Source organism: Neopelma chrysocephalum, unplaced genomic scaffold (assembly GCF_003984885.1).
Source record: "Neopelma chrysocephalum unplaced genomic scaffold, ASM398488v2 Primary Assembly neopelma1_69, whole genome shotgun sequence".
NCBI lineage: Eukaryota > Metazoa > Chordata > Aves > Passeriformes > Pipridae > Neopelma > Neopelma chrysocephalum.
Window position 1 is genome coordinate 7,784,896 of NW_020897729.1, and position 71,156 is coordinate 7,856,051.

General features: G+C 46.5%; 2 protein-coding genes across 4 annotated transcripts; one reads left to right on the plus strand and one right to left on the minus strand.

Moving 5' to 3' along the window:
- The first annotated feature begins 22,970 nt into the window (after positions 1–22,970).
- Positions 22,971–52,255, plus strand: SLC7A14 (solute carrier family 7 member 14). 2 transcript variants are annotated; one of them, XM_027685567.1, is made up of 8 exons: positions 22,971–22,999; positions 36,663–37,061; positions 42,127–42,363; positions 43,110–43,327; positions 45,208–45,354; positions 46,448–46,656; positions 47,204–48,081; positions 49,308–52,255. In XM_027685567.1, the coding sequence occupies exons 2-8, from the start codon at positions 36,758–36,760 to the stop codon at positions 49,628–49,630; spliced, it is 2,316 nt and encodes a 771-aa protein (XP_027541368.1). In that variant the 5' UTR covers positions 22,971–22,999; positions 36,663–36,757; the 3' UTR covers positions 49,631–52,255. The 2 variants fall into 2 exon arrangements, with proteins under 2 accessions (XP_027541368.1, XP_027541369.1); XM_027685568.1 differs by lacking the exon at positions 22,971–22,999 and having other exon boundaries at positions 36,343–37,061.
- A 3,798-nt stretch (positions 52,256–56,053) lies between these two features.
- Positions 56,054–66,127, minus strand: CLDN11 (claudin 11). Of its 2 annotated transcripts, none has more exons than XM_027685859.1 (4): positions 65,670–66,127; positions 62,769–62,933; positions 57,060–57,224; positions 56,054–56,563 (listed from the first exon to the last, which is right to left on the minus strand). In XM_027685859.1, the coding sequence occupies exons 1-4, from the start codon at positions 65,893–65,895 to the stop codon at positions 56,529–56,531; spliced, it is 591 nt and encodes a 196-aa protein (XP_027541660.1). In that variant the 5' UTR covers positions 65,896–66,127; the 3' UTR covers positions 56,054–56,528. The 2 variants fall into 2 exon arrangements, with proteins under 2 accessions (XP_027541660.1, XP_027541659.1); XM_027685858.1 differs by having other exon boundaries at positions 56,948–57,224; positions 65,670–66,125.
- Between the last annotated feature and the right edge of the window lie 5,029 nt (positions 66,128–71,156).

Consider the following 71,156-nt stretch of genomic DNA (forward strand, 5'->3'; position numbering starts at 1 on the left):
CAGAAGCTCTCTCCCAGCTTTACACTTGTGATGCTCCTGGATGCCCCAGCCTGTTGCAGGTGAAGGCAGACACAGGATTCAACCTGTCCCGTAAGGTGACAGGGATGGGAGTAGCTCTGGCAGTGCTATCACCAGAGTCAGAGCAAAAAAGAAAACAGCAGGGAAAGTCAGATCTGGAAAAGCAGCCTTCCTCTGGGTGCTGAAGAGCATTTTGCACAGTGAGAGGGTTTCCTTATGCTGATGTTGAGATAAGAGGTGGGAGGTTGGAAGCGGGTGTTTGTCTTTGTCTTGAGGAACAGAGAATTCAGCCAGTAAAAGCACTTTGGTTAGAGAGCTGAATTAACCTGCTTGTACCTCTCTACAGCAGTAACAGTGAAGACACGGCATTCACAGAGCTGGATTTCAGACTGCTTCACTCTGTATTTTTGTATGGCTTCCAAAAAAGTGCAGAAAGCTCTTCTCAAATTAAATCTGTCATTGGTATATTTTAGGATCTTTGTTTCTAATTAACATTCAATTTGAATGTCTGCTATGGAAAGTTTTCTTGTTTGAAAGTATCGAGGAATATTAAATCCAAAGTTTTTCTCAACAGTGTGCCAAACTACACCACTTATTTACTCCACAGCTAGAGTCTGGAGCAGTGAGGACTTAAATCATGCTGTGTAAGAGGCAACTTCAACTTTAACAGCAGAGACAGTTCAGACTTCCAGCCCTCTTCATCCCTGCTTGGAGACAGAGTTTCAGCAGAGATTTAGTGTGTGTTGTCTAACCCTTGGCAAGCCCTGACTCCTCCCAGCAGCTACAACTGGTGGATGAAAGCAAAAGGATATTTAAATGCAAATAGGGGTCTCCTTATCATTTTGTCTGCAATTCCTAACTGCTTCTCATGGGAATGAACAGAGCAGCTCACCCTCTCAGAAGTGAGATTCGGAGTCCCCACAATCCATGAAGACCCACCACACAGACTCACATTTCAAGCTTCTTTGCCAGACATTAGAACTGGGAACTTTTTTCTGAAGTTATGAAAGAAGAGCTAACTTCCGTTTTTTGGTGTTAAACCCCACGTCCAGCTTTGCATGACATGGAACTGCAATTAAAACCTGACTGCTCTGATGACAGGCAGAAAAGAGTAACTTGCAGCTGAAAGTACAGCAGCCCCTGTAAGTCCAGTTTAGCCCCTGGAAGGCCAATCTAATTCTGTCACAGATATTTCCATTGCAGATGGCCCATGAAACCCACATGTGACATCACTGTGGCCTTGCAGCTTTCTTTTTATTGCCCTGGCATATCTTCAAAAAGATGCATTTGTCTTCGGGAAGGTGAAATGGAAATAAATTTTAAAGAAAAATGAGTACAGAAGTGATTACACAGAAGGAAATTAAACCAACAGTGTTATGTCTGGTAAGTCTCCTCCATCCTTTGAATAAGCTGGTTATCTCTTGATTAAAAAAACCACAAAGAACTGGAAGACAGGAGAGTGTCCGTAAAACAAAGCTATAACCCCAGCCAACACCCTTCACTCATCTGGGAAAAATGTTGATTTGGGGTTATTTGGAGCAGATTTAGGTGCTACCATGGAGTTTTAATGATTCTGACACTGCAAACCAGCCTAGTGGGCTGCTCAGCAGCTGCTTGACGGGGTCTTGGTTTTGCACTGCCTGAACTCTTCATGGTGAATTGACCTGTTCCTGACTGCTGCAGAGTAAATCTAACACCAAAGCAAACGACTCACGTGAAAAGGTGGCAGCCTGTGGGCTCAGGTGACCACCTGGATTTGGTTTTGAACTCATAAAACATTTCTCAGTGAACAGAAAGGAATATGACATGCTGTGTTTGGAGGACAATGAGGATGCCAGGAACAGCACATTCAGTTCCTCACTGCCCTAAGACATGTGGCTCATCTCTGTGGTAAATCCTCTGAGCAGGCTCTGACAACTTTTCTCTCTTTTACAGCAGTGTTACACAAGCCTAATACCCACTAGCTCCAACCTGGAACTATCACAAAAATAAGATGACACCTTCCTACAGTCTTTGAGTGCAGGATGCTTACAGACCCACTTACAAGAAGTGATAGTCTCTGCTCTAAATGGTACATTATTCAACCTCTGAGCTCTGAACCTCTTCTAATTGTTCCTAAAGCACTAATCTACCTGAGGGCTCAACCCTACCAATCTTTACAATGCAAACCTTACCTGCTTGGACATACTTGGGTTAAAATTGCAAACCGTTTACTTTCTAGGCATTAAATTTTAGTATAAAATTTCAAACCCCATTGTGAGAACTGCCCATTCCCTGCTGTAGCCAAGCAGCAGGCACTAATCCCACTAGCACACACTCCTGCCAGGCCACACCTAATCATTGCACGCTGAGCCACGGCACAGACACAAAACCAGGAATTAACAGACCTGTTGTAGATCATAAGTGTGTTCAGCTGGGAACTTACTGAGAACATTGGCCATAAAATGTACTATTGTCAGAGAATTTGGAAGGGGAAGTGCCTGTACTCTGTGCATGTTATCACTGCCTAGATGGGCTCTGGACTTGAGTACAGTTTGCCCCAAGGATTGTTCCCAGTCCTGTCACTGGCTTCGTCTGTAGATGGGCAAAGGACAGATGTAGAACTACAGAATCATTTAAGTTGGAATTCTAAGATCACCGAGTCCAACCATAAATCTAACACTGCCAAGTCCACCCACTTCAGGGTGGTTTCATGTCATAACATGGAAGTATGTCATAGCATACAATGAGAAGTGGCTGCCTGAAAGGTTCCTGCCTGGTCTAAGGCCTCATCGAGGTTCTCCACAGCCAGCAAGGATAGTAGCACTTCCTGAGGAAAAAGTATCTCACCTCACCCAGACATCTGCCCAAGAACTCCAGGGATTTTCACAGAAATATCTTGGATTAGACATGACTCATGGAGTGATTCAGGTACCTGTGACTCAGCTCTCCATTGATTATAGTGGTCATAGCCCAGCTGTTAAAAGTTAATGTGAAGGTCACTGAAATGAAATGAAACGAAACAGGTGCCTTTCTAAGGATCATTACTGGCTTTGATGCTTTCCTATGGATTTTCACATTTCAGAAAATGCAGTGACAACATACAGTATCTTTAAAACAAAGCCTGAATCATTTATCCACACAAATGCAGCAACAGAGGCAGGGGTTTTAAAACAGAATGATTTCTTACTCTATCTTAGTATTTCCCTTGGGCATGGGCACTCTATTCCTGTGATCCTGCTTCTCGTGCCTGTGGTTTGCGTGCATTCCTGCTTTCCTCTTGACTGCCTGGACAACAGCTGTCTTATTTAAATATAAATTTTTAAACCATACAGTTTCTCGCATTCCCTAACAAGGGAGACCATTCCCTACCTGGAAAGAGTCATCCATTATAAGTCAAGTAACAGCAGAGAAGAAACCCCAGGATAACTTGATGTTATCTTGCAGTAAGAAACATCACTGTCAGCAAGCCAAATACCACTCAGTGGTCCTGAACGTATGACAAATATTTTCCTTTTTTTTTTAATTAAATCTGAACTGAAACCGTCAACGCCCCAATTCTGAAAGAAACCCCTGTAAACAACAATTCAGTTGGGCCTTCCCCAAGAGACAACTAATTTTATGCTTCATCAGAAAGAACACATTTCACTTCCAAGAATCATTTTAATCCTTTTCCTAATTCGCACATGTTAACACTCAGAAGTGATTAGAGTTGCACGACATGAAGTAATCAAGTTCAAGCACTGTACATAATGCATAATGCTCAGCAGTTTCTGCACAAGGCAGAACACACCCTCAACAAATTTATTAGTAGGGTTGCCCTTTTGAGACTATCTGGGGATTTTCTGTTGACAAAAATATTTCCTTTATTCCCATGGTATTTGGCCAAAGTATTCCCTGGAACACCGAAAGAACAAGACAATAACGAGGCTGCCTTCATAACCCTTCATGCAAAACTTACGGTTTGTATGGGGCCCTCTGAGCCTTTTTTGCTTGGCTTTTTGACTCATCTGAACTAATTTACCTTGGGTCAAACCCAGAAGCCTTTATTGAGGCAAAAATTCATCACCTCCAAATGACCAAATCTTGAAAGAAGCCTCAGCCCAGAAAGTAAACCATCAATTTAATCAGGGTACCTCTCTGCTAATAAATTAGATAGGCTTGGGACCATTCTCTTGGATATTGGCCAGCTGGCACAGGATGACCCATGTCCATAATGCTTAACTCTCTCACCCTGCAGAACAAAAAGGCTGTGTGAAAACTGCCTGTGGGAAGGGTTGACCCATCCTGACACCTGCACCATGCCCAGGGTGTGCTGCTGGGCACAGACCAAAAGTGTGCCATGGACAACTCTAACAACTGAATGGTATCAAGGACAAGACCCCAAACTCCCTGAACATGAGCTCAAATGTAGCTCCACGGTCTAACTTGGGTCAGCACTTGTTGCTAAGTTTGCACAGCCCTTAATCAGGGAATCCATCAATTAATCCAAATGTGAAAAGTGAGCCAAGGCTCCTGAGTTTAGCTAAACATTATGCCCTTTGGGTTAATCCTGGAAGCTTGAACTTGCAGTTTTCCAGTTATAATGCCTTCTTGATGCAGTTGATAGGAAAACTTGAACAATTCCTGTAAAATCCACCGCATTACTGTATTTCTTCACTTAATCCCTCATGGATAAGAGTGAGAGGAAGCATTAACAGAGCAGCATAAATTGACACTGACTACTGACAAACCAATGTTGTGAAATAATCCAGCTGATTCAATATGCTCAGTATTGAACATATTGCTGCCCCTGAGCAGCAGCAAGGGAGATCTGGGCTTTGGCTGCCTTGGCACTGCACAGAAACCGTGGCGTGATGCCTTGCTCTGTTTGCCTCCTCCTCCTCCTCCTTAGGAACAGCTCTTGCCTAGGGAATGACTAATGCCATATTCAATTTCCTTAATATGGCTTTGCATTGCTTATACTGCAATGGAAATTTATACTGGAGTCTGAACATGGAGAACCTGTACTGAAGAGATGGGAAGGACAGCCAAAACCAGAGCCAGAGGGGCTCTTGGGCTCACCACCAGACTCTTGCTGGTGGCTCAGAAGTCACCCTCCCAGAAGGGCACCACCTTCCTGTTCAAGAGAGCACCTTTAATTTAAGTCAGTTATTTCAAAATATTTTCTGCTTGTTCCAGTGTCTGGTCCCTCCAGAGATCTCACAACAAACCCCAGGCAATGTTAAACACAGACCTCAAACCGCGTTTACACGGTAACCTCCATTTAGCTCCGTTCCTCTGGTTCTCATCTTCCCTGTCTAGCCCTTCCCTAATTCAGGCCAAAAACTCTGAGGATGGGGGTTTTTCCTCTATTGTTTGAAGTTCATCAAAACCTGTTAAATAACTTTTATTGTCTGTGTAATACAGGCAGTACTGCACCATCTGCGTTTCATGTTCAGGGAGAGAGGCAGGAAACACAGACCCAAGGAAAGGCTATCAAATTAAATGAAACAATGGGAAAAAAAAGGCATCCTATAACCTAGTTTGTCTTTCTACAGTGTTTAGGATGATATGAAAGTGCCACTTGATCAAAGAACAATTTCCAGGCTATTGTACAGCCAATTGGGCTTTTCTTGGGTGCACTTCCAAAAGATATTTAGTCTGCAACCACTGCTGCAGCAGCAACAGAGGAGCTGGAAATGGTGTGCAGGTGCACTGAATGCCCATCCACAGCTTCACATGCATTCACTGCCCTTTCACACAGCCCGTGGGCACGTGCCCTGTGTGTGGCACAGCTCTGCACATCCCACAGGGACTGGGAAGGACAACTGCAGAAAATGCAAAAGAAAGCTGACAGTACAGACAATGCAGACAGGGAAAGGGCTGTGATAGTTTGGGATAACAAAGGTCCCAATATCCCAGTTTACCAAAGCTGACATGCTGTTTCACCCATGCCCTAAGCTCTGCAAACAAAGACTGCTCTGCAGCTGGGGCATGAAGAGCAGCAGTTCAATCCCCTCGCCCCCAGACAACACCAGGGGATCACACAGCATGGGCTGCAACTTCAGCATCAGAGGAGAAACTCATCTACACTCAGCTCATTTCAAACTTAAGGGGAAAAATACCCCAAAACCCAACAAAAACGTGGCATTATGAGGCAACAGGCTGGGCTGTGGAAAACCATGAATAATGATTTCTGACCCCATGCTGAGGCTGTTAGTTATGAGGAAAAGGTTAATTCTCTCCTCCTTTCCCTATTTTAAGTGCTTTAGAGTTCTTCATTCCTCTCATAGAAACTCAGTGTTATATTACCAACATCCAGCACAGTCTTCTCACAGCACAGCATTACAAGCACTCTACAACAGCTCTGTGGGTACATAGAGCAGGCAAGGGGCTGGTGAAGGCTGGTCCTCCCAGACATCAGCAGAGCTGTGGCTGGCCTTGTCTGCAAGGCCTGGGATATTCTGCACTGACATCAGTCAGGTCGTTTACAATGTAATATTGAAAAAAGAAAAATAAAGAAAAGAAATCATTACAACATAAGCCAGGAAAAACTGTAACTCCAGGGGAAAAGAGTGGGGCAGTCATATATTCCATCCTAACAACTTAAAAGGAAAGCATTGGTTACTTCTGAGAACAACACAAGTATTACTAAATTCATATTATTATTTCAGGATGTTAACTCTATGCCCCCAAAATGTCTCTGAGAAGAGTCCAGTGGACTGCAAAGGGAGCAATTAGGACAGCACAGTGTTTTGTTAAATGCCTTCTGCCATCTGCCAGTCCTGTGTGGCTTTCCAGCTCTCAGATGTCACTGATGTTGCCCATCTACAAACACTCCTTGCCTCCAGCTTCTCCATATATATTTCTCACTTTCTATCGCCCTACAGTCCTCCTGTATTTACAGTTACTCCTATGAAGAACACTACATGCACAGTCTTTTAGCTCAAAATCATCCTGGAAAAACATTACCCAGCCCTCCTGTTCCAAAGCTGTGGTTACATATGACACTTCATCTCCAGTGCTCCCCAGCAGGATCCCTTCACCTGCAGGAGGTGACTCTCAGCACAGCCCTGACAGACTGAGGGATTCACCAAGCACAGGATTGAACAGGGATGGGAAGTAAAGCAAATGCATTAGACAAGAAAGACAGAAAGTGTTCTTTTCTTTCTTTTTTTTTTTAATGTACTCAATAAAAGAAATAACTGCAGGGAGACACTGTGGATGAGCGATGGGTTAGCACAGCTTCGCAATATCTCCAGAAGAAAGTCTGTATCATTAGATTTTGCTCTTGAGAGCTGTGATGGACAAGCTCAGCCTTCACATCTTCCCAGAGTTAAACAGAGCAGACTCTGACAAGCTGGGTTTGTCTTGCTCACTGTTTACCCTGACCTTTTGGGGAGGAACAGGGTAAACCCCCAGGAGGGTTCGCAGCAGGCTGGGCAATCAGACTCAGAGCTACCAGTCTCTCCCCAGCCACCCATGGCCAGATCAGCACAACCCAAGGGCTCCTCACTTCGTGATCACCTGTAGTCACTGTCTGTACCTCTGTGAGCAAAGTGGAGTCTCTTCAGCATCAGGCTGCAGGGTCACAGTCAGGGACTGCTGTTCTGCCCACGAGACAAGGCCAGTGATCTCTCTTTAATACAGAAATCACAGAATGGTTTGGATTGGAAGGGACCTTAAAGCTCATCTCATTCCACTTCCCTGCCTTGGACAGGGACACCTTCCACTAGCCCAGGTTGCTCCAAGCCCTGTCCAACCTGGCCTTGAACACTTCCAGGGATGGGACATCCACAGCTTCTCTGGGCAGCCTGTGCCAGGGCCTCACCACCCTCTGATTAGAGAATTTCTTCCTGACTTCTAATCTAAACCTCTCCTCTTTTAGTTTAAAACCATTCCCCCTTGTGCTATCACTATCAACCTTGTGTAAAATGAGAAATGTTCAGTTGAAAAACACAGCTGTAAAAAAAAACCGCAGAGGAAGGTAAGCGTTAAATATTCAGGCAAGAAAAGGCAAAATAAAGTTGTTCTCTGTAACACAAAGCCTCAAAATGGGACAAAGCACATCCCAGTGCTCTGCTATTACACGCTGCAAATAAATTGTTTCTGCAAGAGAAATAGGTATTTTCTCAGCCAAAAGAAAAGCAGAGCAGGAACTAATCAAATTCAATGTTCTTCAAGCAATATAACACAAATGCCTCCCACTCCAACGTCATTTCAATCATTTGAAAAGAGAAGTGAAACCTATAACATATATTTTGCTTTACTTGTAAATACTTTAAAGGCCAGGGGATCTCAGTACATCAGTGTTCTTCCACAAACATTCCTGAGTTTATCTCCAATAGTCTGTGGTGAAGGCGGGTCATTATGAAGATGGTGTAACAGACCTGAAGGTCTGGGCACCAGACCTCAGGAGTGTTGTGCATCCCCAGAGCAAAGTGTTATCCATTCATTTGTTTCTTAAAAATACTGATGGAATGAAAGGGCTGGTTGCTTTTGCTGAAGAATTGGAACCCCCTGGCAGCTGCAGGCTGAAGGCCAGGAGCTGGTGTGTTCAACTTGGGGAAAAGCAAGCAGGGATTTTAAAATGCCACTTCATCTGATTCACTGAGCAACATGACAATCAAACAAACAAACCCAAACCCAGAGTTTATTTCTCGTATTTCAAATTTGTACTTATTGCTTTTCTTTCCTTCATTTCTGCCCACTGTTTGGTTGAAGTTTAATCTATCTGCACAACATGACTCCCACGGATCTGTGCCCAAGCAGTGGAAAACATGGATCAAGATTTTGCATGCCCAAAAGGTATTTCATGTATTTTTAGAGTATATCTCCCCCTCAATGTTCAGACCTTCCCTTCTTTTTATCTCATCTGGTGGATGCTCAGGTGGGAGGTCAGGGATAGCTTTAGTTAAACATGAAGAAAACAAAAGAAACCATGCAGTATTCTGGAAATAGCTGAAGCTGGAAGGAAAATTAAAACCAAACCAACGGTGTTCTCCCACACAGAAGCAATTACCACTGACTAGCCATCTACTTTTTTTTTTGATTTTAAAAATTTCCCCTTCCCATTAAGGGTTATTTGCATTGCCAAAAATTGAATTTTCTTTGTCAGCTCCTTGTAGTCTGTGACCTCCTTTCTCCTGGGTAAACAAAGTCATGGTGAGTAAGAGCACTGAAGATTCACCAGATAATTAAAATATTAAAGAATAGTGTTAAATGCTCTACATTTGCCTTGAAAGCATCAAATACGTGTATTTACAACATAAAAAGTGAGCTTTTTAAAAAAAAATCATATCTTGGACTAGATAAGGCTTTAAATTTTAAAATACAAGTTAATCCTTGCTGGACTGGCACAGAGGGGGCTCTGACCTGGCCATAATGGCACAGTTTTTCTTCTACAGTTACAAATGGACCTCAACTCCCTTCTGGGAAGATACCATCTACAAAGGAAATGATAAAAAGAATTGATAAACCTCTGTCCAGTTCCTGAGTGCCAACAAAAGTGTAAACTTGAGCCATTTCTTCAGATGGATTTGATGATGCCAATATCCACCCCCTGAGAAAGTCGCTGAGCTGTATTCCCTTCCCGGAGCACGTTCCATGCCGACCACAAAAGGGAGCATTTGCTTACAAAGCAACTGTTTTAGAGCCAACTCCTGACTTTTTAATTTATTGAGTATTTGTTCCCCTTGACCGAAACTTCAGCAGCCTTTCTCTGCCAGAGCTAATATTTTAAATCGTATATTTTAACATCATTTGCATAACTTTTTGAAAACACGTTATCGCTATCCATGTCCTCCTGTTTTACATCCTGCCTAATCCCAAGGTCAAGGAACTCAATAGGATCCCCTTGATTTTTCTGGGCTTCAGACAAGAATTTCCAGGCCCAACAAGAGCACTCTGCCAGCGAAGTGCTGCATTTGCCATGGGCTCTCTCCTGACTGCACTGGACACTTGACAGCAGGACCATGCTTGGTTTGTTTTTATTCACTCTGTGCCATATATTTTAAACTTTTCCTTGCTCAAAAAGTCAACAGTTGTGCTTGCTGCATTCTTTTGTAAGGTCTTTTGTGGCTACAACAAAGTCTTCCGTCAAAACCTGAGCAATAGCTAAAATTCAATTTTTCTAAAACACTCTTTTCTACAGGAATAACATTCTGGAGAAGATGGCTACAAGCACAACAGCCTTTCTGCTCAAAAATCTGCAGGAAATTAAGACTATGCCAGCAGGAATCACCTGTGAGCTGCAAAAGCATCAACATACCAAAAGGGGTCATGACCTGAAGCTTGGTGGAGTTTATGGGAATGTTTTGTCTGGTTCCTCTGTGCCAAAGCCCATCCTGACTCAGATCAAAAGGGTCTCATCCTGATCGTGCTCTGTCAAAATCCAATGGGCTCCTCTGCACCCATCCTCACAACCTGGGCTTCCTCACTCTGGACTTTTGGTCAAGGACACACATCCATTTCCAGTTCTGTCTTTGCTAAGGTAAGTCAGGGTTGAAGAGCAAAAACATGGCCATTTTCTGTGCTTCAAACCAACACCACTTCTGTTCAGGCGTTTCTCTTCCAGTACTGTCCTTATGAAAAAGGCTGGGTTTGGTGCACAACTACTGTCCACACAACCCAACAGAAATGTTTATCAGGATGACAAATTGACTTATTTTTAAGAGGTGCCCTTTTGCAACCTATAAATAACACAGTTTTTACATGAGGATCTATAAGCAGATGGGTACCATCAATGGCAGATATGTAGGAAGCTGTTTTGTATACCACGTTATGCAATGGTGGTAACCTGTTGTATGTATACCACTATTTTTCAATGGTTCTACTCCATCCTTGCACTTCCTCCACTTAAGAATCTCTTGATTTTCAGTTCAGGAGGGGAACAGGAACAGACTGTTTCTCAGCAGCAGCCAAACAGTGCATTTGACAACCAACCTGACACAAAGCCGATGGAAATTCTGCTTCTATATTAGTACAAAAAAAAGCGGCTTTAATTGGTAACAGTTTTTGGACAGCTCATTCAGGACTTGCCTTCTGAGTCACATCTTTTCTCCCAAAGATGAAGGTGCTATGAGCCCAGTCCAGAAGAAACACACCCCTCCTTATATGCCTTTTGTTCAGTTGGGTCTCTGAACTGTCAGGAGAAATTTCTCCAGGAGAGGATTATTGACTCTGAGTTGCATCACCCATGGGATGCAACAATCTGACATGATTTAGAGGATGGGAAAGAGAATACAGCACCCAGCTGAAAGAGCAAGGAAAATTAAGATGGGAATGGACTAAATACATTGAAGGAACTGGAAACCAAAAGTGACACAGGGGACAAAAATAATTATGAATTCTCCTTATGCTCTCAATAAAACCACTGCAGGAAACATTGTTTTTTACTTGGTTTTCTCCACATTCTTATTGCCACCCTCATCCTTAATGGTTATAAAGAAAATAAGCTTTTTAGATTACATTTTGTTCCTCTAAAGCAAGATATTTGGAATTGAAGAACAGAAGAAGAGACTTGCTGCAAGCCCTCACAGACCCACACTTACCATGCTGCTGGACAAGGAGACCAGGCATCCTTGCTGAGGTGGCACTGAGAACTATTAACAGAGAACTACTTTTCCTAGTCCTTTAAATATAGCAGGAAGACTTTTTTCTCCCCATGTATCTCCATCACAATTGACTTGGATAATTGTGCTTCTCAGATCAGCTGCCCCACCCTGCCGATGGTGTTTACCCAGCACAACCGGGGGTGGGTGGGATGGTTGTAGGTAGGACCCTCCACCCCCGTGAATCAGCCCGGCTGAGCTGATTTGTGAGGCCATCAGCTGATTCCTGCCAGCTGAGCCTCTGCCTTCGCCTCCTGTGACTCATCCTCCTTCGAATTCAACAAAGAGCCCCCGGACTGCAGGCTGAGTCACATCTGCTTTGAAGGTGGGAGCGGGGTGGCTTTTGTGTCACCCTCTCCCCACCTCGGGAGGGAGTGCTGGGGAGGAGGTCGTCCATGTGGCAGTGAAACTCGAGTCAGAGCTCTAAAAATAACAGCAGGGGGACAAGAAAGGCCTCTCAGAACAAGAGTGGCTTTCAGCCACCTTCCATAATAGCACTTCAATCTGCTTCTGCCAGGGCAGAGGGGACAGGGATGATGTCTGATGCAGGGGAAGACCAACCTCCCCAGGACTGTAATTACGTGGAATTAAAATGCACAGCTCTGCAGTTACATTTTGACAGAAATGACAACCTTAACTGGGGAAAAAGTCCGGAAAGGGCACTAGTAAATCAGAACAAGCAGGCAAATTCAGCTCTGATTTAAGCACATATGTCTCTGCTGCCAGATTTGGCCACTTGGCACCCTCTGACAGCTGTGTATTTCCCAATGGTCCTTCCTACCAGAGGCAAAATCACAAATTTCCTTGGAGATTACTAAGATAACTCTAGATTTCTGCTTTAGTGTTGAGCATGCATTTCTTCCCTCCCCACAGATATCCACCGCTTTTCCTGCGGAGAGGAGTTGGCAGTATGTTCCCCTGCCCTCTCCCCTCCTCCTCCTCTCCCCAGCCAGCAGAAACCTTGACTGCCCACTCCCTGCTCCCTGCCTTCAAGAATCATTAATTATCATAACGAAGAACATTTCCTTTAACTGCACAATGTCAAATGACTCTTCAATTTAAGTGCTCGTCTGTTTTTATCAGTTCAGAGCCAAACTGCTGTATGAGGAGACCGACTGGTACCATTCCACTTGTGAGAATGCTCTGACTGGGAAATACAAAGACAATCCACTGACAGCAGGAAATAATATAAGTCATGGAAAAGCCAGAAAAAAATGGAGGATAGACTTGGATATTGTGAGGGAACTGTGAGGCTGGATAAGGGATGTCACTGGTTATCTTGGAGGAACCCATTAGGCTGATCATCTGCATTTCCAAGTCGAACTAAACTCCATCAGGAGCCTGGGTTTGCTTAGATGTTGCTTTAATGTTTAATTTATTCAGAATAATTTAGCTTCATTAGGGAAGTTGCAAATGAACTGTTACTTGTTCTGTGTCAACAAAACACTGGGGTTTCTTGCTTAAAAAAAATAAAAAGAAAGGAAAACACACATCTTGTTCTTTATTCACTGTTCACCTTTCTGAAGATGAGCTGGTGGAAAGTGATATAAGTCACTCAGCAGTGGCCAGTGATGCTCTACAGCAACTGTGTTGAAGCACAGCACACTTCCAGACCGATGCCCAGCAGGAAAAGGGAAATTACTCTCCTAAGCAGCTATTTCCAGAGTGGACAGTGGAAAGAGTGAAACAAACTGCATTTTCCTGTGTCTCCTCCTGCATGCCTCAACACCAGAAACTTCATAAAAGCCCCAGGATAATTTGACTTTGTGATTCCGTGTGGGCACAAGAGGATAAAAATTGCCTGCAGGAATGTACATCTATAATGTATTTAAGGAACTGGTGGTGTTGGGCACTGTGTGTGGCACAAAGCGCCAGGCAGCTCGTGCTCCCTGGTGAATGGGAAAGTGGGAATTCAAGCTGGGTGAAGCCTGTTTATACATACATTAGTGTGTAGGGGGGGTGATTAAGTAACTGTCACACGCTGCAGTATGTGCTATCCTACTGCAAAATTTCATTATGTGTAACTCTCCTTACTCCTTTCTGTGTAATAAAAACACCTCAGGAAATTCCATAATGCTAAAATTAGCAGCCAAGTCTCCGTTCGGAACTCGGTCTAGATATAATCCTGTATCAGCACATAAGGTTGTTAACAGAAAGACCAATTTTAATTTCTTCTTAAAGCATAGATGCTGGGTTTAATCCCATCCACTGCCATCCATGCTCCTGGCTCCTCCTGCCTGAGCTCAGCCTCGCTGTGGGGCTGTTCCTGTGCAGGCAGGTCCCCACTGTCCCCTGGGGTGACCAGTGCCACCACACAGGAGCAGCTTTTGGGTCAGCAGCCTCTGGTTGCCATTTCCATGAAGCACTTTTCCACAGAGCAGCTTTGTTCCCAGTGCCTCTGCTTGATAATTCCCGGTGGGAAAGACCCAGTGGCCAATCCCAGTTATCAGCACTGCATCCATCAGCTCGGCACCAGTGCAAAGGGAATGGCAATAAGAAAAGGGAATTGAAACAATTTTTTTTTTAGGCTGGTGAGAGAACAATGGAGCATTAGCATTTTTTTAATTACTAGTGATGCTGTGAATGTAAAAGATGACGATGAACTCTAACAGAGGGCTTCTCCTCATTCCCTCTGTAGTGCTATGTGGTTCCTCTGCAGCTTAGGCTTGTTTGCTCACTTTCTCATGCTCTTGTTTGGTTAACAGCTACCTCTTGTCAGCTTTGCCCACCCTGCCAAGCCCCCAGGACATGCTGTGTCCTCAGCCTGGCTGAGGCAGCTGGGGTCCCTGCTGTCCCCAAGGAGGCCATTGAGCTGTGGAACATCCCCTTGCCCTGCAGCACAACAGTGAACTTGCAGCCCTGGCTTGTGGTTCGATGCAGGTCATCAAAATGCAGTTCAAATATTGTGGTTTTCACAGAGCAAGTCGAACACAACATCTGAATGAGACAAGGGTGGATCCAGGATGTACATGCTGTCTCCAGCACTGCATGATGAGGACCACTGAAGATTCACCTCCCCCATCCAGGGGATGGAGAGGGGATGAAAAGGCGGGGGCTTTCCCTCGCCCTCTCTCCTGCCTGCAACAGGCAGCATTTCCTAACCAGGAGTTGTATAAGCCATGAGAAACATGATTGAATCATATGCTTCAGAGTCCCTGCTGGCTTCTGTTCTGGTAAATCAAGAAGGTAAATATAGATCAGTCACTGCCTGGGTTTATCTGGGTGTATTTGAGCAGTAGCCGGGCTGTCCGTGCTTTACGTGGACAGCCAGGACGCACCCCGGCCATTAATCTGGTTTGTCTAATTGATGTGGCCATTTCTCTTTTGCTGACTGGATACATTAAGAAATTGCTCATTCACTCCTCCAGGTTTTTAATGGAAATCTACTTTATTTTCCCCAAAAGCACAAAACAAAGAAAAGCCCTTCTTTTTCCCGTGTGCCCTGCACAGAAGAGATGGCTCCAGCTCCTGCTTCAGCACTTGTTTCCAGCTCTGTTCAGCACTGGTTCCATGAGACTGAAAACATCACCTCAGATTAGGTAAATCTTTTCATAAAAGCCATTAACTCCTCTGTGGAAAAGCCCGGTGGATTTTTCCATGAGATGCAATTTCTAAAAGCCTGTCTTTATAAATGTGCAACGTCAGGGGCCAGGAAAATAACAATAAATTAGAAAAAAAAAAAAGAAGAACGGGTCAATGTAAGCAGCATTTCATTTATGTATGCTTCAGCTGAGTTTAAGAGCTACATCATGCCTGTACCTGGCCCACTCCAGAACTGATTCATCGAAACATGTACTTCTAGCATTAGATCTCACTGGATCAGACTCAATACTAGTATTTGGTCTCCATTCTGGATCAACCTTTTTTTTTTCAGTCTACAGACTAGTGGAAAAATTTATTTTTTCCCCAATTTTCCAGTCCTTTCCCTGCACTGCAAGTGTTTTGCATACTAGCTGGCACATCAATGATGAAAAACACGCTGTCCTAATATTCTCCTCCAGCCCTGCAGAAGCTTTCTTGAAACCTATTTACTGCTGGGATGTGCATATTAATGTCTTGTCTTATTTGCCTCACCAAACAGAAAGGAGCTATTTTAAGTTAGTAGAAGATACACAAACTACTGAAAATCCAATCTTAATTTTCTGGAGAAGCCATCTGGTTCACGGTCCTTCTTTTGCATTAATTTTAAAGCTTCTTTGGGGTATTCCTATGGACAGCACACCCCCATGTGCCAGAGGGTCACTAAAGGATGGTTATCCAAGCCATGGGACGTACACCAGAGACCCAACACGTGGCAAGTTATTTCACCAGAGCCGGTGGATCTGGCAGCCACCTGGCTGAGATCCCATTAGCAGCTCGTAAGTGAGCCAGGACCCTGATCACTGATAATGATATAATGAATGCCAAATTAAAACCTAAAACTATGCTACCACAGGCTAGATCTTATCAGCCTCCCCCGAAAGCTGAGCTGCTTCATGCCCTGTGGGTCTTGCGTAGGAGATTTCAACTAATATGCTGCAGGTAATTCAATCTGTGCTGCTCTGCTCTTTCAAGCTGCACTCGGCCAAGGCTGCATTACGATATTAAATCCATGGCGACTTCAGAGGTGTAGGCTTTGGCTCATTGTCCTTCAGCTGACATGCAAAATCAGGTTGAACAGACCTGGAATGACCCAGCTGAAGTATCTTGGCTGAGCTTCAACTGAGAAACTGTGTTTAGTCCAAGGAAAACTGCACAGTGCTGCACATCTGGATGAGGCTTTTGCCTTCAGTCCTGGCCTTTCCCAGCACTGGCCTTTGACTTTAGCAGTAAGAAATCATCAGGGAATAGTAGATCAATAGAAATGTCAATGACAACAAACTATCAGATCAATATTGTCCTCTCTTTTTCTGCAGTGCTGTTGGTTTCAGAGCAGATGTGCAGTGCTCTCCTGCTGAATAGCTGATGCTACTTATCTTCAATCCCTGGGATGTTTATAAACCTTTCCTTTCCTGGAAGGCCTACTTCTGGGACAACAGCAGTTATTCTGGGCACAGCAAAAACTGCACTTTTGTGAAAAACAAACAACAGACAATGGACCTTCTTATTTACATGCAGAGCAAATGCACTTATGCAAACAACAGCCTCCCGGCAAATCCTGGGATGGGCAAAGCCCTGTCCGTGATTAGCAGCAGGATGGATAAATCACACAGCCAGTTACAGTGCCCAGGAAGCACTCACATATCTTTCTGTTTTCCTCCCCCAGAAAAAAATATTCTGTTTTGTTTTTTGTTCAAGCAGAAATAGTTCAGTCCTTGGGTAAAATTTGGCAAGTGAATGCTAAAATACTCTGAAGACCGATAATCTAACCTGGCACTCTCAGCAGCAACAAGTCAGCTATTTGTGTATGAACCCAAAACAAATACTGTGGCCTAACACTGCTTTTACTGAGGACAATGTAAACAGCTTCTCCTGGGCATGGGCAGCCCAGCAGAGACTAAGCTGGACCTGTCACCACAATGTGCCACAGTGGGGACAAACAGCTCATGGATCTCCCCAGCCCTGTGTGAGGCAGACAGGTACAAAAAGTGATGAGCTGAAATGAGTCCAGGGTAGGGAGCATGAGAGGCAACACGGGAAAGCCATGGAGATCAGACACAACCTGGTGTGTGCAACACCACAGCAGAGCAAGTCATCCCTCAAAAGCCTCCCAGAACATACCTGGAAGTGCTCAAGGCCAGGTTGGATGGGACTTTGAGCAACCTGGTCTAGTGGAGGATGTCCTGCAGCAGAACATCTTTCCTGCCCCCTGTTCATCATGGGTGAACCAGGTCATGTGTCCCCTTGTCAAAGCTTTGCTCTCAAAGCATTCCCCTCAAAGTATTCCCACTCTAAAAGCATTTACAGCACTTGCTGCTATAGCAGAGAAAAAATGTTCTTTCCAAGCTCTTTACTGATGGAGTGAGTTTCTGCCTAAAAGTCGCCCAGCATGGGTCCTGCTAGAACCAGCTTTTCTAAGAGGAGTAGCTGGCTAAGCCAAGCAATCCTCTCAGCTTCAGAGGCTCATCCTTACAGGGCATGTGACAGGTGGCAAACACCACAACCCACTGCTCTGGACTAAGCACTCAACACCAGACAAGTCAGTGCCGACAGATATGGGTTACAGGTGGTACATCACTTCAAACCCAAGGTGCCTGGCAGACTTTGGAGGACTTTACCTTTTACACTCAGAACAGACAACTAAGACAAAATCCTGCCATCAGCTGCACCTGGGTGACTTTAACTGAAATTCAGAAGAGCTAAACCCACCTGCAAGACAGTGGGAACTGATACTCAGCAGAGTATCAAGTCTCACTTGATTAAGCCATAATCATCACAGCGTACCTGGTGTGACCTGGATGGACAGGTAGCACTTAGAAGCTACACAGTGGCCCAAAGCATTGATGTTAAACTGTGGGATGAAGAAGATGGGAAGGCAACAAAAATCGAGTTTCTGCCTGATTTGGTTGTTAAAAGCAGTCTTCACTGGATAAGGAAAAAATAGTGTGTGGTCCTTTAAATAAGGCAGCAGCCTCCAAACAGTGAATCATTTAATCCCTTCTCACTGGCAGCTGCTTTATCCCAGCCTCCCCCAGAGGCACATCTGCAGCTCCTGTCCCAATGCAGGAAAGGCAGCTCCCCAAGGTGGGGTGTCCCCACAGGTATCCCCACCCCATGCAGCCTCCATCCCCATCACATGGTTCTTTATGTGTCCATGGCCAAGGCAAGCACAGCTGTCTCGGTCTCAGTGTGATCTCCCTGTTGGGGACAGTGATAGCACAACCAAAGGGCATCAATTCATTTGCAGGCTTGAAACTAGGCTTACACTGTACGTTCATATATGGACTTGAAAGGGATTTCTTTAATGCTCCATCTCCCCATGTGTCTCTGAACAGTGAATAGGTCTGATGGATATATCATCTGTCTTCTCCACTCAACCCGGCATGGATGATATGGAGCAAGAAAGAAAGAGGCTGGGAGAAATCTTAGCTGGACAACAGCAAATGGCAAAGCATCCCCAGGTTTTGGTGTGCTGGGATTACCCCAGTTTCTGTTTATATCCATGCACCACTGAGGTTTCCCTCCCATGCAGGGGGAAGCATCTCATACGGGTTTATGCGAAATATCCATATGGATGTTTCCTTTCAACCTGTCCAAGATGCCACTTAGCAATGCAGAATAACCTTTTCCATTGCCCTAAGCATAAATTAAGCCCATGGCCAGTTCCACTACAAATAAGTAATTTAAATAATGAAGAGGGTGCCCTGTGAGTGCTGGGATCATCCCCTGTCCAGCGGTGTCAGGGCTGCAGTCCCTGTGCATCAGGGTAAGAGCTCATGGAGCCAGGGAAGAGGCAGGCACAGCTCACCACTCCAGGCACTTTCTTCCAGCTGCTCAGCTAATTGCATCTGCCCAGCTGAACTGTCCCAGTGAGGTCAGGATCCCATAAAACATGTAGAGACCATCCCTCACCCAAAGAAATTACAGCCTGTGCAGTCAACATGCTCCCTGAGACCAGACAGCGTTTCTAAAACTGTTTCTAAAAATACTGGCACTTCTGCAGGGCTCCACCTGGTCTAGGCTCAGAGACACTGTCAGCTGAACTTTGCAGTGGATGTCTGGGAGATCCTGCTGTTCTGTGAGATACCTTGTGATGCTACAGACCGAATCAAAGAGAGAACACTTGCCAAAGCCGTGGACATGAGCTCCCAGGCATGCAGAGCAAGCAGGTGCAGGGCTGACAGGCTCCCACCACTTCATCCCAGTGGCTGCTTAATACAATGTCCCTGTGCAACCTGGTGTTTGCAGACAGAAGAGCTTTTCTATGAAATATCAATTGTTCCTAAGAGCCAGCTGACACTGAAACTACCTTTGCTAAATGATGAGTGTATGATAGAGGCTGTGCCCTGTTTGTCTAACAGGAGCTGCTGGAGGGATGGCAGGCAGCACACATGGACACAGAAATGGAAAGGGAAAGGTGCTGTGGGTTCTCTCAAGTGGTTTCAAATAATTTTTTGTTTGGGAATATAACCCAGATCAGTGCACCTTTTTAAAACCAACAAAAATGTCGTTCAGTGACCAAGCACACACTCTGGGACCTTAATGTAAATCCAAGCTTGAATATCCCATTAGTCAGTTTTGATAATGTCGGAATATTTTGAGGAACAGCACTGAGGAAAACTCATCAAACTTAAGGAATTAGAGATGAGCCTTTCCACTCTGGGGAGGTTTCATGGAGAGAAAGAGGCCCCATGAGGTGAGGATGCTGGAAGCCCTGGAAGAATTTGGGGGTCAGCAGGCCAAGAGATGTTGACTGTCCTAATAGAAAGCTCTGTAGACAAAGAAATAACCCAGAAAACTGCAGTAACCATGGTATTTAAATGGCATGATTAATTAGTCACTGATGAGACAAGTATGAGGGGATTATGAGGGAGATAAACAAACATTTTATTAAAAGGAAGAAAGAAAATCAATTGAATGGATTCTGCTGGCTTCTTCTCTCTCTGTATTCAGAGTCACAAAAAAAAAAGAAACCTATGTCCCACAAAATTGGAAAGACCATATTTAACAGAGATAAGCAAAACAGCTGAGATAATGAGATAGCAGCTGGTAGAGATCCCTGCTACAAGGTGTTATTGAGGCCAAAGCCTTGGTGAAATTCAAAATAGGATTAAGTATTTAAATTACTAGTCAGATGGCCACTTGCTGTTAGCGAAAAAAGGGCAGAAATTAGTTTGGTCTAGAAAGTGGGCAGTGCCTGAGAACAGAAGAAATTCTGCTGTGAAAGTATCATCGTGTGCTTGGCTGCTATGGAAAATTTCACCTTAACCTGAGGGCGACCTTGCTGATGGGACTTGTTGAGAGGGTAACTTGTCCTCACTCGGTTCTTTATCCACATTTAATCACCTTGAAGAGCATCATTAGAGGGGTAGGTGTAGAAATTCATCTTCCTGCAAGATTGGAAGTTACAAAACTCATGAGAACAGGGTAAAGATTAATGAGAAACAGCTTAAATGAGCCTCTGACAAAACGCTTGCAACATTTATTACTTGAAGTGGTGGCAGGTTGTTTTGTGGAGCTAACAGCAGGTACCACTGGATAGAACAGAGGCAAACTTACACAAAGTAGATCAAGGCTGGACTAAAACAGGGTCTGTGAAGCTATTACACAGCAAAGTCTGCCGGAGCAAGAGTTCTGAGCAGTAGAAGGTGGAAGATGGGGGTGGTATCGTGGAACTGCACAGTGATTTGTACCAACTTGGGTGCTACAAGGGTTTCCTAAGAGACACAAAAGCCTTTCTCTGCTGCTGCCAACCAAACTGCCGTCCAACTGCACATGCTGTGCTATGCAAGCCCCAAGTAGTAAATGTGACTCAATTGATTCTGAACCCCCACACACAGATAAGTCCCATTAAAACTTGGTCAGACTGACAATCCTTTCAGAAACAAACAGTCCCATGTCCTTTACTCACACACTCTACAAGCACCAAGGAGTTGGATGTGAGCACAAAAGGCTGGCGGTGCTGTCAGATAGAGTTCACCATGGTCTTAGAAATGCTGCAAAACAAGGTGCAATAACAAATGGAGAAGGTTTTCACTTCTGCGCAGATTTAGTCAAAGGAAAGCTCCTGATATCAGCTGTATCCACTCTCCATGGACTGAGCAAAAGCACTTGGGGGAAGCCAGTGAATGAGAAGAGAAACAACAACCAAACAGGACGCATGGGGACTACAGAGAGGGACAGGAGGGCAGCTGCAGTGCTCAGTGTTGCTTTCAGGCAATCAAAGAATAAGGAAAAGAATAAAAACAGGGTTTCAAAATGGCTGGTTGTGAAGAGAGTAATCAGCTGGCTGCACTTTGGCTCCAACAAAGCTTTTTCTGCTGTGTGCTGTACAATGAGATGTGTGCTGGCCACAGCAACAGGAAGGGGACAGAGCATCCTGTCATCCTGTGATGACACCTTCTGCTGACCAGCAGTAACCTGGGAGAGGTCTCTTCTGTTCCTGTCTGGGAAGAGAGGCCCTGCAAAGAGACTGCTGCGAGGGGGGGGGAAAGAGCAAGGTAAAGCTAAGCTGGAGAGAGTCTGGTAAGAAACTGGGAAAATGATGGCACTCATCTGGAAAGCCACAAAAACCATCAGAGAAGACATGTGGTCTGCTACCCTGGACAAAGACAAGATCATGGACACAGAATCATAGAATAGTTTGGGCTGGAAGGGACCTTTAAAGGTCACCTAGTCCAACCCCCACCCTGTCTGGGTTTATCTGTGCAGTGTCGCTGCCTGTATGTCCCCAGAAGGTCACTGCCACTGATGCAGCTCCTGTCAGGGCCACACACATTGGGCAAACACTGACTTCTGAACTGAACTGATCCCACTGAAGGATACCATCTTTCATTTTTATGAGCAGACATTTATTTCAGTACTTAGAGAATGAAAAGTTTCTCTCCACTTGAGACACAGCCTGCATTTCTAATAGGTCCTGTTAGAAGCTCTAGCATGAAGCTGTAACAGAGACTGAAATCTGATTCTCACCAGGCATAACTGGAGATGAAACCAGTTTGGATTTGATGCCAAAATGGTACGACACAGATACAGCCAGTGAGTGTATCCAGAGTGAACCAAACTGCCAGGATCAAGAAATAAAAATGCAAAAAGGAATAATCTTGAACATGAATTCCAGCTATCCTGAAAAGCAGCTATGGATATAAAATATTAAACACATCCTGCACCTGATACCTAACTCCTCCCAGCCATGCCGTGCCGAGGGCTGGACAACACAGAATGCTGCAATGCATGAGGCATTATTTTAGTCCTAATTCTGTCTGTTCCGGGATTATGGCATTAGCACCCAAATCTCACAGTGCAGTTCAAGGATAAAACAAAAACCAGGCTCCCCACGTTTTGTCCCTGGGATGAGGAAAGCCCTGCTCTGGGGGAGGCAGACAGAAGAGTTATTTTCCAGCAGCCAGACAGTTTGGGGGATGCCGTCTGCAGCCCTCGGGACACTTGGGCAGGCAGGAAGGACTCGGTGGGAGGGGAGGCGGCAGCCCCGTGCAGGGAGGTCTCCCGGGCCCGGCACGGCCCGTGGGTATTGCCGGCGGTCACATGCGGCAGAGGCGGGGAGGGGAAGCGCCGAATAATTGAGGAGCTGCAGCGCCCTCCTCCCTCCCTCCCTCCTTCCCTCCATCCCTCTCTCCCTCCATCCCTCCCTCCCTCCCCCCTCCCTCCCTCCTCACTCCCTCCGCCCTGCGTGCGCTGCCGGGAGCCGGGGTCGGCGGTGCCGGCGCGGCCCCCCCGCCCCTCCGGCTGCAGCAGCGCAGCCGCCCCCGCGGGGAGCGCGCCCGCGGCGGCCCCGCAGCACCGCCCGCCCGCCGCGCTCCGCGCCCGCGGTGAGTGCCCGCGCCGCGGGGACGGAGGGAGGGGAGGTGGGAGCCCCTCGGAGCCCCTCGGGGAGCAGGGGACGGGCGGCGAGCCCGGGAAAGGTCTGCCCGGAGCCCCGCGGGGGAGCGCGGCCGCGGCCCCCCCCCCGCGCACACGGGGCCGGTTTTGTGCCCCGCTCGGCAAGGGCAGCGCCCCGGCTCCTCCGGGACACGGGGGACCGGCCCCGGGGGACCCCAGCCCGCCTGAGCATCCCCTCGTCCCGGCCCGGCGCGGCCCCGTGTTTACGGAGTGTCGGGGCACTCGCCGGCGGGGAGGAGGAGGCGGGGGCGCCGGCGCTGACGGCGCGGGATTGATAGGAAACGGGGGAAGAGCAGAGTGAGAGGAGGGATATCGGGTGGTCTGAGTGAAGCGACAGCTCTCGCTACAGGTGACCGCGCGGAACCCGCCGGGGGGGGAACGTCGGGAAGCTGCGGGAAGGGGGGAAATGGGGGAACAGAATCGGAGGAGAGGGAAAACTGCGAGGGAGGCGGGCGCGGACAGATGAGACCCGCGGGGCCGGTGACACTCGCGGGGCCGGTGTCACCCGGCGGGGCGGCTCGGGGTGATGCGGGGGTCGGTCCCGCGTGGGGCCGGCGGCGCCGGGCGGGCGCTGTCCGCGGTGCTGAAGCCCCGACGGGGCGGCCCCCGGCGCAGGCGGCCCCGGCCCCCCCAGGCTCCCCCGTGGCCGCGGGCGACCCACGCACACGGGCCCCCTTTGCGGCTCCGTCCTCCCGCCGGCGCCGGCAAAACTCCCCGCGACTTGGAGGCCGGTAATGGAGTTGGCTTCCTCTTTACGTCACCCCGGCTCGGTGCTGTTTATTGATTCCACACGGGTATTTTGGAGCTGACTGGTACCAGCCGCCTGCCCGCCTCGGCCTCGGGTAGGTGTGCTCCAGCAATCCCTCAGATTGCTTTCCAGCCCAGGTTTTGTTGCTTATTAAATAAGAGTTTGTGCAGATAGACTTAGTGCCTTCCTGTCACAGGCTGTGCTGAAAGTGCTGTAGTACAGGAGTCCAAAATCAACACTGACTCTGGGAGTAGGAAGCCGTATCACTCTGGTCGACCCCAGAGAAGACTTTTGTCTCAAAAGGACCATGTCTGATTTTATCTAGCATATTAGCTAATTAATTCTCCCAGTGTCCCTAAGTAGTAGGCGAGTACATTTTAGCATGCCAAGGCACTTGTTTAACTGCCCAAAAACTGTCATGAGACTGAAAGTCTGGTTGCTAAAGATATTTACGTGTGTTTGTTTTATTGGCATGTGACTTACCAGAGTTGAACAACATATTGTAAGCAAACAAAAACCCTCAAATAAGCCAAAAATGACACTAGAGAGAAAAGTTACCTAGGTTAAACTGACAATCTGTTCTTGCTCTCCATGAGGAATCCTTGTTGCATGACAGCAGAGAATTAAAGGATTCTTGCAGAGATCCAAGGCCCAATTTCCCTTTTTCATCTATCAAAGGTGCTAAACTTTGCCAACAAAACACAGACTGATAAGTAGTAAATAATACCAACAAGGAATATTGGATCTTCTCAAAGTCAAATGTGCAGTACATATCTGAGAAGACAGCACAGAAGCAAGAGCTGTGATAGGACAAGCTGTTGAACAAGAACTAGGGAAAAAATGTCTTGTTCAGTTGCTGCTCAGCAAGTGGAGACGTAGGAAGGAAATTTTGCCTCAGCCCTTTAAGACAGACTGCTAGAATACATTAGACATCAACAAAAATGACAATAAAATTGTAAGTAAGGAGAAAAAAAAAAGGAGGAAAGAAAGCCAAAGCCTGTCAAGGACTGGAGAAAGGCCCTTACAAAGGAGGAACTGTGCCACCTGAGAACTCACTTCATTACAAAGAAAGGTGACATGATTCTTGCCTCTACAGAAAGAAATTATTAGGCACTGAGTTATTCTTCCATCTGCCAAAGAGAGACACAACATGAGCTAGTGCCGAGGTGCTGAAGCCAAAACATTCCAATTTAAGTGAGGGATCACATTTTTGAACAGTGGAGGGCTGATGACCTGATGAAGGAGCCATCAGAAAACCTGCTGGATTCTCCATCTGTTTGTGTCAAGACTTGATGTCCTCCCAAAATATGTAACTTAGCCAAAACAAGTCATTGGGCTCCCTGCAGGAGTAATTGCCTGGAAACTAATGGCCTGAAATTCAGACAGAATTAACTCAGAGGACTTAATGGTACCTTTGATTCTTAATTCTCCAAGTAAGGCACAGGAATGTAGAGGTATTCCAGCCTCCCCTCTAGACAAGTATAACGTTCCCAATGGGTGGGATTTTAACTACGTGCCAGGAGCAGAACAAATGACTGACCAAATTCTATTTTGAATCCCCCAGTTTTCCAATTGGTTTCATTAATTAACTCTGCCTAAAAATAATCTCTTTCTTTGTGCATATTGCAGTGAAGTGAAGCATTTTAAAATCATTCTCCTCAGGGAGTCAGTTATGACTCTCAATTCAAGATGTATCTTATCCTTCTCCAATATTTTTAGGATTATATGAAAATGATGAAAATTCATTCTTTGTGTAACTTCAGAGTCTCAGATGGGATCATATCAGAAAGGATTCCAGCCAAAATTATTTTAAAGGATATATTTGTAGGCTGACGTGACACTACTTCCTTCTCGAGCACAAGACAGTCTGTTTTCTCAGTTCTGAAATCACGCACATATAATAGGATTTCATCCATCTTCCCTTGAAGGCAACAGGAGTTATTCTAGAAAATTCAGTGAGAACAGGCAAACCTCTTACTGGCTAAATTAATGGTTTTCCTGTGAAGCCCTGCAACACTCAATCAAATAGAATGGCAAGAACTTACACAAACAAAAACACCATCCTGGACTCCTCATGAAAACAAACAAACAAGCAAACAAAGAGGGTAACAGAGCAGTCTGTAACAGACTTCTTAGCCTCCAGATAATCAGAATTTTGCTTTCAGAGCACCTGAGCTATTAAAGTCATCATAATGCATATGTGTAAGCAGCATGTCATTGTTTGGATTATTAAGACATTTAAAAATAAGAATATAAAAGGAAAGCAAATACTTCATCTGTGTGTGGTAGTGGGATCTATATGTCGCTCAAAAACACTGTTATCTGGTGGGCAGTATTTGTGTCTTTCACATTGATTAAAAATAATTAAAAACCACAAATCACTCCCAGAATAAAATATTATATATATATACTTTATATGTATATATATATATATATATATATATAAATCACTCCCTCTATAAAATATAAAGCCATGGTTGGGTCTGACCTTGTCACTCTTGTGGAAGATAGAAGATCTAGAGATGCAAAGTATCCAGAGCCCAGAAATATAGTAGGCATTTTTAAGCTACTTCATATAGATGTGAAAACCTGTCCGGAGTCTCAGCTCAGCCCAGCTTGAGTCTGCTGAACTCATTAAACCACCCAAGGTGTAAATGGGAGCAGACTCTAACTTAGATCCACAGAGACTCCTAAAACATTTTTCATTTACAAGGGATGAGATATCACTAAGCTGTGGTTGCCAATGGGAAACTGCTCCATATTACAGGAAAAGGTTTTTCTTGTATATGTTTCCTTAGCTCATCGAACAGCAGCCCTTCCTCTAGACCATGTGGTCATCTGCATGGCACTGGATGTTCTGAGCAGCATTGATGCTGCCACCACAGCCCATTCCTTTCTGTCACCAGACAGGAACATCTCTAAGGGAAAACTATTTTTTCCCACGATAAAACTCTGGTACTTATGAAACAAAACCAGTGAGGTGGACCCACACAGCACGTGACTCTATTGTTTTTGTTCCTCAGCACAGTGACTGTATCAATAATTTACCAGAAGTCATGATACCGTAAATTAAATCTACCTGGGAGGTGATCAGAAGAAGAGCTTTTACAGTACAGGTTTTTCAAGCACCACAACCTTATTCTCAGAAGACAGTGTTACAGGACGAAGTGGTTTGCTGCCTATGGGGAAATGGGTTACTGCTGCCGTGCTACAAGTGCCTATGAGGGTGTCAAAACTTTGTCAAAACTTTAGGTTGATGTCTGTAAAACCACACAAGTGCGTTTAGTCCCTCTCAGCAGACATTGACTCCTGCTTGTTTGTGACCATGACCTCAGTTAGTGGCTTGGTCCATTCCTCCTGCAGGTCCCTCAGCTCCATGAGTGCAGGCTAGGTCTTCTTCAACACAGGTTTTTAAAGCTGAGGATGGAGACACCCGTTCATGCTAGACATCACTTCCACACCTGGGCAGGTTTCACCCACAGCAACCCAATTAAAACTTAGCTTTAATCGTGTGCTTGAGCATTATTGAACCAGGTCTTGATGACGGACCTATCGAGCTATTTTAAATGAGCCACTGCTCCACAGTGCTCAGCAATGCCAGGGTGGCTCCAGGTAGGATTTGGACACCCTAGTCTGGTAGAGAAGGAAATGTGAGCTTCTCCTGCCTGTCCTTCATTTTCAGCTGGGACCAGGCAGAAAGCACTGATGACAGGCCTTGCACCACTCCAGCCCTGGAGCAAGTAGCTCGGGAAGCATCTGGATATGCCAGTGCCTTGTCTAAGACACCTGGGCAGCAGCAGGTGTGTTCCACTCATTAACCAGCTGTGGAATCAACAGGGACCGGGAGATGTGCAATTAATAACCAGGGGCACCAGCTCTGCACAGAGTAAATTAAGACAGAAAGAAGCAATATGTCAGGTTCCTTTGGCTGAGAGCTCTGGCACAAGCAAGAACTACAGCAATGATATTCCAGCAGCTCTACTCTTAGTTGTGTGTGGGCACACCAGTGGAGTTACACTTGCCAGGCAGGGCAGCACAGCATGGGGAGACTCTGCTGGCTGGAACTGTGTTGTCTCAATGAAAGAGATTGGGTTTTGGGGTCTTGCCGCTAAGGGAGGCTAAGAGCAAGTATGCAATTAGCTACTTTAAACTGGAGGTAATCACGTTGGCTCAGCTGATTCCCTTGCTCCATAAGGACATCTCTGGGCAGGGCACGTTTATCACTCAGGGATGTTATGATACCTGAACTTATAATTTTTAAGAACACATAATTCTTCATTTAATTCTGCTTCTCTAGTACCACCCTAGATACTGATTTAGCCTTAGATGTGCATTTTCAACTCACTGGGAAATGTCAAAGAGCTCTTATGCTAAAGCTCCAGGTATTACTCACGCTACACACTGCTTAGGTGTTGCCCTTGCCTGACTGATGATGAAAAATGACTAAACACAGGAACCCTATTCTAAATCATCATCTTTGATCAGCTTGTGCTCACATTACTCATACAATCGGTTGTGTTGAAAAGCAGGAGGATTACTCATGTAAGGCAAGGATGTTTTGTCCTAGTGAATAAAAAGAATAAGCAGCAAAATGTAATAAAAGCAGCAGGAGCTGCTATTCACTTCTTTGGAAGTGTAGTGAATCTACCTCAGGCTTCTGCTGAGGAATTTAGTGACACAGGTTACAAGCAGCCAAATTACCCCCCACCTCAAAGCTCTCATTTGCATATGCAAAAAGCTCCCGTTGATTTGCATATGCTACTACTGCTTCTTCTGGAACCTTTAGTAGGCTCGGGATTGAAGAATGTGTCTTTCCAGCTTTTTCTGAGGAAAGCAGTTGTTTGAGAACCTCTCCTGCATTAATTAGCTGATAGCCAAAATAGTGGAAGCAGGGCAGCAAGGCATAATCAATTACATTTGTAGAACTGCTGATGGAACACGATAACTAATTAATGAGACCATGTGCACGCCCAAAAGAAAAACGCATTTGAAACCTGGCAAGAGCTGATTTGTGTTTGTAAGCCTGATGTGTTTACTGTGTAAAGGGCCAGTTCAGGACTCCTACTAAATTATTGCAGAAAGCTGGAAAGATTGCTGGTGAGTGAGAGTCAGCACTGAGAGCAAAAAAAACCAGCAGCTTCTTAGTTGGGAATAAAGGAATCTCTATAAACCCAGCAATCTTCAAAATAAAAGTAGAGGTTTAAAAATAGTGGATTTTCAGGTCCTGTGTTTGCCATACAGGTAAATCTTTTTCTGGTTCAGGTGATGAAGCCAAGGTGTTAAACCAGTTCTTTACTGAAAGATTTGTGATTTTGCCTCTAAATTCAAAGTGCTACCCAGAAATTAAATAAGTTGTCATAATGATGCATCAGCCAGACTCTTGCAACAGTAAAAATCCATTTTGTTTAGAAAGCCTCACACATTAATAAATAACCCATTCTGTGAATTATGTCAAATGAAAAAAGCTCTCCTGTCTGGCTTGCAGCAAACCATAATGACTTTCATTCTGTGGTGTAAAAGTATGGATCCACTGAGGAAAGAAAAAGAAAACACAGCCCAGTAATTAGAGAGATTTCCTCCTGTGTGTTGTTAAAGCAAAGACAGTTTTTAAATGAGTATAATTCTAGAAGAGACTGTCTGGTAACCCAGGGCTAAATGCTTCAGTGATACAAAGGCAGCCCTTTTCCACTGCAACAGTGAGATTTGATACAGAAAATGTGCTATATCATCAAAGTGGTAATTACTGAAAGTATAATCTACTAACCAAAACCAGAGAAAAGCTCAGAGTTGCAAACACAGGGCTGCAACCACTCCACTGATGCCATCAGCAGTCATACTGTCAGAGAAATATATACCCAGCATTGCAAACAGGCCACTCGCTACAATCCAGAGATACCAGAATATCAGGAAGATGCTTTTCATCTTGTGGCAGCTTAGGGTCTGGAACTGCTACTCTCAAAACCAGAGGGAAGGGTGCAGAAGGATCTACCAGCATATTTCCAAGGCCAGGTTGGATAGAGCCCTGAGAAACCTGGTCTAGCAAAAGGTGTCCCTGCCCATGGCAAGCTGGGTTGGAACTACAGGATCTTTAGGATCCCTTTGAACCCAAACCATTCTATGAATCTGTGATTCTGTGAGAGACAAATCTGGGTTCCTGGGCACCCATCTCACAGTGTTTAAAATGCCTGAACTTCAGCAGTCAGCACATTAGTGCTTGAAAGAGTCTGAGCACCCAGACCTGTGAGCCCAAACTTCCTTTAGGAGTTTCACTTGTCCAATACCACTGTGGCTTGTGACTGCAGCAGGATGAGGAGGCTGTATCCAATGGCTCTCAGCTTTGGTGTCAATGTCTGCACTTGGAATGCAGAGTCACACAGCTGCCAAAAATGACTGTTTGGAGGTGTCCAGAGCCTCAAGAGTCCTTCTGCAGATGACCACGTGCAGGTGCAAAACCAACATTGACTTCAACAAGGCGTGTCTAGAGGAGCATGAATAATTTTTGAGCATGTTTTCTCTTCTGCTTCCTTAGAAAACCCAACCGAGTTAATCACCACACACTTCTGTAAGGCAGTGGTTTTCTCCATTTTACTGATGGAGGAACAAATTTACTAATCTCATGTGGTTTCACTACTCTCCTAGAGGGATCCTGTCAGAACAGCTCCAAGAAGTTCCTGGTTGCCCACTTTCTGCTCAGCTCACCCATCTATTGATTTACCATTTCCCTGCATTAACTGTATCGTTACAGTCTTTAAGGCTTTTACTTTCCCATCTCAAGGCAATGACAAACTAGACCTTTTTGCAAACGTGCAAATTGATTATGCCTCTTTCTCTGCAGTTCTGTCTCTCTTTTTTTTTCTTTTGGTGGTTAAATAGCTTTTTTGCAAACCCAAATGGAGCACTTCATGCATATTGCATTACCTACAGCTCAGCACGAACAGACTCTTGTCTGTCATACCCTGCACTCATTCCTATGCTGCTCTGCACCATGGAAATCATTGGTACCTGTACAAAACCGGCAGAAAACAAGTGGAAAACCAAAATTCCAGGCATTGGACTGCCTTCTACAGACATAAGGGAGAGGGACAGGAGAAAATCTGATGTCTTGGATAGGTGGATTTACTAAGGGGAGGGGATGTGCCTTCAGGGATGCACATGAGCATCTCTGAAAGGGTGAGCAGGGTATTTTGGCTTCCATCCCATGCAGGCTGTGAGAACTGCAGGTGCTGTGTCCAAATGCATCCAGGCCCTAGGAAGGAGGAAAACACTGATTCCTCCAGTCCCAGAGCTGTTTCTCACTAGCCTGATGCTCTAGAGGATCCCAAGGGACCCTGACAGCCTGGACTGACTGCTTGTGAGGCTGGCATGTAATTAACCCTGGCAGAGCATAGAGCAACTCAGTACCAAGGGATCTGCTGGCCTTCACCATGACCAGCTCTAATTTCACCTCTGAATACATCACTTCATCTCCTGTCTCATCCAGGCAGGATGAGCCCTCAGATGAGCTCTCAGCCACCAAAACCTCCTGTGTGAACAGGCTGCCCACAGAGCAGTGCTCAAATACTGATTACCTATTCACTTGGGACATGGGAACCATCAGCTGCAGGACAGAAAAAAGCTTTAACATCTCTTCCATCCTTCCCTCTGTGCCTTTTCCCTGATAATTCAGGCAGTCCAGTCCCTTCCCAGCAAGGACAGCAGTTAAACCATCACACTGTATCCCCCCTGAAGGCTGGAGAGAGGCAAAAAAGGGTGATCTCCATGTACATGCTAATTATATCACTGGATTACTCGTCTATGCTCTTTTAACTCTTGCACTAGAGACTAGAATACAAAGTTTAGGAACTCCTTGGGGGCTAGCTCTGGATGCATGGCACCCTTGCCTTGTGACTTTGGTCCAATTAAATATTTCCTCTTTTATTTTGTTTATTTGTGAAAAGAAGTTAATGATGTTTAGCCAGCTTGGAGCAGTGCTAACATCGGTGAAGCACTAAATGTAACACAGATGAAAATAACATAGAAAACGGCCATTCAACCTCTCCACTTCCATTTTGCTGGGAAGACACACACAAACAGTCCCTGAACCCATTTTTTACACTGATGCACACAGAAAGTTGGTCTTAAACCTGAGATATTATCACTGGTTTAACTTAGCAACAGTTTTAGTTTAAATTAATGACAGCTCCACTTGAACTGCTCCAGCAGAGATAAAAACGGAAAGATTAAAAATAAGAAGAGCCCAAAATTACCAGCAAAGGCACAGGGCCAGATCGCTGAAGCTGGACCCACGTGAGCGGCGCCGGGATCGGCAGGGACCAGCCCTCGCTCTCGGCTCTGTGCCTGGTTTTAAATCCCTTTAAGGAGGGCTGACGACGGAGACAGAGCCAGCTTTTACAGTGGCAGCCCAGCTGGGGCTCAGCACTGTAAAAACAAGCACGTACAACTCCGAATGAAATCGCACTCGCAAGGAAAACACGGCGGTGAGAGCGGCCCCAGCAGAAGGCTCCGCTCGGGTCGGAGCTGCTCCCGACTCCCGCATCGCCCCGCTGACGTCAGCGCTGTCCCTGCTGGAGGAGCTGTAATGAAATTCAGGATCCAGTGTCTCTTCAGACGAGCCGCCTCACCGCTGCCGATCTCACAATCAAAGGGAAACGGGAAGGGGGAGGTCAGGCTAGCGCATTGTTCCACTTGTCCTTTTTCTGGGATTGCAGCGGGTTTGCTGCCTGGAGCCGCCTTTTCCATCATCTCGAGCCACCTCTCGCGTCCCTTTGAGCCTTTGGGGCTCCCTTTCCCCAGGGAAATGCTTTAGCCCAGCTCTCCATGCAGCCCCTACGAGGAGGGGGTCTGAGAGCTGCTGCTCCTACATCATAAACACCCGTGTTACTATTCCCGGGGTCCACTGCAGGCACTGCCTTGGGGGTTGGTAGGAACCTGCTTCAATCCCACATTTCTGGAGCTCATCTCCCCTGGGCAAGCATGAAGGTGCTTTCCCCCTAGAAAATCCTACAGCAAACTGGGTGCTGCTGACCCAGCTGCTGGGGGCATCATCCAGTTTCCCTCTGTAATAATTACTCTGGGAGCCATGGAAAAACAGAGAAAATCCAACCTTTTCCTCTTAATGAGGGCCCCTGGCTGACTTTCCATATACCAACAGGAGGTCTCTTTTTTCATTTACCACCATCGATATTCTATTTCTTTTACATCCTCAACAGCTTTTAATAGAGATCTTTGCTCAAAAATACTCCTATGACCTCCTGGACGGATTTTTTCTGTCATTAACAGACAAATCAAGTAAGCCATTCCCAAGATGTGGTTTGGGGAAGGTTGTCTGGGGAAGCTGGAGCTGTGGGGGTGATGATGATGGGCGATGCTGGGGTGCTGCATCTCACCAGCAGAATGAGTTTTACATCAGGAATAATTCAGCACTGGCCCAGACACTAGGGAAGATCCACACCTGCAAATACCTAGACCTCTCCTTCTGACTTGATTGCAGTTTTAGTTAATTTAGCCTGATGAAGAAGAGTGTTTCAGTACAAACAGCAGTCACTGACAAGCACGTGGTGGCAGCCGCAAGTGCCAGCCAGCAAGGAAAACCAACCCCAACAGCCTGATGATGGAGAGCTGAGCAGCTCCAAAACCCATCTGCAGCTTATCCCCTCTGAGCCACAGCTCCCTTCATCTTCCTGGGTTTATGATGAGGAGAGCAGATTAAAGAAAACAAGTATAAATTCCCTTTCCTTCCCACTGTGTGCTTTTAGTCAGCCAGGGTGAGTGAAGCAGAGCAGAAGGGAGCTGTCTTTGCCCCATGGAAAGGGTTGCCATCCATGACATATTTTTTCATTGTTTCAAATGGAGTGAAAAGATGTTTTCCAAGCTACAGAGCAGCAATATGCTGATCTCACTTAAACATCTGGAATAGTTTCGAGTGACTGCTTTAATTGAATACAGCAGCAATTATAGAGTTATTTCATTTCAGATGTTTTGAAAGGTTCTTTTTCTTTTCCTTGGTGACTTAGGAGGGGCCATATGAATTGCAGGGCTATGTTGGGCTGCCATGCAGGAGGATTTGGTCACAGCCCAGCCCCAGGCAGCTGGAACTGCTCAACAGCCTAAATCCGGGTGCATCACCAATCAACCAGCTAGTTCATGCTTTAAATTTAAAGCATTTAAAATATTTAAGGTTTTTTTTCATTATTTTAGCAGTTGAGATTATTCCAGAATAAGACTGCCATGTGTTCTCTTGGAGTTCTTTGCAATGCTGGTGAGAAAGTAATTTCTATACCTTGATGTGGCTCAAGAGTGAACTGGACAGTCCAAAACAGTCATGCTCATCTCTCTTCAGCTCGGGGAATGCACTGATTTTTCCAGTGTGGATGTGAATCCCTCCAGCAAGACCTGAGCATTTGCCACCCTTCTCAAGGCCTTCATCAGCTGCTCACAAACACACCAGACAAGATAATGAAAAATTGCTGATCTCAAATCACGGTCCCAACCCCTGTTAAAAACACAGGGCAGGTCTTCCCATGACAAAACACAACCTGGTGATGGGACCAAAGACCAGCCCATAGCCTCAGCACCTCCATCCCCCACCATCCTACCTCTCCTGATGGCCCTTCTTGGCTGGTTTAAGTCAATTTGGTGCAAACCTTAGCATAACAACCTGAGTCTTTCAAACTCAACTAGGAGCACCCATAAAATCCAAGGTAAATAATTATATAGAGGTTGGGAGGTGGGAAGCACTGCATGACCTCTTTGCCGGCCCGTGCTTCAGACATGCTTTGTATAACAGGAAGCTGAATTTTGGGTAGTGATGAGCACTTTTCTTGGAGAAGTATTTTTCCCTGTGGTTGAAACCACAGATGCACATTTGCTTGGGAGCAGTAACAATTTTTCCTTGTTATTATTCCCAGCTAGAACATCCAGCCTTTCAGCTTGTGGTTGCTCGAGGTAAAAAAAATCAGCACAATTTGAACTGTGATCAACCAAAACATGAAATGAATGCTGTGTTTCATTTAATAAACTCCAGCAACACAAGGCTGCCTGGTGGACACAATGTAATTTGTTTTGGATGTAAAGACGGAAAAAATAATTGTTTTGTTGTCAAGGCAATTAGAGAATAAGAAGGATTTCTCTATTAACAGAAAAGAAGCTGCCAGGTTAAAATTCATATTTCATAAACTATTTTTCCTGTTCCTTTGTATTAACTTGCAGATTGTCAATTCTTGTTGCTTTGCTCAAAGCTAAGTCATCATGTGTCACTAGAAAGTCACTGCTGCTGATATTATGAGAACTACAGAGTTTGTGAAGAACAGCAGAAAAGAAAGTGGGAATGGCAGTTGCTGAATAGTTCTTGAAAATATGACTGGGGATGAAAAAGCACAGAGAAAGAGCTAAACAAGCTAATGTCATGATTTTTAAGACAATCCTAGAAGAGATGAGTTCAGGCAGGATAATTTAAAAGTATTTTAAAATGGCTGGAGCTATCAGTTACTTGCTTTTCAGTGGCCAGTGAAGCTGGCACTGCTTCTTCTGAGCTTCCCACTCAGCTTAACTACACAGAAAACAGACCCCAAAATGCATTGCAGTGACACCAGCAAGAACACATATCTCAATTTTAAAAAGTATTCCTTAAACAGTATTTAAACAACTTCAAGAATGAAGCAATAAACTGAATGAAGAAACCACACCAAGGAGTCCTTTTAACTTTGTGATTCATGGGGACCTGAACAAGCAGTACCTTTTAAAACTTTTCCCTTTATGTTTCACCAGGATGACAGTAGCACGCAAAAAAACCACAAACAACCAGTATAGCCAGAGAGCTGCAGGATTGAACTTCCATAGCACCAGAATGAAAAATCACCTGTCCTTGTAAGGGCCAGTTTGTGGTGATCCAGTCCCAGCCTGGCACAGGTGGGCAGTGGTCTCAGCACACTGGATGTAGGAGCAAAGCTACAGACTTCCTTAGTTTTTCAGTACAAGTGGAGCGCAGTGATCACAAAATGGTTTGGGTTGGAAGGGACCTTCAAGATCATCTCGTTCCAACCCTCCTGCCATGACCAGGGACACCTTCCACTAGACCAGGTTGCTCCAAGCCCCATCCAACCCGGCCTTAAACAATTCCAGGGATGGGGCATCCACAACTTCTCTGGGCAACCTGTGCCAGGGCCTCAGCACCCTCACAGGGAAGAATTTCTTCTTTTATCTACTCTAAACTGCCCCCTGTCAGTTTGAAGGCCCATTCCCCCTTGTCCTGTCACTTCATGCCCTTGTCCAAGTCCCTCTCCAGCTCTCTTGGAGCCCATTTTTATATTGGAAGAGGCTCTGAGGTCTCCCTGGAGCCTTCTCTTCTCCAAGCTGAGCAACCCCAACTCTTTCAGCCTGCCTCCACAGCAGGTGCCCCACAGATGGTCCCCACATAGTCTGCCTTGGTGATGGTGGGCTGACAGCCCTGCTGCTGCAAGTGCAGTGCTGTCAGGCTTGGAGTCACAATGGGTCCCAACCAGTTCCCAGTGCCACAGTGGCCACCAACACCTCACAGCTACACACAGCCATCATTGCTTTTGGTAGCAGTGAAGCCATGTAATGAGCACTTGGAGGAAATCAGGTTCCTGTAGCACTGTAGCAATGACCAGGGTTGCAGCCATGCAAACATGAAGGAGGGCAGTGCATCCCTGCTGTGCAAAACAACCGGGATGGAGGGAGGAGATTTCTCTGTAGCAGCAGCAAAGGTGAAACCAAAGCTTTCCCAGCACTGGAGCCCAGTCAGAAAACAGCTTAGGGGGCCCTTTTGGAGCACATCCCTCTTTCTTTGCTATTTCAGTCAAAAACTCTGTTCCTCTCTCTTGCAGCCGGGCCGCCAGCACAGGAGGGAGATGCAGCCACAGCCCTGAGTGGGTGCTGCCAAAACCACCCGTGATCCCCTCCCCGGAGCCCAGCCCCAGCCATGAGCGGGTTCTTCTCGCGGCTGGACCCGCGGCGGGTGCCGTGGGGGGCGGCGGGACATGCCCTGCGCACCCGCGTCCTGCGCACCAAGCCCGTGGAGTCCATGCTGGAGGGCACGGGGACCGCGGCCACCCAGGGCACCAGGCTGGCCAAGGTCCTCACCACCCTCGACCTCATCTCCCTCGGCGTCGGGAGCTGCGTGGGCACCGGCATGTACGTGGTGTCCGGCCTGGTGGCCAAGGAGATGGCGGGGCCTGGAGTCATCGTGTCCTTCATCATCGCGGCCGTCGCCTCCATCTTGTCGGGTGAGTCGTGGGTGTGGGATTTTGGGTGATGTTCCCTCTCGTGCCACCTCGTGCATCCTCTCCATTCATGGGTGGACGCCTGGCAGGACCCATGCTCGGCAGCACCTTCCCCACAGACTAAAAAACCATTTCCTGGTTCACCCAACTCGTGGGGTGCACTGTCCCTCACTGCCCAAACATCAGACCAAACCTTGTACTGGGAGCCAGCAGCCCAAGCACAATTATCCTGATGAACTGCCAATGGCTTCCACAAGGATGGAGCCTGTGGCCAATATGTTTTGAGGCATTGGAGAGTTTTGCAGTGCGTGTCCCAGGCAGAGAGCTTGGCCAAGCCACAGTATTGGAGCGAGAGCAAAACGTGGCTTGTGGGAAACTCAGTTCCAGCAGGGAGGATATCAGTGGCTGGGGCAGCACCAGGGCCAGCTTCCTTTGTTGACATGGCTAACAGTTAAGAAATTCCTGGAATTAAGAAATTAGTTCTGGAGTTGATTTTATTGGCTCCTATTCACGCAGGGTCACTCTTTGAATTTCCAAACAAAAAACACAACAAACAAATGTGCAGGGACAGAGGAATTACGTATTTTAGCGAAAACCCTGTGAATTCCATCTCCTCTGTAGGAACCCAGCTGAGCATATGGCTCGAGCTGCGACTTCCACATGAAGCCAATACTGCTGGCATTTGTCCTTTCCAGATCAGTGCTAACACGATGATGTGATATTCCTGCTCTCCCCTGCTCAGAGGACTCTGCATGCTGTGTCAGTCTGGTATCCAGCTTTTGTCTGCGGGTTGGATAAGGAAACCTGAGTAAATGGCAAAGAGCTTTGATAGAAGCAAACATGGCAAAATGACCCAGCTCAGCTTTTCAAGCCTCCAGATTTTTGTAGGTGGAGGTGGAAACACACTGTGCTCTTTCCCTGGAGGTTGCCGTGCTGCTCCATGGAGATCCCACCAAAGTGCGTGCGAGTTTGAACCCCTGACATCCTGCAGCCCAGAGGCACAGCCCTGGCACAGCACGGGGGTGAGCATCACATTCTTTCCAAAGCCCACAAAAAGAGCAGAGAGCTTGCAATGAGATCCGATGCTTATTTGAGATCCCCACAGAACAAATAACCCAAAACGTCCGTTTTTTAACCGAGGCAGTAGATAGCATCAGTGTCTCTCCTTTCCCACTGCCTGCTTTCTCTCCTCTGTGAGGGTTTGGTTAGCTGGGATGCAAACCAAGAGCAAACGGAGCTTGGGTGGGTCTGTGCTAACAAAAACATGCTGTCCTCCAAAAGGGGCTATTTCACCCCAGACATGAGCCCTGCCCCGCAGCAGGAGCTCCTCCTGCCTTCGCCCACGGGAGCCTGCGCCACTTCCCACTCTGCTTTCATCTCCTCTTGCTTTTGTAGCCCTGGGAAAGTGTTTTGTGAAGGATGCAGTGTTTTGATAGTCTCCTTGGCCGCTTCCTCACTTCATCCTTTACACTGCTGTTGTTTGTAACAGCAGAACTTTCTTGGCAAGTAAAACCAAGCAAGAATTCAGGAGCTGGACGGGCTGTTGGACCCATTGGGGATGTGATTTCAGCTCTCACATCATGGTTGCTCCTGGTGTGCCAGGCACAGAGTTTGGGCAAGTGTGCATGGACAGATTTTGAGGAGCTTTTAAAAGTTTTAAGGCCAGATGGGACCACTAGATCACCCACTCTCCCTTGGTCCATCACAGATCACCAAGTCAAACCCCACTGGGTGCAAAGTGAACCCAGGGGGGTTTGGATTAAAAAAGTTTCCAACAACAAAAAGCCAACAAACAAAACCAATATCATCCAGAAAACCATCCAGCTCACCTGGGAGCCCTGCCAGTAGGAAACCCCTCTGCACTGGTTAGCCCAGTTATAGACAGGGATTTTTCCAATTTCATCTACCCAACAAATTCCAGTTACACCTTCCTCAAGGTTTAAGCAACATGTACACCATCAGGGTATTTACACACACACCATAATCCATTAACCTGATAAATTAAATTAAATCAATTATTCTCTCACTGGAAAATCTTTTTTTCAGCTCTCAAGTAGAAGCTTCCCTCCACAAAGCCTCTGCAGGCTCCTGTGACCACCAGCATTTCCTACTCTCACACCCACGTCTAACCAAAACCCCTTCTTGGCAAAAATCAACAGTTTCCACGTCACCCAACCCCATCACCCTCTCTACAGCCTTTTTCACCAGCTGTTGCTTGGTGATCTCCTCTCCTGAAGTAACACAACCTTGTCTGGAGCACAGTGCCATGGTCTTACCTGGTACCCATGTGGGAACAGCTCACCAGCAGCCAGGATGCTCCATGAAGCAGGAGGGAGCTGAGCATGTGCCTCAGGTTCTGTCTGGCTGCAGGATGAGAGGATGGAGCAGGAAGGAGCTGAGCATGTGCCTCAGGTGCTGTCTGGCTGCAGGATCAGGGCTGGGCTAAGGGGCTCCAGCTGCAGCTGTTTGGGTGGAGCTGGAGAGATGAGAATCCTTGTTCTAAGGAATCTTTCTTTATGAAGCTGCCTCTTATATATCAGCACATAGTGATGATGAAACACAATGGACAGGCTCAGTGGCTTGCTGTGAATAGTAGGAATGCCTCAATAAATTAGGTGCTGTTCATTAACAAAGGATGATCCCTCTGGGTTTCTTGCATGGTAACATGAATTATTTGTTGTTACCTCCAGTGCATCTGAAAGGCCCCTCTCTGAAGGCTTTTTTTCACCTGAAACATCACTCCCATCATGCCAGTGCCCTGTGGGATGTCTCATAGTTCCTGTGCCAGGTAGTACTGGGAAGGTCAGAACCCACAGCATGGCCACCACCATCCCAGCACACCAAAAGCACCAGTTCCTCATGCCCCCAGTTGTGCTGCCCAGCAGCTGTTTTGCAGATGAGATCTTAGAAGGGCCAATGCCTTGGACCAAACCCCTCAGCTGTGTTTATGTCCTGCTGAACAATGTCAACAACTGTGTAATTACACAAGTGTCACACCAATTGCACAAGTGGAGCAGATATTCAAGGAAAAGAAATGGTCCTCTGCAGAATGTTTGCTCTTCCAAACAGCCACTGTGTTGGCTTGTTTTCTGCAGAAGCTTGCAAACACTCTTGACTGGGGGGTAAAAAGAGAAATCTGTCTCCAAATTCAAAGAGTTGTGGCAGGGAGGGTGTGCCCAGTCTCTGCCTACAGCCCCCAAGCTGGACTGTGCAGGAGTACTGGGAGAGCTGCCTCCCTCTGGATACAGAGGGACAAGGTGCTGAATAGCTCAGGCTGCCAAGGAGTAACTCACACTGTTGTTGTGCAGTTATATTTTAGTAGTAATAGTAGTAGTAGTAATAATAATAAAAATAATAATAATTTTGCTACTATTATTCTACACTGCAGATGCAGCAGATTACTATATATAATATATATTTTATATATATATATGTATATATATAATACACTGATACCTAATGCTGATATCCATAATGTATTGCTATACCCAATGCATAGTGAAAGCCTGCTCTTCTATTTTGGGATCCTAGTAGAATAATTGAAAACTCAAACATTTTATGCATATTAATGTCCTGGCTTTGCCATTATCGTTGTGTATCAATTGCAATTGTCTTTAACATGTTATCTTGTCATTGGCTAGAAGTAGAGCTGCCTCCAGGAAAGTGTATATGATTTTTAGGGCCATCAGAGAGTGACACTAGATACTTGTCCCCATCAGAGCACCAGTTTCATAAATCATTCAGGCCTGTAGTTATCTGTGAACGTCGTACCTTTGCTGAGCACATGCATTTTTCATCAGCTTTGAATAATGACTGTCAGTAGGGCTGGATGGATGATGGGGATGTCTTGCATCTCCTGTTGGGCTGCTTTACAGAAATCAAGTTTTGAAGAGCCCCATTGCAAAGCAACACGCGTGCAAGTTGAACAGTGAATGGAATATAAAAGTCCTCCAATACCAAGAAAAGAAGCACCACCAAATTCAGTTTAAGAGATTCAATAACTCTGTGTTTGTACTGTATAAAAACTGCACTTACAGTTTGAGAGCAGCCACCTCATAACGTTTTTATAAATTATTCATTCCCCTCTCTATACTGAAGTGATTGCAAATTTGAAGCAATTATTATCTTTTAAATAGAGAATAGTAGATGGTAAAGAACTCAATAATTACTAAGTGTTTACACAATGGTAGTAACAGCCTTAACCAATTCACCCATACAAGCTGTACTGGGGTCTTTGGGGCAGGGGTTTTGGGGCTTAATCAGTGTTAAACATGCAAGACACTGTGTGCCCTTCTGGCACTTGTCCTGACTAATATTTGGGGAATTTATAAGTAAGTCCATCCATTCCTTTTAAATAAAACCTAATGATTGTTTTAAGACATCAATGTGTCAGGGTCAAGTTTTTATTAAAAATTATCCTGACATAGTAAGCACACAGGGAGTTCAGAAGGTATTAATGTCCACTGAATTCTCCTCCCAAACAGTTCCAGTTAAATACTTCTTTTTGCTTTTCTTTTCTTCTTCTGCACAGTTAGTTTTGCAATTATTCTTTAGAAGATTTAAATATAACATTTTTTAAGTGTTAAAATAACTTATGTTCTCTATGTGAGATGTCTTCAAACTCCTCTTGCATGGGTATGAACAAGAGCAGGGGTGATCAGGACAGTGCTCATGCCTGGATCTGGCAATAACAGAGTAATAGTTGTTTGGAGATTGGAAGGTTGGGGCAGGGAGAGACATATCCCTGTGTGAACCCTTCAGTGGCATCTTGATCTGGGCAACACCAGTCCAGGATCCCATGTAAACATTTAGCTAGTTTGAACTGTGTCCCCTCGGAAAAAAAAGAAAAATCCATCACAACTTGATTTTAGTGGAAATTTGTCTGGTTTTCAAGCCAAGAAACCGGGGATGGAGGGCCGCCATGGCCCCCTGCAATGTCTCTGGGCTCCTGATGCTGACTGCAGCCCTGACACCTCCTGGCACCTCCTGGGAGGTGCCACCAAGGCAGTTTTACTTCCTCCTTTTCCAAGCACATCTTCCTTACCTCTCTTCATATTCTTCCAAGCAGGCGTTTGCTACGCCGAGTTCGGCGTGCGCGTCCCCAAGACCACGGGCTCTGCCTACACCTACAGCTACGTGACCGTGGGGGAGTTCGTGGCGTTCTTCATCGGCTGGAACCTCATCCTGGAGTACCTGATCGGCACGGCCGCGGGGGCCAGCGCCCTCAGCAGCATGTTCGACTCGCTGGCCAACCACACCATCAGCCGCTGGATGATCAGCAGCGTGGGGACGCTGAACGGGCTGGGTACGCCGCGCTTCCGAGTAATGAGGGTCTGGAAAGCAATTGGAAGCTCGTCAAAAGTCAGACATGGATATTAGGCTTCATTCATTATTTACCCTCTGTCTGGCTCTGCTACTTTGCCTCGGCGGTCGGGTTCACAGGCGGGGTTTGAGGAGATGGGATACAGGATACTTTGAGCCCCTTTGGGATGAGCTGGAATTTGGAGTAAACGCACAGAAACAGTCAAATGCCAAAGGGTAGCGACAGCACAGAAACACTTCACCCAGTGCAAACACTCTGCTTGGTCCCATTGAGGCACACAGAATTTTGGTAGAGAGCACAAGCTGGTGTCTGCAGTACTGCCATGGACAAACTTGGGGCTGTGGTGATCCCGTATGACCATCATTTCCAGCAACAGTCCATGGGTTCTACCAGCAAGTAAACCAGCCAGATGTCCTGTACCTGTCATGAAAACTTCATGACTGATGGATTTTTAATGAGTATTTAGCAGATACATGTTATGCAAACTGAGACCTGATCACTTGTTTGCTGCTCTCCCAAAACTCTGAACAGTGTCTTGAGGCATCAAGATTTACCACCTTAATTAAATAACTTTAGCTGGTGGATTTGGGGGCATCTGGAGTCCCCCTTTGCAATGAGACCAGTGGGTTCTGCAAAGCTTCAGGGTCTGGAAAGTGTTTAAAACTCCCCCACAGAGTTCCTGGTGATGCTGTGGATGGAGAGTAACACATCTCTTTTCTCTCACCTAGGGAAAGGAGAGGAGTCATACCCTGACCTTCTTGCTCTGGTCATTGCTGTCATTGTCACCATCATCGTGGCCATGGGGGTGAAGAACTCAGTGGGGCTGAACAATGTGCTCAATGTCATTAACTTGGCAGTCTGGATCTTCATCATGATTGCTGGACTCTTCTATATCAAAAGTGACAACTGGGCTGAAGGGCAATTCCTACCATTTGGATGGCCAGGGGTAAGTCCTGGGCACATGGAGGGACACGCAGCACCTAAGTGGTGCCACACACTCAGGTTTGCTCATGGGGTGCTTCCACTGCACCCTCCAAACCCCAACCCTGGTAAACCCACCTGTGCTTTGGTCAGGGACCTCCAAATCCCAGGACTGTAGGCTTGGATCCAGACCAGCTCGCTCCACCAAACCCAGAGACTACAGCAATGCTTTGCTTTTATCTCCTGACACCTCTTAGCATAAATGCAGAACTTTTCCAAAACATCCTCCTGGAGAGCCAAACTCCACATGAAAGCATCCCCCAGGGAATGCCACTAATTGTCAGGCCATGGAGCTAAATGCTGTGGCCATCTGAGGCAGGGAGCTCCAGAGGAGCTGGCTCAGCCTCTGTGGAGTGGGGAGATACTTGTGTTGGCTGGTTTTCAACAACAATGTTCCCAAGCATTTGTTTTGAGCACTTCATAATGCCACCTGCCAGTACTTATTTTATGGACGTTCCCTCATAGCTTACTGAGAATTTGGACATATTTGGCTTTTTTAGCTTGCTTGCACTGGTTTTTGTCCAAGGATGAACAGAGACTGAAAGTATCTCAGCTGGCCTAAACCCAAGATAATTTCTCAGATTTACACTGCTCGACTCCATTGGAGTTTTGTGCAGAAAAACAAGCAAGAAAGTAAAGTAAACCAAGAATCTTGATTATTGAAAGGATCCCAGGCTGCCCTACAGTCCCTGCACATCCCTTCAGTAAATCAATACCTCTCTGCCAGAGAACAACAGTGAGAAGAGCACTGAGGCTCACTTGAGACCAGAGGTCATCTTTACCTTTGGGTTGTGATTGGCTTTTTATGCCATACAACAGGAATGAAAAAGAGGAAATAGAAAACATCTTTTTTGCTCCAATTCAGCTCACCAAGTTGAGAGCAAAACCCCATAATTTTAAAAGGTACATATCCAAAACACATCAAACCCAATAGGGTGGTCCCATCATGTTCAGCTGGTTGGTTCTCTCACAAGATGTTTGTAAAAGTCAATCCATCAAGCAGAGGTGTGAGATCACCAGCAGTGTAGGGGATACTTTAAAAAGGTGATTACAGATAGTCCCTAAAAGAGGTGAGTTTTACTGTGTTCCCTATCACCAGCCACTGAGATGACAGAGATGTGATGGACAGGTGGTGCCCAGCAAGCAATCTAGATGTATGCAAAGGTTTCACAACTCCAGATCAGCTCACTCACAGCCAGTCAGTCTTTACCCTGCTTCAATGTTTCTTTCCTATAAATGTCCTCTCTAGTATTGTATGTTTTAAAAAATCACATTAAAAAAAAAAACTAAACAGTACAAATAATTCCTCATCCGAGGGCTCCAACGTGTGCTCCCAACCTGTCTGCAGCTTCCAAGCAAAACAGAGGTTGTTTGGAGAGCGGCACACATCTGACTGCTGCTGCTCTCTCCTGCTTCCTCTGCTAGCGGCTCTTGCTGCCACATGAGACATCTTGCTAACACAGAACGTGTAAACATGTTCCAAATCCCTACTAATATAAACGGATTTGGGGTGGAGGATTGTGAAAGCAAACCTGAAATTGGTTGACTGCTTTCCTCTGCCGCTGGGGCCCTGAGTGTGCACAGGTTTATGGTGTGCCACGAGTCGCAGGTGCCTCCAGTGACTCGGGACACGCAGGGAAATCTTTCCCCCAGTCCAGATCCCTGGGTTAGGGGTGCTCCCGGGGTCAGTCCCCAGCTCTACGTGTGTGCCCCCTGACCTGCCCTCACTCACCCTTTTAGCTCAGACAAGGCAGAACTGGGCTCCTTCAGTTTTTGCTCAGCTCCCTCTCCCTGGCTGGGTGCCAGCCTCCCTCCTGGCACCCAGAAGTTTGATCCTCCATGCAGGTGCTCAAAGGGGCTGCGACCTGTTTCTATGCCTTCATCGGCTTCGACATCATCGCTACCACGGGAGAAGAAGCGAAGAATCCCAACACCTCCATCCCCTACGCCATCACAGCCTCACTGGTCACGTGCTTGACAGCATATGTGTCTGTAAGTACCACCTACACAGGGTAAATGCACAGAAATATGCATGTAAGCATGTATTTTTTTTAATATATATATATATATGTATAGTGTGAGTCCTTTCTGGGCATCTGCACAGCTCCCCTCCCCAGTCTGAGGTGAGGTGAGCCAAGGTGCCAGTCTGACCCTTGGACAAGGTCCCTTTCCTTGATAGGAACTGACATCAGCTTTGTTTCCCTGTACCTGCAGTACCTGCCAAGGCTCCTCTCGGCCACAGCCACAGGCTCCTGTCACCTGACAAGACCCCTCTTCCAGCAGCAGGGACATGTGGCAGGCTTTTCTTTTTCCTCATCCCCACCCACAGCTATTTTTGCATCCAGGAGTGCAGGAAAGCAGAAGGAGAAGCAGCATTGCAGCATCCTTTCTCTGTGTTTATGGGAAAAGCAGCACTGCCTCTGCTGGAGATATGGGAGAGGGTCCAAGTGAGGGGAGGGATGGGCAGGGATGGCTGTGTGAGAGATTCTGCTGCTCTGCAACCCAATAAATGCATGTCTGTACTCAGGGATTTTCCCTGTAAGGGAGCAAAATTGAGTCATGAAGGAGAAAAAACATTGTTCTGATAATTTCAAAGAAAGCTTCTCGCAAAACCAAATTCTTTGACTCAAATAGGATCAGAGTGTTTCCCAAAGGAATGCAATCTGGATTTGGGGTCTGTCCCATCAGGAGAGCATGACCCAGGTAGCGCTGTCCCAGCAGTGGAATGTGGCCAATATGAGTGTTAGTGACCCTGCCAGTCCCACCAGCCCCACCAGTCAAACCAGTCCCACTTGACTCCTGCATCACCATTACAGCAAGGTTCAAGCACCTCTTTCCTGCCTTTGAATAGCAGGGACCAAGTTCCCACAGTTTTCTGGATTAACCACCCCACAGCAAAGCATGTACAATCCTAGCTTCCAGCATTTTACGTCCCCTCCACAGGGGACATAGGAGTACAATCCCAATCAGACTTGAAATTTTTTGGGTTTCCACCCTTGACAAGCAGCCCCCACACCCTGAGAGTCCCCTGCAGCCTCTGGAGCTGCTGCTGACACCTGTGTCCTGCTCCTCTCCCCTTCCCCAGGTGAGCATGATCCTCACGCTGATGGTGCCCTACGATGCCATCGACACCGAGTCCCCGCTGATGGAAATGTTTGTGGTCCACGGCTTCTATGCAGCCAAATTCATCGTTGCCATCGGGTCCGTGGCCGGACTGACTGTCAGCTTGCTGGGCTCCCTCTTCCCAATGCCTAGAGTCATCTACGCCATGGCTGGTGATGGGCTGCTCTTCAGGTCAGTCATGCCCATGCTGGCATTTATTTTTGGCCCCTTGGGATCTGGAGGGGGATTGTGCAGGGGGATGGGGGCTGTCCTGTGTCCCGACATCCCGACAGTGCAGGGAGCAATGGGCACGCAGTGACTCAGTGCTTGCAGAGCAGGGCACACACCAAAGCAATAGCCTGGGGGGAAGATATCAGGAGTGGTCTACCCAGAAGTTTCTCATTTGGTGCTGGTACATGGTGATTCCTCTTATGTGAGGATGAGGGTTTAATTCCAGAGTTACTTGCAAAGGAGATCAGCTTATACACATAAAATCTAAGCACTTATTTGCAAGTGCTCCAGTGCCCATTTCAGAGCTGCTCAGACCTAGATCTAACTCCAGATCCAGCCTCAGCAGTACTGCCAGTCACCAGCTGTCTGGAGCCTAAGCTCCAAAAAGCAACAGGAGCTGAAAGGATCCCAGCTCTGAGTCTGTCCCTTCCAGCTGGGGACGGGTTATTGCAGCAGAGAACTGCTGTGATGTGCAGTTTTAACTTCCTGCGACTCTTTTGTGCTCCAGGTTTTTGTCCCACATCAGTTCTTACACAGAAACCCCCGTGGTGGCTTGTATTGTCTCCGGGTTCCTCGCAGCGCTGCTCTCCTTGCTGGTCAGCCTGCGGGACCTGATAGAAATGATGTCCATCGGCACCCTGCTCGCCTACACGCTGGTGTCCGTCTGCGTCCTGCTCCTCCGCTACCAGCCCGAGAGCGACATTGACGGCTTCGTCAAATTCCTCTCCGAGGAGCACACCAAGAAGAAGGAGGGCATCCTGGCTGACTGTGAGAAGGAAGCTTGCTCCCCAGGGAGCGAAGGAGAGGAGTTCTCCGGCCCACCGACCAACACGTGCGGGGCGAAGAATCTGCCATCACTGGGGGATAACGAGATGCTGATTGGGAAATCCGATAAATCCGCCTACAACGTGAATCACCCCAATTACGGCACGGTCGACATGACCTCAGGGATAGAGGCAGACGAGTCTGAGAACATTTACCTCATCAAGCTGAAGAAGCTGATTGGCCCTCGATACTACACGATGCGGATCCACCTGGGGCTGCCAGGGAAGATGGACCGTCCGACGGCGGCCACCGGCCACACGGTCACCACCTGCGTGCTCCTGCTCTTCGTCCTGATGTTCATCTTCTGCTCCTTCATCATTTTCGGGGCAGACTACATCTCCGAGCAGAGCTGGTGGGCTGTCCTCCTGGTCGTGCTGATGGTCCTGCTCATCGCTGTGCTGGTGTTCGTGATCTTGCAGCAGCCAGAAAACCCCAAGAAGCTGCCCTATATGGCACCCTGTCTGCCCTTCGTCCCTGCCTTCGCTATGCTGGTGAACATCTATCTCATGCTGAAGCTCTCCACGGTCACGTGGATCCGATTTGCTGTCTGGTGTTTTGTGGGTGAGTCCCAGATTCATTCATTTTAATTTTTTAACTGACACTTTTGTGAAAGGTTGTTAATAATAACGACTTCCCTAATTAGAGTGCTTAGGCTGAGGCTTCTTCAGCTGGGACATGCCCAGTCCTTTTCGTCTGCCCCTTGTCATCCTGAAGTTCTTAGAGACCTCATTTTATCAAGCCCCTGAACCACGTCTAAATGGAAAATTACACCTCCAGGAAATGTCATTTTGATGGAAGCAAACTGCTCCATGCAAAGGTGACTATTTTGATGGCTTTTTTGATGCAAGGTAGGCGGGTTCTGGAAATTGCCTCGAAGGCAGGTTACATACAGATATATCAGCCTGCTTTCTTGCTATTGCACCCACCTGAGCTCTTCAGCAGCCCACACCAATATCTCAGCACTGTGTTTCCAAAGCCTGGGGCTGCCCAACCCCAACAGCCCTGGGGAAGACAGAACCAAGGGACCTGTAGAATGTATCTCCTTTCCTTGGTCTAAATTCTTAACTATGTGGCAGGAGCATCTGAGGACTCACAGGTTCTGTTGGTGACCCTTTTTTTCCCAAATTTAGGCTTTCTGACGCATAGCCAGGAGTCCAGCATATCCACAGTTTCTCTTGCTTTACATTGCAACCCATTTACTCCACAAACCCAAGAGAAATAGGCAGCTCTCATAGCTCATCCATGCTGAGCCACTGAGAAGGAGCTGCCACATGCATTGTTTGGGCTGGAGAAGCCACACTAGGTGCTTTTTTGGCCCTTGAAGTCAATAGGTGAAGCTGTAAATCCAGGGAAAGCCCTTCTACCTAGAAGCAAAGATGACTCCAAAGCATCAATTTAATCTGCTGTGATTAAGTACTTTCCCCTGTGGGTACATCTAATACCTCTTCAGCTGCCAGCAATGGCAACAAGTCAATTAAGCCACTGCATTAGGTGTTATGGGCTCCAGCAGCCCATCCACAGATGTTTGTGTGCCAGGGGAGGCACATCCCATTGTTTTTTCTGGCAGAGATGTGTGGTCCTGATTTAACATCACAAGCAGTCCACAGCACGTGGAGAAGTCTGGGGTTTCTCTGTGCACACGTCTGGTGTAGGTTAATCCCAGGATCCACTGGAAATGAGATCTCTGGATACATTTGTGCTCAGGGAAAGCATTGGTTCAGGAGGATGAGATCAGGTAGGGGTAGTAACTAACTGGGGTCCAACCCTCTCCCTCTCACCCACCACAGGTCTGCTCATCTACTTTGGCTACGGGATGTGGAACAGCACTCTGGAGATCAGCGCCCGGGAGGAGGCCCTGCACCAGAGCACCTACCAGCGCTACGACGTGGACGTCGACCCCTTCTCTGTAGACGACAGCTTCTCCTTCGCCCCCGAGGGCGAGAGCTACCCAGGCTGGGATCCTCCCGAGGACAAGGGCTTCTCGTACCAGCAAATGGCGGGCGCCAAGGAAAGCCATCGGACAAGTAGCAGGTCGAAAAGCAAAGGCAGGCACAAAGCTCCGTCAGAGGCTCTCATTGCCAACGATGAGTTGGACTACTCGCCCGAGTAGCGGGATGGGCAGTGGGGCGCCACGCCGCCCAGACCATGAGGAAGGGTCCCTGTGGCTCCCCCGTCCTGTCCCATCCTCCCCGGGTCCTCCACCACCACCCTGCTCACCTCCGGTCTTCGGGACACGCTCTGCGATTGCCGTTGACCCCGAACCAAAATCACTCGTGGCCCGTCCCAGCTCCACCAGTCGGGTCTTGCCCCGGTGAATGCTGGCTGATCCCCGAGCACTTGTTGATCTCCTGGCACCAGCTGCACCAGTGGAGGCAGTGGAGTGGGAGACGTGCCAAACCGGGAGGGTGTTGAGAGGTGGAAGGAGCCACATGAGGGGACAAGACAAATTGTCCCTGGGGAATGTCCACCCGAAGGCCGCAGCGGTGGGATGTCACTCTTACATTTTTGGCACTTTCTTGGCATGTGTGTTTTTTTCCTTTGAGCCACCTAAAGTGACAGCTGAGCCAGAGACACGGGCGGGTGGATAGGTACAAAATGGAGATGGACAAACTCTTTCCTGGGAGTTGTTCAGAGGTAGATGGTTGTTTCCATCATACAGTGTTTCCGTGGCCTGTTCTGGTGCGAAGGCACTCGGTGCACACAGCAGTGCTACCCCTGAGTCCATCCCCACACCCTGAACCCAAGTACCCCAAATACAGGGATTCAAAATTAATCCATGTCTTAGTCCAACCTTGAAGTCCCAGCATGGCCCAACATCTCAAATCTGTGGTTGCGACCCTGGTCCCATTTCAGGTCACAGTGAGGGCTGTGACCCACTCTTGGCTAACCCACCTTGTACGAACAGTCGACAAGGACCACGAGATGCTGCTCTGAGCATCACCTGTGTGAGGCTGAGCGCTGCTTCCAGCACCTTGTGTCTTTTACAGAAATGACTGTACCATCATTCCCTCACCGTGCTGGGCACATTTCAGTGCTCGCTCTGGCCTCAGTGCTTCAGGGATGCATCCGTGCCCTCACAAAACAGCAGCGTCCCTGAGTCAGCCACGCCTTGACAGGGCTGGGCCACACACAGTGAGCAGAGAGGACTTGGCAGCTGAAATCTGTCTCCCTGCTGCCATCTCCACCTTGTACCATTTCCTCTGTTTCTGACTTTGGCTTGGTGGGTGCTGTATGAAAAACACTGAAATGCTGCTTGTTCCTTAAGTGTCCATATTTCAGTCTGAAACCAAACTGAGCTGCTGGCTCGCAGGGCAGAGGTGGTCAGCAGGTGGATGTTAAACCCCCTGAACATGGCCATGGCTCCCAGCAGTGCTGTCAGATTCCCTGCTGCCAGTGTCCCCACAGAACCATTGGCAGTGATGGGGTTTGGTCAGTGACTAGCAGCAGGTCCAGTGCTGAAGCCCATCATGCTTGGTGTAAAATACTGTGATGGAGGAACATCTTTTTGAATAAATAAGAACCAAAAAAGCACCCCATCAGACAGCAACACCCATCCTCCTCCTGGCTGCTGAAGGCCACAGGTGAATCCATCCGTGGGGCTCCTCAGCACAGCCCAGAACAATCCCCAATATCAGGTGCTGCTGCTGGCATTCCAGAGGAAAATTTAACATCAATGGGGGCAGAATTTCCAACATGGAAATATCCTCATGGATATTGAGAACCATTAACACTTTGGTTCACTGAATGAGACTCAGCCCCCAAAACACCTGCCTGGCACCCTCTGTGGGTAAGTGGCTGCTGGGTGCAGAGGGTGCCTGGACGTGTGCCCACCCCCATTGTTCCCAGAGCTCAAGGGTTCAATGGACAGGCTCTGCCTGAGGCCACAAAAGTTTTCCTGCAGCGCCTGTCCCAAACAGTGACAAACTACAGTCATTTTCCCAGTGGAGAAGAGCATCTGATTCTGCAGATGTTAACCTGGAGCACTGCGGGCAAGCCAAGGGATGTTTGACCTCTGTGGGGGCTCCAGATTGAGAGTGAGGATTTGATTAATGGACTTGTAAGCTTTGCTCTGGCATTGCCTCTTGCTGCCCACCCCTACCACGCTCCTACGGCAGAAAACCGGAGTGTGTCCCACCGAAAAGCTGTTTGCGATGTGTGCACCGCTCACGGGCCAGCTCGGAAAACCTTCCTGGTGGTGCTGAGCTCCTCTCGCAACGGTCACCGCTCACTCGCGCTTGGCTGCTCTCCTCCTCAATGCCTTAGAAGTTCCCAAGAGAGATGGCACCTCGCAGGTCTGGCGTCACGTTTTCAGGGAGAAAGATTGATGCTATTTTCCTACCAGCTCTTGTACTATACCATATCCCAGGTAGTAGTTTTCGTCCTGCTTCCTCACGGTATTTAGGCGTCTGCCGAACCACAAACTCAAGCCCAAGTACCCTGTTGAATCAAAGCCCGTTATTCTTCTTGCAGCCTTAATCTCTTGCTACAGAGCAGTTACCAGTTCCAGTGTCTGTCGTCGTGTCTGCTCTAGTTATGCCGTATAATTTGGTGGGGGCTTGATCCCTTGCTCTTTGGTGTCTGTAGGAACCTCTCCATTGGATCCAAACATTGAGCGAAGCCCTTTGGCTGCTCTTGTTCCCTTTCACCCATCTTTCTTCCCCTTCCCGAGGAAGTGCCGGGGCAGGATGGCTGTGCCACATCCTGGGACTGCCAGGAAACAGCATTTGATGCCGTCAGCTCTTGCTATGTCGGGGTGGGAGCTACATCCTCTTCCCAAGCCCAGCACATCCCACCCAGTGGAGCTGTTTAAGGAGAAGTGGCCAAGCCACAGGCTGGGTCAGGCCTGGTTCACAGCAGGATCCCTGCCCCTTGCTCCAGGTGGCAGTTCCTGGGGGATGTGTGGATTCAGTCTCTGGGAGCTCGTGTGCTGTCTCTTGTAGCACTGTTGGGGTCTTCAGTGGGCACGAGCAAAAGCTGCCAAGGCAGAATGTCCAGGTGTGTCCATCGCCCCTGGGCACCGCTGGCCCCTGGGACAGTCTTGGGTGCTGCAAGAGGTGCAAGTGCTTGTTTTGCTGTAACCCCAAATCCAACCTTTCTCCCTGGGTGCCCTGAGGGATGTTCTCACATCCCTGACCATCACAAGGGCACAGGCAGAGCGGTACCATCCCGCTCCCACCACTGGTGAGAGGCACACAGCCCCTTCATGCCTGACCACTCCTCCTGAGGGGCCCAGTGCGTGGTACAGATTGAGCATAAATACCTCAGACCTTCCAGACCAACTCTATAAGATCTCAGCCCCTCCACAAATTCACTCTGCACCATCACAACCCCTCGGTCCTAGGCCCAGCACACTGGCATCCTCCACGTGGCAGCGAAATCACACCCTGAACTACATGGGATGTTGTAAATCCAGCTTGTAAATGACCTTCACTTCATTTTGTTTGGTCTCTCTGATGTATATCTTGCTTTTTTTTTGCAGGTGGTACTTTCTGATGTAACAATTCTCTGCAGTTCTGGTATGAAGTTGGTGTATTTGTTAAAAGCAGTTTGTTATATCCATTTATATTTTTTTTGTGGTTTCCAGAATCCCATTGGTGCATTGTACAATGGGATCTTGTAGTGTGTCATGAGAAAGAAAAAAAATATGCAGATATGTTATGGAGTGATTTTTATTTTCAAATGATTGTGTTGTTGACAACTATACATATAATACATATATATAATCAAGATACTAAGAAAAAAAAATCTAAATTTACCAAATCTGTATATTTTAATAAATGCATAAAGCTTTATTGTGTGCCTTTACATTTAAAAATCAAAGAGGAACTAAGGGATTTGTAAAGAAAGCCAGAGACAAATGTGTCTTAGTATCAGTTTCCATAGTAATGTAAATCTTTTAAATGAAAGACTAAACCAAAAAATAATAAAAGAAAATTTCCCATGTAAATTTTGTTAAGCCAATCAGTACCTGAAGCTCTGATACTTTTTCAGTGCTAAATTGAAGCTAGAGATGAACAAAATCTTGCCTTAAGTGCTTCAAAATTTCCATTGTAGAAGATCCATTTCAGTGAGCTGACTTTGGTATTGACTTGCACTGTTGTGAAAGAAAATGGTTATCCGTTTACACAATAAAAAAAAAAGAAAAGAAAAGAAGGAAAAAGCCTAAAGCTAATGACCACAGGTTGGCTACTGTAGTGTGAAGCCCTGGGGAGCTACCTGGTCTTTCCATCTGCCTGTGGTGCTGCTGGCACCCACCTTTCCCTGGAGGAACTGGAGTGTCACAGCACTGTCCCCTCCCTGCACAGGCACCGGGGCTGTGGGGAGCCGGGTTTCACTTGTGAAGACACAGCTGCCTGTCCTCTTTGGGGTGCTCAGGGCCACCAGTGTCCTCCCATGGTCTTTTTCCTTGTATCCTTGCTATCTGGGGAGTGGGGAGGCTGCCAGGTGCATTCCCATCATGGGGATGGGGTCACCAGCTCCAACTGGTCCTGGTGGGGCTGGGGAGAGCTCTGCTGGGTCAGGGATCACCAACTCCACAGCGGGGTGACCACTACAGCTCACACCCACTGCTCCAGACTTGATGGTAGGCACGGTGTGGAGCAGTTTTTACATTCAAGAAAATTCTATTTGACCCTGTTTTGAGGCTTTGAGTTGGCAAACAAGCACTCAAAGACTTCAAGAGCCAACAGTGCCATAGCCATCCCCGCCTGTGAGAGCCCACAGGGGAGCAGCATGTTTGGGGAGGGCACGAAGCAGTTATTTCAGCTTTGATCCTTTAAAAACTTGAATAGTTTAGTGTTCTTGGTGCTTCCTTTGAGCACTTCCCCTCTGCAGTGCCAGCACCAATATCCCGTCACATTCTTGGCCCCTTCTCCTCCCACCCCACAGTTGCAGACAGTACGTTTCCCCCGCAACTGCTGTGGGGTTGTTTTGTTTAGTTTGTTTTTTTTTTTATTTTCTTCCCTGAAATAAAGTTTCTTCCCTCTGAGCAGCTCGCCCAGGGCTTTTTAAGGGTTGGATTTGGGGTCGGACGCCGGTAACCTGTGACCATGGGCAGAGCAAACAGAGCCCTGGCACCACGCCCTGCCAAGGGTCCTCAGCCCCACCTGCCTGAAGATCACGGAATCACAGAACGGGTAAAGTTGGAAGGGACAAGGTGCAGTCCAAGGATGTGGACAGGAAAAAACCCCTAAGCGCTGCCTGGCAGGGCTCGCTCCCCATCAGGCCACGCACCTCCAGCAGCACCAACACCTTGCCAAAGACCCGACTCGGGCGTCTGAGAGCGGTATTCCTGTGCTTTCCCCTCCTGCTTTGCTCCAGGGCTGCTTGCAGGGCAGCATTCCAGCGGTTTCCCGCTCCCACGCCGCCGTCAGTCCCGGGGTTAAATCCCGGGGCTCAATCCGCGGGGCACAATCCACAATCCCCGGGCAGCCTGCACAAGCTGGCACGTCTGTGCGCCGCCCCCTCGCCCGTGGCACCCGCACATCAATGGCAGCACTGACAGCGCCCGGCGCGTACAACAACTGCCTGTGCCCTGCCTGTGATGTCATGGGCACAAGTGTCCTGCCACCGGCCCTGCCCGCCCTGGGGACATCGCACAGCACGGCGGCGAGGCACAGCGCACACAACAGAGCCGCCTTCAAGGCTGCGCGGCGTCGGAGGCAGATGCTCGGGCTGCTGGCTCATTCCTGGCCCAGGCAGGCAAAGGGTCACTGTGGAGCACAATCAACCTCCCTTTGGCTCGTTTTAAATGCTCCAGCCTCTGCTTCCCACAGGGAGGTGGGGAGAGGTGGGAGCTGCAGCATCCTTGCCCGTGGCTGTGTTGCCCGATTTGGCTTCTACTGAAGCAGACCAAGGTGAAAGGGCAGTCCCGAAACCACAGCCTTGTTTTCAAATTATTCTTCATCACTCCAAACAATTTGGTTGCTCAGACCCTTCTCCTCCCCTCACATTTCCACTGGGGCTCTCTCCTTGCCCACCCCTGAACAGCAGCTATTCCTCTTTTCCTTCTCCTGGCTTACACAACTTATTTGAACTGAGTTAACATCTCTGGGAACAGATGGGATTTTGTATCAACATAATTAAATTGCTACAGCCTCTGGTAAGGACAGAGTCAGATCTTGATCTTACACAGTTTTAATCAGAGTGATGACCCCAGATCAGACTCTTCTTTTAGTTGAGAGCACTTCCAGCAACACGAGGTCTCAACTTTACAGTGCTGGGGGTGCATCTCCACCACCTCGGGGAGTTTCTAAGTCTTATTCATAATAAAGAATCCCACAAGTGGGTACTACTTGTACAAGTTGCTACTGGGAACATCGAAAGAGCCAATGAATAAGATAATGGTCAGTTCCATGCAGGAAGATTACTCATATTTTAAATATTCCCCACTTAATGCCACAGCAGAGCAGAATTTTTCATCCTGAACTGCTACCAAAAAAAAAAAATCTTCAAAATCATTGGGAAACTCCTGTCATGGAAAAAACTAGCTATGGAAACACACAGGAAGGAAGGAAAAAAATGAAGTCAGAGGTTGCAGGTACTCTGTTATTTATTGTACAGTATTTCACTGAAAGTACAAAGGCATCATCAGTACTCACCAGAATTGTATTGTAACAGGTACATTATACTGCATGTTAAAATGTGGTGCTTTAACGAGGCAATACAGAACACAAACTTAGAGGAGGAAAGCGAGGAGTTTAAAAAAATGTAAAAATACATTTTTAGTAATTGATCTGTACAAAAGAAAGATAAGAAACTGAACCAGAGAGTGGGGATAAGAGCCCCCAGAGTCATTTATAACTATTTGAAAAGGCACTGTTATCTACCGCGTCATTAGGACCTTTGGGTTCGGTTTCCTTCATACTGATGACTGTGGGGGTGGGGGAAATACTGTTACTAAAATGATGAAACTCATACAAAAGTATTTACAGAGAAAGGCAGAAAAGTCCCCTCCTCTTGTTCCAAAAGAGAAACATTCGCCCGGTGGGAGAGGACAGCCTTCCTCCCTATCCTCTCTCCCCAACTGTGCCAGAGCCGAGACCTTGAGCAGGGGAAAGGAAACAGTGAGGTGGGGGGAGAAGCTGTCAGAGTCCTTCTAACAATGGGAAAGTGTCTCTCTCATTTCTGTTTTATTGCTTTAAACTCTCCTATAACCAGGGGAGCTAGAAAATAAACTAAAAACCCTAAAACCCACATGACAACCCCAAACCATCTGAGTCATCCTGGCTGCAAGAAGACGGGGCAGGCGGTCAGGACAAACTGGGGAGGGCTGGCTGGAGCTGTCTTTCTAGAGAAGGGGGGAACAGATTGGGGGGGAATAATGCTTCAAACTACCAGACATTTGTGCTGCTTTTTCTAAATCTCCCCCTGGGAGCCTGACAGCCGTGCGTGTCAGTAGAAGCAAACCCAGGGCACACAAACCCACCAGCCAAAGCATCCGACGGCAGCCGTGGGGCGTCCCCGGGGCGGTTACACGTGCGCGCTCTTGGCGTGGGTGGGGGAGCTGGACCCCGAGCCGTAGTAGAAGCGGTTCTCACCGAACGTCTGGGCATCTCCCGAGCAGCAGACGATGACGCAGCCACCGAAGAGGCAGAGGGCAGAGCCGATCCAGCCCGTGTACAGGGAGTAGCCGAAGCTCATGATGGTGGTCTCGCGGTGGGCGCACACCGGGAACCAGATCGTCGCGACGACACCGCACATGGCTGGGGAGAGAGGGGGAGGAAAGAGTCAGGGTTCCAGACTGGAGGGGACTCCAGCATGGAACCCCGCCACGGGACACAGCACGCCAAAAGGGAAGGAAGGCTCAGTAGGACAGGGAACAGAGATGAAGCCCATCCCTGCGAGAGGTCTCCGAGCCAGAGGCCTCATGAGAGAGGGAGTGAGAGAGAACAGCCGTCTCTCTCAGGCACCAGCAAACAAGAAGAAAAAACAACTGCTGCCTGACACAACCTGATATGTTTATGAGAAGGGAAACAGATTTGTTCCCTAAAATTATCTTTAAGGGGGAAGAATGAGAGTCATCCCTGCAACTGATACTCTGGAGAGCTGCAGAATTAGGAATAGGTTAAATATGAAGCAAGAGCACAAAAACTGTATGTATTAGTGAGAGAGTAAAATCAGTGGCCCAGAATCACCTGATTTAAATCACTATTTCTTGCATGGACCCATGTGCTGTGTCCTCAGCCCATGTCAATCCACATCATTGCAGTGGCTCTACTGAATGGTCACACAAATGTCACCAAAATATCCCAGAAAGGTAGAGTAGGGCCTTATGAAATACAAGCAGAAAATGGGCAGAGACAAAATGAGCAACAGTTCGGCATTATCAGGATTTTTTTATGGAGAAGGAAATGTCTCACAACTCTGGAAAGCAGATTCTGCTTCCCTATGGAAAATTTCTATCAAGTGATGGGGTCAAACCTGGCAAGGCTGTCCAGAAACTTACTGAGTGGAGTAGAAGTGGGACGTGGAGGGTCTAAACAGGAGTCTGCCTAGAGCGTACAACGGGTCAGAAGATGACCATAGGATTTGCATTTTACTTGAAATTGCATAGTTTTTTTCCCACAGAAAGCAGGAATGCTGGTGCAGCAGTGCTGTGAGGTGACATGTGAGGGAGACAATCCCCACAGAGTCCCCACATGCACCGAGGGCAACAGGAGTTGATGGTGTTAATCACCTCCCAGGAGCAGGTCCTAAAACAATACTCCTTGATGGCCTGTACATCTGAGAAGAATTAATGTGTCAATATTTACTTGCCTCCGGGACAAGCTGTGCAGGACTCCATCCTTGTGGCTATCAGAGAATGAGAGCAAAACAATAACAGGTCCGTGGCAGTGTTACAGATTTCCACCGACCGTGTTAAAAGGTATCTGGAGGCAGTGTCAGAAAGTTAAGGTTGCAAGAGGGAAAAAGAAAGGGGTGAGATTAAAAATAAAATTGTTTAGTTAAAGCAGAGAACAAACCGTAGCTCCTGGCCAGTACAGCAGAAAACCCATCCCCAAAGCTGCAGTTATTGTGAGAGAAAATATTTTCTTATGGAAGAGAGAAGAACATTTGAAGGATGCTAATAAAGCCAGTAATAATTTTGGGCCTCCTCAAAGCAAGGGCCCCGCAGCTTTGGAAGGAATTTTTGGAGAAGGCAGGGAGGGGAAAGAGCGTTTCTCCCGCGTGTGGAGCAGTCCTGCAAACAGCCCATGAGCTTCCAGCGCTTTAAAACAAAAATGTATCAGTTGGGAATCCACAAAGCATTCTAATGGGCTCTGGAAACAAAGCTGCTTTGTTGTCCGAAAAAACACAATCATCTTTTCTTTTTTCTGTCAGCAGTAAATATATATAAATATATATATTTTTGTCTATAGACTATAAGAGCCTTATCTATCCAGACCCTCCCCCACAACACAGGAGCAAGGAAAACACTTGCACTGGGGTGAGAGGAGCTCTCAGGGATGCTCACACAATGGCATCTCTTGTGTGTGTGGCTCCACTACATGTGAAACCACCTTATTTTAGTGCTGACAATACCAGAAAGCTGTGAAACACAAGCCAAGGATTTTGCATGGGTCCCTTTGACCTCTCTGCCTTTGGAGGCCACCAGCTGCCATCAGTCACCAGTGACCCCGTTGCTGAGCAAGAGGGATGCCCTGGAACAGGACTGGGTTTCATCGCTCTGCACAGATGAGATTGGGCTGTAAATCCTCCAAGGAGATGGGAAAAGGACAGTCAGCAACTGCAACACCTCTCCATAGACTCAAATGTTGGTCTAGTTGTATCACAGGGAAAGGCTGAAAAAACCCAGGTGATTTGACAAGGAACCCAAAGGGATTGGAAAAGGCATTTTAGGGAAAATTTCAAGTTCTAAAACAGCTGCCTACGTGGAAAAGGAGTGCAGATGGAAGTTATTATCCCTTCTCTTGTGCTAATGTTGAGAGACCCTTTGCCTCTCTCTAAATAAGAAAGTCTTCAGACAGCAGAGATGCTGTAGCCAATATAGCCTGGGAGAAAGGGAATTCCTTCGGCAAACAGAAGGAATATTTTCTATTAGAACAACCAGGTTAGTTGAAAAAACAGGCATGTTTTGGAGCACACAGGTATGGAAAGCTTGCCTGCTTTTTTCACCTGGAGCAGGCAATCCTGTAAAAGCCACTGCCTCTACCTAAAACATCTCAGCTCTGCATGGCATGAATGTCCTTGCTCCATCAGATTGCTCTGAATCCACAGGGAGACATCCCAGATCCCAGCATTTCCAAGTCCTTTTTTGACTGTGAACTTGCAGTAGCTCAGTCTGCTGAGCTGAAACTCTTAATATTCTACGTTACAGGAATATTTGAGTCAGATGGAAGTGCACAGAAACAAGAAGCACAGAGGGTACTTGGGGAGCTGGGGGAGAGGGAGCAGGATTGCTCTAACTCAAGGGACAGTGAGTCCCTGCCAAATTCCTTAACAGTAAGTTAAAGGCTTTCTGCAGAATAAAGAATACTTTTCTTTCACAGCTAAATTTAACCTCTCTGAGTTGCTGACTCAAAGTCACACAGATTTCTCTTTCAAAGCATTTGGTTGAAATAATAGATATCCACAGTTTTTTGTTCTATGCTCAAGGTAATCTTTTTCTCTTGATACCTATGGTTTTACAAGTAAAACTCAGGCAGTGTCCAGAAAAGCTCATTAACATCCATTGTTTAGTACACAATAGCTGATAGGTCATTTTGTAGTAGCAATTCCCACTAACTGACATATATTTCACTGTGTTTTCCAGTGTCTCAGTCTCTCTCCTCCATTAGGAAGATACCCCTTTGGTTACCAGCAAGGGGACCCCAGATTAGTATCAACAACACGGGCTGGGCCAGGGTTTTTCCATCAACACCAGCGTATGAAATGTTTTCATGCCAGCTCAGAGCAAACCTCTGCTGACGGCTGTTTTCAACTATAAATCAATTCTCTCAGTCAGATAGGATCAAGCCAAGCCATAAACACATCAGCAGCAGGATAGGAGGGCGTGCACACAGGTTGCACTCTGCAGCCTGCGATTATCAGTGGACAGAAAAATCAATGGAATATCTGAGCCCATTGTTTTCCTGGCAAGTTTTCAACTTCTTATATATATAATTTTTTTTTTTTGCTCCATGCTGTGTTTCAACCCCTATTTTCCCTTGCAATAAATGTCAGTGACAAACTGCCATCCCTTCCCCAAGCAAGTTAAGTTTGCCATGGGTCCAGTTCCCCTGATTGCATTCCCACTCCCTATTTCTGCTGTGTTAAGGAGTGTTTTGGAGGTTGTTTTATTTTAGCCAGAGCTCTGAGAGTTGCTCTCTCCTAAGATGAAAAGTCTGGAGCCTGTGAGGTTCTGGAAACCACAAGTGAGAGTTCAGTGGCCAGGGGGAAATAAGAACAGTCCAGGGCATGTTACTTCTAGAATATAATGGATTTTAAGTCGGTATTATATCTCTCAAGGCCTGATCCGTGCTTGTTAAATGCTCTGGAATGGTAACACCTCGTTTTGCAAGTAACAGATCATTCATCAACTTAAACAATGTCAAAGTCCAAAGCTCTGTACATTATTCTTCTTTCCAAAGGGACTGTCTTGTTGATCAGCCCGGGAAAACTTGGGCTTTATAAAAGTAAATGTGGGTTGCTTTGTTTTTTTCTTAAAAAAACATTTCCTTTCCTCACAGGATCTACCTAGTGGGAAAACCATGTTCAGAGGCAGAGGGGAGCCTGGCTTATGGAGCACCACAACTCTCCATCATCCCCTCACCTCTATTCTCCTCCCTGATGTCCCACCACAGCACGACCAGGACAGGATAGTGGCACAGCAGACCCAAATCCTGGTGTGATACTGCAGCATATGGGGTTTCACTTGTTCTAATGCAGCATTATCCAATACTATCACTGCAATTTGCCACATGTGTTCAGGTCCTGTCATCCCATTGCCCTTTGGGATTTTTAGGGACAATCCTCCTGCCTCCATGTCTGCAGCCATACAAGCAGGGCTGACCTGCAGCATGGTTCTTCTTGACTGGAACCAGAAACTCCTGGCTTTTGTGACAAAGTGCAGCTCTGCTGGGCCTCCTCATCCTGGGCAGACTCCTCCAGTACTGAAGTTTCACTCACAGGCAGAAAATAACCCCACTTATTCTTTCATTTTGCTGACTCAAGGTTTTGGGACAGGGATGAAAATCACATTCCAACAGCTCTCTAATGTGGCTCTTTATGATTAGGATGTTCTAAACAGGCCCTATAAAGCTGATTTTAGGACTTCCAACCAGGATAATGTGCCCCTAAACCCTACAGATACTAATAGGGCCCCTTGGACTCAATCCCTTATATTGGGATGTATGGACTTGTACTAACCACAGGAGGCCAGAGTAGGGATCACTTGCATGGAAGGAGCACCCAGGGGACAGCCCTTCTGAGTGTGCAGCTATATTCAGTGCCCACTTGAAAAAAAATAAGGAGAAGAAGAAGAAAGAAGACGGGCATGATGTCAGTGCTGGCTGCCAGCGACCAGCAGAGCCACACAAAGAGGCCACTTTCCCTCCCCCCTCCTCCTCTGCCGCACAGACGGGTGAAAACAAGGCACCGCAGGCTGTTGCTGAGATGACGAGGCTTCAAGAACATGCAGGTGTTGCATGGGGGACAATGAGCTCCACAGTCTGTGCTGCTCAAAACAATCTCCTCCACAAGCGCTGAGGACGGGAAGAAATTCCCAGGGCAACTTGGAGGCCAAGGGCTAGGCCAGTCAGAGGGGGTTGGGAGACACAGGGGACACACCAGCCCTCTTCCCATGTCCATGCTCCTTCCCCTGCTGTTTCCACAGGACCAGCCCTCGCTCAGTAGGGGCTTTCCCTTCCCACACACCTCCATTTATTTCACCTTGTGAAAATTTGGAGGTCATCCATTCCCTGGAAGCAGCTTGGTAGTTTAGACCTTTTTCCAAAAATAACGTGGCTTCCACAGTGAACCAGCAAAACCAGTGCCTGCAGGCCACGCCTGAGGGCTCACAGGACGGAGACAGTGGGATTCCCATCCCTCCTCCCTCGCCCTGCTTCACTCCCTGCCTCCTGTCTTTGTCCCCCCACTCCTGTCTGTGCCTTTTGTCCACCCCCCAGACTGCAGGGATGCTGGAGAGCTCCGGAGTCAGCCCAGCCTGGACAAACACCCTTCCAGGTGGACACGCTCAGCCAGCCCACATCGCGCCGTCCTGGAGCAGGGGAAGAGCTCCAGCCCTCCACACGCAGCAGGCGCCTTACCCAGGAGGATGATGAGGATCCCTCCCAGCTGGGACCGCCGGTACTTGGCTGCTCCAGGCTCGTGGCCCATCCGGATGCAGGGCAGGACCGTTATCAGCAGGAATATGGCGGGAAGGCCCAGGACGGAGGCGGCGATCATCAGCGCTCGACACGCTTGGACATACCCTGTTGGCAAGGCAAGGAAAGAGGATTTGGGTTATTCGGCACAAGAGAAGGAGACCTTCGGACAAAGGCTCCTGTTTGATTAGATCCCGAGACTTGCATGGAGTATGGGAGATGGGATCATCCCTCGTGTAAACATTAAACCTGCGCCAGGCGTGAGGCAGTGAGGCCGCAGGGCAGTGGGCAGTGCACAAGTACGGGATGTGCAGGCTCAGAATTTTCCAGCAAACAAATAGCACTGCCTGAAAAACACAAGCTCTTCCCAGCAAGACACTGAGAAATCACAGAGCTGGAAAATATGGGAAGGGAAAGTAGAAGAAATGGCTAGGAAGGAGTTTTCCTATAGCTTTTCATAGCAAGAGCTTTGATTAAATAACAAGAATTTGAAGTCTTCAAGATTAAATACAGGCATTCAAAGTTTTAAAGAATCTTCCATCATTCAGAGGGCTGAACAGTGGAAGACCCTCTACTGAAACTCTCAGGTCTGTGAAATACTACGAGGAGCTGCCCTGAGGTGCTGAGCACTGTTGACCTGGGAGGAGGAGGAGGAGGAGGAGGAGGAGGGACATTCCTCAACCACATCCCAGTGCTTCCCCCCAGGAGCTCAGCCTGGTTGTGGGGTTTCAGAGGAGATCCATGGCTCGAGCTGACCACTGGCACAGCCCTTCCTTAGGGAGAAGTGACTGTACTTTACAGAGCTGCCTGAGTTGCTGTAACTGAGGGCCAGGTTATTCCTTTGGGTTCCTACAGACATCACAGGATCTCCTGGCTTTTCATCATCTCCCACCCCTCTCCTACCTGTCCCTGCACACAAGGCAGCAAGAAACAGTAGGAAACCAGGGGCTGTGGGTGTGCTGGGCAGGACTGTGGCATTTCTGCCACTCTGGGAGGGTCTATGTATCCTAATATATGATTTTAAAAATATTTATACATAGACTGTATATATAAATTTTATCTATTTTATATACAATGTATATAAACTATATAAAATTTACTTATAAATACATTAAAGCAGGTCATTACTTGCATGCAAAAGAAAAAGAACCAGTGTTAGATTTGCCCCAGTATCTGGTGACCTCCCCCAGCTCCCGAGACAGTCTCAGTGGGTGTGATGGCTCCTCGTACCCTCTCAATAACAAAGCTGCCAGATACAGACACAGGGTTTCATGATGCCTCAAACAACACCAGCACACGGAGCCTCAAGCATGTCCCACTGACACACGGGTATGACACCAGGAATGAGGATTTACTGTTCCTGGAAGTGCAGACTCTCTGTATATCGAATATTTGCTTGATTTTTTTTCAAGAGGAAACTTAATAAAAAAAGTTGCCTGGGGAATTCAGGGCGTAAAACAAGACCCTAAACAAAGGTGATGGCAGTGCCCAGGGAGGTTTCTGTGCAATCAATTCCAATTCAACAAGAATACCAACAATTTATTTTAAAGACTTGATTCAGACCATGAAAGACTCTTGGGTACACCAGGATAAATTTCCCTCTCATGGCAAGCTATGGGTATCAAACAGGCTACAAGCAGAAACATCTTGGTTTGTAATTTGTTTCTGCTGGAGGGAAGCCTTGCTCTCTGCTGATGCAAGACCCATTTACCTATTTATTAAGTTGCATTCAATAGCATTTCTTTGGGACAGACACTGACTTCTCTGCTGGATCAGATTTAACAACAGGAGTAATAAGAAAGGCAAGCCCTCTAAAATAAAAGTATACACACACAGAGAGAAAGGGAGAATAGGAGTGAATCCGAGAGACTCAATATTGCTGAGCACTGTGTGAGACAGACCAAGCTCTGTAACAGAGAGAAAGTCAGGAATAGTCCCTTTTACCTCTGGTAAAATAATTTTCACATCAGTTTAAACAAATAAATCAAGAAACATGAAAGAAAACGACGAGGAATAGTAATGTCTACCCTGTCAGCTTTGGTAGAGGCACCTCTGACGTGATATAGGAATTGCAATTTAAAGCACAGGAGAATGAAGCACTTCAGGGTTAACAGTGATCGAAATGGGCAAGATCACAAACTAAACTTACAGGGACCAGACCTCACTAGACTTTGGTAGGTTTAATTAGCTCAAAAGATGCATTAAAACTAATTAAACACCAGGCTTAATTTTTGCTTTGTAATAAACTAGGTGAAAATTGCTATATCATTAAAAAACATCAAGACAAGTTAAATATAGTTACATCTGTTTGCTGTGTAAAAGTTCTGTCTTGCCTTAGAACCTGGGGGAAGCACAAGACCATCAAGACTAATGATGATCTTCCGAAAGATTAAAAGCCATGAGAGCATTAATAATAGATGCTGAAAGATTCATTATGCTCCAAATCACTTTAAGGAATCGAGCCTTAACATTTGTAATAGTTCACCATCCTCTTGAAATACTCTATTACACCTCAGTGTGCTCTGTATGTTCTGCAGTGCAATCTAGAGACAAGATATGAGAGGAACAGTGAGCTTTTTCTCAGAGCAATGATTAAACATTAACTGGATTTTCGTAGCCACAGATAACACGATACCTGGGTATGATTAAAACCAGGTATAAATCAATCGGAATCCTGTTAAGAGCCATCATTCACATTCTTTAGGGTATTTAATGGACTGTCTCCTGTGCTGATGAAGCTGAAGGAGCTTCACCACCAGCTCCTCTGGCAGCAGGACCTGCGCTGCTCTGGGCAAGGCTTCATCCCTCACTCTGGGTGGGAAGGGGAGGATGGGACACACGTACCTGGCAGTATGAGGATGTCCACGAGGGGCTTGCAGTGATAGAGACCTGTTGCCATGACACAGTCTGCCCACAGCCCCTTGGATCCCAGCTCATCCATCTTCCTGCAGGTGGTGATGGTGTAGCCGCAGGTCACCACCCAGTCGTTCGTGGCCGTCGCCACAACCACCCCGATCCACCCTATAAAACTGCAGACAAATCCAGCCAGGTGCAGGCAGGTGGCCACCATCTCTGTCCCTTGGTGGGGCGAGCTGGACAGGACAGTGCCCGCAGGGGTTCAGCGAAGCCGCCCGGCGAGATCCTGGCTGCTGGGAGCAGGAGGGATGTGGTTTGGCAGGATGAGGTCCCTGATCAGGCTCTGCTGAAAAAACTCGGCTGCCTCTGCCCAGCTCCCTCCCTGGGAGGGGTCAGAGCTGCCTCCAGCCCCACAACACATGGGAGGAGCGAGCGGGGAGCCCCAACTTCTGCCAGTTCATCCAGAGCGTCCGAGGGGAAGGAGGGTGTGGAGAGGAGGAGATGCACAATCACACCCAGCCGTGCTTGAAAAACAAACCAGAGGGGTTTATTCAAATGCAAACAGCCTGACTATTCAAAATTCAACATCAACGGAGAAAAATTAAGGCAGCGTTTGTGAGCTGAAGACAAATGGTCACACTGGTACCTCCTCGTGGAATGATGAGGGAAGAAACGTGGTGGACAGAGTTACTGGAGAGGTAGAACTGATCATCTCACCAAAGCCATCAGCATGGCTGCAGTAAAGGGTCTTTTCTGGTGTTTTCAGTAATTGTAAAAATATAAAAGACCCATCACTGCATTCTCTGCTGCACCTGGGTTTTCAGAAGTATTAACTAACAGTTACCGAGTCTTAAACATGTGTATTTTAACAGCATCTTATTTCCACTTTTGAATGCTCAAAATAGAATGAGCAGATTTTAACTCAGACTTTTAGTCTGAATGAATTTATTATATGAATTTTAGTGTATTTGATAGAACAGGAACAGCCCACTTCAAAATGACAAAAGAAGGGAAACTTTGCAGCTCGTTCTGCATCAGGAAAAGCAGGCAGGCAGGATATTTTCCTAGCGTTGCTTTGTATTTTCACAACACATAAATGAGTTATCGCGTGCCAACACACTCCTAAGGACATTTCCTTACTGTGCATCCTCCTCCAGAGCTGCTGGGTTTGCCAGGGGAAGGTTTGGATCTCGGCAGATGCCACGTGCCTGGAGAGACCACTAGTGGAGAGCTGTCTGTGGTGCACGGGGAGGGAAAAGAGGCAAAAAAATGACACTACAATGGGTTTGATTCATTCCTAGAACTGTTAGTGAGAAATACTGGAAGCTCCACTCTGCGATTAAGGTGTCGGGAATTAAATATATCCTGCTCTTCATCCTCTTTCATCCAATGGTATTTTTTCCCATTTTTTAGCAAGTAAAGTGAAAAACATGAACAAGAGCATCCTAAACTTCATCTGTCACCTGTTCTTTAGATTCAAAATTCAAGGACATTGAGGGCACAGTTTTGTCACAAAGCTTCATCTGCACATTGGAGTTACTACATAAATAGCTGAAAATTATCTTTAAAGAGAAACTTTTATAATAAAAAGAAATTTAATAGTTGTTTTCACTTTTGTTTTATGTTGTTGGTTACTCCTTGTTTTTTTGTGATATCTGGTTTATGGTATTTTTGTGAAAAATTGACTTTCCTGTTGCTATTCCATCTGCCTACATAACTTATTCTTCCACTGCATCCACTTCAGGTGGAGCATGCTGTTCTTACATCCAACCACCATTTTTATGTTGCCTAGGGTTCAATTCTGGATAGATTTAATCTTTCCCCAAACAATATCCCTGCTTATCTATTATTCAGTAGATAAAGTTGTCTTCTCTTGAGTGAAACTAGTGTTGTTCCACTTCTTGGACTGCACATTTGCTTTGGACGGATCACGCGTCACCTCCTGAATTTGGAAGGAGATGAGATTACAAATTTCATCCCAAGGCTGAGGTTAGAGGCCTTTTACACAGTGATAGTGCAGGTGCATCCTAATGCACAATAAAAGTATTTTAAAAATGCTGCAAGGTATTAATTTGCAGGTTGCAAACACATCTTTCTGTAATTCAGTCTCCTACAGTTACATCTTCCTTAACCACAAAACCTTCTTAACTCCATGTTTTCCTTCACAAATGTATTTATCAGGGACTGTGCAGCAGCTAAACAGGCAAGGAATAAATTTTACACTTTGGTAACTAACACTATTCAATAGTACTGGAGCTGGAGCCTACAGGGCACAGCGTGAATTATTTCGTTAATGTCGATAGAGACAGAATTTTATCTGTCTTATAAATCACACCATCAGTAGTTAAGTGAGTATAAGTTACTATGAGACAATTGAACAGTGATTTACAAGATCAATAAAATAAGAAATAAGAATGACTTCCCAGCAATATGCCAAATAAACTGAATCACTGTGGGCCACAGTCTTAAAAGTTACCCTTTTAAAAGACACTGCTGCACACACATTTATTTCAGCAACATGTGAACTCCTTAAAAATTAATCTCTTCACCCTTCACTCACACAGTTTCTGTTTGATCCTCATTGTTCTCTCTGACAAAAGACAGGAGTTGCAATTAGTCATAGCCAAGCTATCAACACCCCATGGCTCTTTCTCATCCAGATGACTCACCTTGAACTTTTTCTTTACATCTTCAGCCCTACAGCTGCTCCCTATTTAGAAACACAGCAGCATGAAAATGCAAGATGGGATGCAGAATAAAACCAGGTTTAAGTGGTACAGCTTGTTTTTCATTTTCTTCTATACTGAAGGCTGAGCTCATGAAAATATCAATTTAATCTTTATCCTGGCTCATACTATGCCTTTCTCTCCTCAGCTGTAAAACACGGGCACTTACACGGTAGCATTAAGGGTTTGCAATAACCTGAATCATCATCAGGATTTCCCACATGCAAGAACAGTTCCCTAAAACAAGGACAAAGCGTTTCTGCACTGATTTGAGGAGAGGAAAAAATACCAAAGTGTGTGTATGTGAATGTGCTTTCTTATCTGCCTAGAAAAAACTCTCAGGATGAATAAAATCACCCATAAACTCCCCAAAATATTACTCATGCCAAAAGTTTTATTTTACTACAATACAGGGTGTTTTTAAGTGACCAATACAGTTTATTGTTGTAAGTGGTGGAAGCTCAAGGTAAATGGAAGACTCACTCATATACAGCTTAGAGGAACTGCTCCCTTTTTTCATCTCAACTGCTCTTTCCCTCTCCTATTCTGATTTTTCTGCTATTTAAGCTCTCTGATAGTACACAAAACTTGTGTTGAGCAACACAATCACGTAGTTTACAAAAACTAAGAACTCCCAAGAGTCGCTCTAGGAAATATTTCCCATCAGCAGTAACCATTTTTTCAGGAAACACAGTAAAATTCTCATTTCTGATTTTAACTTTGTATAAACTCAGCATTTATTCTGGTAATGTGTGGTTTTAACCTCATCCTTTATTAAGCTCTTGAAGAGAGGTGTGAACAACTCAAACATTGCTTGAGCAGCCGAGTGGTGACAAAGCTGAGCACCACAGAACTTGCCAAGCATGCAAGTGGTTGTATTTACAGGTATAAACCCCAAATCTATGCCAAGATACACAGAAATCTTAGTGTCAATACTTTGACAGACCCATAAGAGCTTTAGGAAGTGGAGTTGTGGTGAGGGAGAGCTTTGATCTTGTAGATTTTGCTAAAAATACCCTCTAGAGAAGTGGGGACCTGCTGCAGGCCACAGGAGTTCTGCTAACAAATTTCAGCGTAATCAGGTTTTAATTTGCTGTAATCAAAGCAAGGAAGGCTCTGTCCTCGTGTTAAACACCTTCAAAGAGTCAAGTTTAGAAGTCGGTGTTCAAAAATACAGAGACAAAGTGTTCTGACATTACAGTTCTTTATTTGCTTTTGAATCCACGATCTATACAGGTATTTACAAGGCATGGAAATGGATAACAGCACAAAATACAATTGAGGTATAAGCTAAGAGCACAGTATGTCATGTTTCAATAAATATAATTCAAAATTTGTAAACTAAGTGACCAGATAGATGCATCTTGTTTACTAAAACCATATAAAATATCTGTTAAATCTCACGTGAGGTAGAGGACAGTTCTGTGTGTCATGTAATGCAACCACAGCAACGCTGACAATAAGACTGTACATCATTGGCAAAGTATTAAAAATTGTTGAATGCACGGATCGTTTTTCCTACGGTTTCAGAATAGTCATTCAACCTGTTGCCTCGAGCTCACACGGACTCGGTTGTTCTGCAGCTACTTTCTGTCATTTGAGAGAATTATACTGGCATGTCAACAGCAAAAAAATACTTTAGAGAGCGAGGATGAAAACACAAAAACGTTTTGTCAATCACAGAAAGCAACGTTGATGGCAACGAAATATTTCAGACCAACTTTTTTCTTATTTCCTAGAATTAGTTTAAATACAGTACAGCTGTGCTTTCCTTTAAGTGAGGTATCTCTTAGAAGAAAAAAAAAATTCAATTGGTACTGTTACATTGAATCCGTTTTCAAATAGCAAAGTTTTACACCGTGTTTGCTGTGCTTGATGAAGTGCTTAAAACTCGTTTTTTCAAGCGTTTTCCAACTGAACCACTAACCCTGAAAAAAACAATTGGCTAAGTCATGGAGACACACTAGAAAATCGTCGTGCAATTTGTAGGCAATAACTGCTTTCACAAAAGCTAAAAAACGACTGCATTTTTTTAAATAGATATATGCAGCAAATAGAAAATTCTACAAGCTTTCTGTAAAGAAAACTGATGAACACTCACACTACAAATGTAATGAGCAAAAAAAAAAAATTGAAATTTGCAGCTTTCTGCTGCTTCCTATTGATGGCTTAAATAAAATTACTGAAATATTGCAAGCACAGATTAACAGGTAGGAGAAATTACGTCTTTTGTCGACTTCACCACGTTATAGAAAACTCTGTTGTGTGGATTAATTACACGAATTAAGTGCAGAAAAAATACAAAGTTGTTATCTTTACCGACAATCAAAATATATACTCTACAAACAAGTGAATTCTAGGTAGCTGACCATGACAGCACTGCAAGGCCAACCTCCTGACTAATGCTAGGAAAGGTTTCCAAAAATCTCATAACACATTCTAGCTATCCCCTCCCCGATATATAAAACAAGATGTATGAATAAAACATTGTGACTTCTAAAATACGGGCCAAGACTTATTTTTTTTCCAGGCCACCAGTAGCTTTATGCTCCCACCCAACTTTTCCTACTTCACTAATTGCATTATGCCTTTACTATGTACAAATGGTTTTACACCTAAGCTATCAATATATTAAATATAGAATAAAATTAGTTTAAGAAGGTGAAACATAACTACATTCATCTAAATGCTCAAACTGAACGATATGCTTTATAAAAACCTAAAACACGGACTTAAATCTGGAGATTTA

What these genes read in the sequence shown, in the direction of transcription:
- SLC7A14 (XM_027685567.1), top strand. Translation starts at nt 36,758, where the DNA reads ATGAGCGGGTTCTTCTCGCGGCTGGACCCGCGGCGGGTGCCGTGGGGG. An exon ending in GGGGACGCTGAACGGGCTGG is followed by an intron (nt 42,364 to 43,109) that starts GTACGCCGCGCT and finishes TCTCTCACCTAG; the next exon opens with GGAAAGGAGAGGAGTCATAC. An exon ending in TGCTGTCTGGTGTTTTGTGG is followed by an intron (nt 48,082 to 49,307) that starts GTGAGTCCCAGA and finishes CACCCACCACAG; the next exon opens with GTCTGCTCATCTACTTTGGC.
- CLDN11 (XM_027685858.1), bottom strand. Translation starts at nt 65,895, where the DNA reads ATGGTGGCCACCTGCCTGCACCTGGCTGGATTTGTCTGCAGTTTTATA. An exon ending in GGACATCCTCATACTGCCAG is followed by an intron (nt 62,934 to 65,669) that starts GTACGTGTGTCC and finishes CCTTGCCAACAG; the next exon opens with GGTATGTCCAAGCGTGTCGA. An exon ending in GATCCTCATCATCCTCCTGG is followed by an intron (nt 57,225 to 62,768) that starts GTAAGGCGCCTG and finishes CTCTCTCCCCAG; the next exon opens with CCATGTGCGGTGTCGTCGCG.